This window comes from Gavia stellata, chromosome 7, assembly GCF_030936135.1.
Source record: "Gavia stellata isolate bGavSte3 chromosome 7, bGavSte3.hap2, whole genome shotgun sequence".
NCBI classification, from domain to species: domain Eukaryota; kingdom Metazoa; phylum Chordata; class Aves; order Gaviiformes; family Gaviidae; genus Gavia; species Gavia stellata.
In genome coordinates, this window is record NC_082600.1 from 34047090 (window position 1) to 34119178 (window position 72089).

The following is a 72089-nucleotide window of genomic DNA, read 5'->3' on the forward strand; positions in this document are numbered from 1 at the left end:
TTGCTTTATAACCCCTTTCTGATGTCTAAAAGGGACCTGGGGTTTGCCTGAAAAGGGATCGGTACGCTACAGTTAATCATCCATGTAAAGTATCTCCAATTTCCTTATCCCCCAAGATAAAGGAATAAAATTTGAGCATTATTTTAATGATTCATACCATACCCAAAGTCTGAGCTGCTTCCGTGTGAGCCTATTGAGTCTGAAAGTCCTGCAGGCTTTACACCCCGTCTTTCAGCAGGACTTACTCCTGCAGTCTAATCCGTGTAAGCGGGATCACATACCTTCAGGGTCAAAGCTCACTTTTGTCTGCCTTGAACATTTTTCTGGCACAGTGAACTTGGATTTATGTACAAAAGACACACATTGACCAGCCAACTCAGATGGATTTGGGTTCTCATTGTGTTTATGTATTTTTGACAAATATTCTAGATCAGTCCACCCCCATTTTGTGCTAAAACCCAAATGCAATAGAATGGAAAATAAGAAAATATAACAATGACATATAATGACGATAAAAAAAAACCCACACCACTTCTCACTCCTTTTAGTTACCCATATTTATCGCAGGTAATAGTGGATTTCTTCCACAAGCTTTTCTCTTTTTTTGTTCACAAATGTTAACAAATTAATTTCCTCAAGAATTCTCTTTATTAATAGTAACTCAGGACATTTGGAGTGACATTTCCATTTCTGTTGGACAATGTCTAATTCTTCTAATGTCTCAACATTTCCTAGTGAAGCTCACACACAATTTCTGGGAGCGTTGGTTATTCATGGTTGTTGCACAATTCCATTTCCATTCTCTGACCGAGTGTCAAGCTCTGATGGCTTAAACACTTTTAATCAACAAAATTTTGCTGACTTGCATATGCGGATACTGATTTGGACAGCAAGCTAGAGCATTTCAAAATGAGCTGTTTTGATAAAGATCAGTGTTCAGCACATCTTAGAAATCAAGCTTTAAATGTGTTCCTATTTGGCACTAAGCTAAGGGACAGAAAAGTGTAAACTTTCTGAAGTTTACCACTTGGCATCTACACACATTCATTTCAGGAAAATTCAATTACTTGAATGTCAATGAAAAGCTCCTTCAAATGGGGACATAAACTTGGCTGAAATTACAGGAAAATGTTTGAGGAATATTCTTTTTTCTTTGACAAGTTCTGGTATTTATTGACCTTCAGGTGAGTGTAAAGTAGACCACAGTTATCACTGCAGTCTTGTCATAAAGTTTAGACTCCCAGAATTTAAAAAAACAAGTGATACAGAATGACCAAACAAATCTTGTGCTCTAATTATGAACACACACTGATTAGAACTCCTAGGCAGAATCAAAGACTAATTTCTTTCCCAGTATTCAAAATGTACCAGGATTAAGAACATTCTAACACATAATAAAAAATAATTATTAAAATATACATTGGAAACTTTAGCAAAGACAATGAAATTATTCCCCACATTGCTAGCAGATGCACAAGAAACTTCTACTGTCCAAAGAATGTGGTAAGTGACTTAAGTGAAATACTTGCCTTACACAGCAGTCTTTCATAGCATGCTATAACTAGTAATCTACCCAGGATCAGAGCCAAACAGGGATTAACCCATCACAGAAAGACATTCTATTTTAGGCAGCAGGCACAAATGCCTAGTGACTGAACACACTGAGCTTTGTGCAATATGTCACTGCAGTTTGTTCCTTGATGAAAAAGAACACTATAATTTATCTTAAGCTCATAATGCTGTGTTGATGCATCGCACCTGTCAAATTGATGTTAGCGTAGTAAACTGGTAAATCAGATGCATCTTCCAAAAACCTTCTTTGCTGACTCTTGCAGTTTAAAAACATGGCTATAGCTTAACAGCAGCATTCTTTCAGTGTAGGAAGAATCAGATTCTTTCTACCATCTCAGAAGGTCCCCACATTTGGAATAGAGAATCTAGATTTGCTGACTGATCAAATTCTTTATTTCTTTACTAAACTGACAATTGAGCCATTGATACAAGTGGCTTTACTGCGCAGAGAAATATGCTTTAGTCCTTGCACTAGAATTCATGAATCTGATACAGGGATTGAAAAATATTGCTGTGCAAGGTGTATGTGTGCACCCTTTTGAGCTATTGTCTGTAGCAATGACTGGATGTTTCTGCCTAGTCTTCTTCTATTATCTTTGAAAACGCCGTAGACCTTAGAGTTGCTGGTCGCAAAAGCTTCTGTTTGCAAAGCAGGTTTAAAAATTGAAAAGGTTAAACTTTTGCACAAGTATCCCCAACCCCTCCAGTTTAAGGGTTTATTTAACCAGCTGTAGTTTTCCATTTTATTCATCAGTAGTACGGCTGATTCAAAACCATGGATTCCAGGATCACAACGCGTGCCCATGTGCTGTAAGACTGCAGTCATTTCCTTGGAACGCTTCACATCTGCCTGTGCCAAGGGGTCTGACATAACACTGCAGAGGTTCAAAAAAACTACTCAACTATCTAGGGAAATGTTCATAGTGGGTGGGGAATTGTATAACTCTAAAATTCTAGGCATGTTACCTTAAAAGCATTTTTGATCAGCATTCCCCAGACAACAGACCATGAAATATGATTTATAGACCCAAAAGTCAGCTTGAGAATAAATGTTATTTTGTATAGTGCACATTAATCGCTTTTAATTTATTCTCGTTGTACTTTGCTATTATTGATTTTAAAACATAATGAAGAGTGTTCTTGGCATTTGAGTGATCAGTTGAGATGTCTGTCTGATATAAGTTATCTGAAAGAGGCTGACAATTTAAATAAGCCGAAAACTTGAGCCTTCATCTAGCTTTGTACATCATTAAAATATGTATGGAAATCAATAGGCCCATTTTCATATACTTCCTCATTTCATGCAGTAGAGGAATGAACAGCTATTTCCTATTTTGCTTTATCTTCATGAATGAATGTGTGGTACTGTCTTATTTACTGCACATCAGTTGGTCTCTGTTCTGAACACAGTTATTTACCTCCTTGTGAAATTCTTCTGTTTGTCCGGCATTTGTAGCTCTTCAGAAACATTATTGAGCTTATCTTTGTACCACTGTGGTGACCTGGTATTCTTATTGCCCAATACATAAATATCAGAATTCTGCACTAATTTGGACACCTGCTTTCAAACACTTCTGCAAATAGTTTATCATTCTGTGCCATCATCTGTGTGCAAAACACAGGTTTTTGCTTTTAATTGCAGCTTTAAATGCTCAGCATTTCCAATAAAGTGCTTAGCAACTCAACTTACATCTTCAGAAATGAATAATTGCATGTGGAAACCCAGTCTAAATCAACACTACACAGAAACTACATGACAGAGTCAAGGATAGAATCCAGTTCCCTAGAACGACTGTCCTTTTTTCTTTTTTTTTTAAGCTTACCCATTCCACCCTATATACCTCACAAATTCTCCAACAAATGGAACAGTTATCCCAGAGACAGCAGACTAATTCAGCCGCACTACAGATCTACCTGGTGCACTGAAGTAGGCATGGCTGAGGGGAAAATGGTGTGCAATCATGTCATTTTAAATCAGAACTCCATAGGTTAAAAAACTAGAAGGGCCCATCTTGATCATCTAGTCTGACAGCCTTTATAGGAACAGACCGTGGGAATGGCCCAGAATGAATTCTTCTTTCATAATGCGTAAGTACAGAGGAACAGAATTAAAAATGAGCAGGCAACTTTCATTCTGACAGTCCACAATTACGAATGTCTCTTTTTGCAGTGCAGATCTTTTTCAAGAGAGGAAGAAGAGTACAACAGTTTCATGTTTAATTCCTAGTTGCTGTTTTTCCAAAGCAATCAGAAATTCCATGAGAATATTCTATAAATATCCTCCTGATACAATTTCCTTCCCTCTGGGGTGTGTAAAGTGGTTTTGTAGTGTGCCAGTGAAGTGGCCATGTTGTCTTACTACTGTAGATGCCAAGGCAGGGAGGCTATGGAAGTGCTGCCACCATAGATGAGGATATGTCATTTGTGGGGCAGTGAAGGAGGTTAGGGGGTGGGATATGGGGCCATGTTTACAGCTGGGAAAGAGGGAGCTGAGACAGAAGCAGAGAGGGAGATCTATTACACTTTATTCTCTGCATGCCATAGTTACCATGTTCTCAGTCAGTGGCATGTGTTCCTTGGACCAATGCCCACCTCCATAACTATTTTGCTACTTTATTTACTTATAGACTAAGTACTGTTTCTAAGTCACTTACCCATTTTAGTGACAAACGCCTACACCATTATATCATTTACAAGTGCCATGTCTCAGTTAGCTTCACCTAAGGAGGTATCTGATAGACAGATTGTTTCCCTGTTGATAGTTTGTAACTAACGAGCAGTAAAACTTGGCAATCTCTCCGTATGTATTAAATATCAAAACTCTGTGTCAGTGTCTGGTCAGAATAGGGTGGATTGAGCACTTGGCAAACAGCAGAAGGAATCCCTTCTGCTCTGCGCATCAGCTGAAAGAGTAGATCTGCTGAGGTTCCTTCCACTGAAGGCAACGCTTGGGGAACGCAGGAAGCAGCAGAGTGCCTGCTTCTGCTGCCTTCCCACACCGCCACCGCCCCCCCTGCCCCAGATGCCAGGCTGTACTTCACACAACGTGTGCACTGAGCCTCTGGCTTGGTCAGTCACACAGTCCTCTTCCTGTGCTTCTAAGGGGACTAGTTGCCACAGGCAGTGCTTTTTATCTCCAGGTGTAGGACTTTACAGAAAGTCATACATAGAAAGTATAGTCACAAAATTAAAAGCTTGCAATTGTGGGCCATATCCTGCTCTCGGGCATACTTGAATACATCTGGAATTGAATTGTTGGACATTTTTCAGATCTGAGAATGTACGTAATCTATTTCTCTTGTCCAAATGTCCCATCTTTTAATGCAATCAGCCAAGAAGTTTGATTCCAGCTGCGTAGATTTGATTTGCAAAATCAAATGGAAATGGCCAGCATAAACCCCACAGTACTTCAAATATCATTTTACCCACAGTTATCATGCAGCTAATGCTGTGAAAGTAACAGTGCTGTGTTTGGGGGATGGGCTAAAGCCCTGCCTGAACGTTTCTTACCTAAGAAGGGAAGCGATCTTTCTTATTGCTGCTATTAATCTGACAGCAGAGCTGGAGGGACCAATTCAAATTGAAGAGCTAAATTTAATCCGAAATGATCAATACCCTGGAACTTGCCATGTCCCAAAAGATTAGGCCAAATAACAGCATCATGTATTCTGAGTTCATGTTGCAAACCACTGTGTAGTTACTACTTCTATTAGGGAGAGCATATTTCCTCCTCCTCACCCGTTTCCAGTGGATAAACCCACGCTAATGAGTTTGACATTCAGTGTTCAGAGAATCACTGGTTAGCAGCATATAGAAAAACCTTCTCTGGAACCAAGCAAAATGTATTTCACATCTCGGTCATAAGAGAAAACATTTCTTTTTCAATCCAAATGGGTAATGCCTTTACCATCAGTAAGTGAATTTTTAAAGCTAGTATTTGTTCCTGACTTACAAATCCCTTAATTGCACAGTATGCATGAAGCTGTGTACTGCAAGCTTAGGGGACCATCCATCCACACACAGCTTAATACAAGACCAGGGTCTTAGCTATTTTCCAGTCATCAACCTAGCATGCATCTAAAAGTCACTGTGTCACTGGTGCTGGCAGCTCATCTTAGCACAATACACAGAAATGAGCTTTGGATTCTGAGCAATCTGACAACCAGTTTAGATGAAACTTCTTCTAGGGGTTAGATTATTTTTTTCAATGTTACAGGGGGTTTTTTGTAACCCTGGATTCTTCCTATATGGCACCTGATATGGAATGGCTGAATTATGTAAGAAGGGGCTGATTTTTTGGCATTAGTGGCCTACTAAAGCTAGAAGCCAAGAGCAAGCTTACTACTATGATCTTCCATGATGTTATTACAGTCTTAGCCCCATGGAATCAGATCATTTGTAAAAACGTTGATATTTTTTTCATGCTTTATCTCATCTGGGTGCTTGCCTCAGGTCTTGCTCTAGATACTCCTTTTCACCATAACTTCACTCAACCCAAAGAAAAAACTGTATTGTATCCCATGCATAAGCAAAACCTGAATGCCTGTTAATAAAACTCAGAGGATGAAGGAATAAGGTTCAAATTTAGCTTCGGACTTAGTATTTCAAAAGTGGAATAGAAATATGGCAGCTTTCTGCGCAATTGTGGCTGTGTTTTAGTAAATTCACATAACATTTAGATTCTAAAGGGACAGGCGCTGTGATGCTGAAATTGTGTGCAGAGCCATCAGACCTCAAGAGAATCACACATTACAAGTTATTACAATATGGTGACCTGTTATTCCTTTCCTTGCTCAGCTATAAACAGTGGACACTGGCCCAGACAAAGCAACCCTGGCATCAGTGGTATTTAAAGACAGGTTTTGATGAAAAGGGATGGTTTTAGCTATGTACTTTTCTGAATCAGGGCCATAGGCATACACCTTTGCCCCAGGTTTTGATGAAAAGGGATGGTTTTAGCTATGTACTTTTCTGAATCAGGGCCATAGGCATACACCTTTGCCCTGTTGAAATCAAAGATTTAATTTGACCTCTGTGAGAGAAAAATAAGTATGCATTCTGAATTGAGATAAAGGAAAATTTACTCCCCTGAATTCAATTGAGTTTCAGTACTTTCAGAATATTGGAAACTTTTGAAAAGTTTCAGAGTCAGTGTACATATATTTATATTAACCTATCAAAAAAATATTATAAATTAAATGACACATTCAAAATATCCGCATATCTCTCTAGCCACACAGAGAGAAGTAATATTTCTTGTCTGACTCTACATTGAATGCAAAGCAGTGTAAATATATCTAAATATACTTACAGTGTAAGAATGTAAAATGCATAATTATTATTATTATTTTAAAGCTAGGTCCAGATTATCACAACATCTTAGTGTAAATCTGTATTGGAATAAGCAATTTAACATGAAAACAAAGTTGAATGTGTGGACAGAATGTTGAGTCCCAGCCCTGTTTTTAACTTCTCTCTTTACTTAACACCCAGTTGCTGGGCCAACTGCAGTAGCAACTGGTTGGCTTGGAGCCCTCTTTTGCTTCTCTTTGTTTTGATATGACTGACATGACACTCTGTTAAAAGTTATTCCTCTTTGAATAGCTGGTGTGAAGACTGCGTAGAAGTCTTTAAAGACACCCTAAAAAAGAGAAGGGAAAAGCCTGAAGATAAGAACCACCTGTTGTCTGTAGTACAGTGAGTTACCCCCCAAGAAAACATTTTCCTTGAAACAGTTGCCTCAGTATATACTGGTTTATTTATATGAAGGGTGTCCAGTTCTGAACACTGTCACCGATCACAAATTGAAGCCATTTAAATATTCTACAGAGCAAGAAAAACACATTGTTTGCTCTGCTATGTAACTGGCATTACCACCCAGATACCCAGTGATAACTGCCCAGCAAGAACTACATTCTCCTTGCCAAGTTGCAAATGAACAAGCCCTTCCACTTCAAGATATTATTTTGCTATCCCACTATCAGTCTGAGAATGCATAACATTCATTAATCAGAGCATCCCTTTACCAGTGTCTTCTTGCTTCGTTTAAAGTCAATACCAGAATTGCCTTAGTATGCAATATCTCAGTGAAATTTGCCCCAGTCCTGCTCAGCTGCTGATACCTCAAAAACATCCCTGCTTGACTTTTTACATCTGCAGAGAGCAAAGAGACAAGTACACACCAAGTGACCTCCTTCTGCAGCATCTCGCAAAACCTTAACAGCAATGTAAATCCGAACTGTCTTCCAGCTGAACAGTTCTGAAGGATACTCTGCCATTCTGATTCATGGTCCATCCCTGAGTTTTCAATTAAGTATCATTCTGTATTTGGTCTTCTGTATTGTTAATAATCACCCAGCTTCCTAAACTGACTGAACACCTGTGTTTCTGTAAATCTGTATTTCTACTTCACATAATGCACAACTGTTTAAAGATACCACTATCCCACAAAGAAGCAGAGTTCATTAGCTCACACAGAGTACCCAGCTAGTATTCAGTTAGCTGACAGTGCTACACTATGTCATATAAACATAACCTGATCAAATGATCAAATATCGTTCTGTTGCCATCAATGGCAAAATGTACCCTACCAAACCAAATAAAGCCAGGATCTCATCATAAATGTATTTCAGCTATTTAAGTGGGAGGCAAGCATGCAAAGTCCTTTTTTAAAGAAAAATCGCTATGTCATGGTGATACTTAATGATTTTTCAGGGTCGGCAAGGGAACTCTAGCCCTTAGGATTCTCAGAAATACCATAGAAAGATGCAAGCATAAGCATAAATTTTTAAGGAAGTTTTAACTAGCACATGAATCAGTATTTTGCATGCAGGAGAGTTTCCCATTGAGCATTTAAATACAGAGGTTTAGTTCCCTAAATATAAATAGCTGCTACTGAAAAACTGGGTTAATAACAATATAAGTCTGGAAAAGTATTTGAAATCCAAGCACTTTTTCTTGCAGTCTGTGGTGTGCCACACAGTGCTCTTAGCCCCACACAAAACTGTAAGTCTGTTTCCATGAAGAATGTGGAGAGCCTGCTACAACTTTCTTCTGTGTCTGCCAGAAAATTCTGACTGAGAGATTTAATGGCTTACGGTTCCGCATATGTTTCTGTCAACATGATCCTCGATTCCAACTGCATCCTACAGAGAAATGCTTGAACACACGAGAGCTACAGCTGAGCTGCACAATGACAAAGGCAAAGCTGACACACTGATCTGGTTTTAGAACAGAGACAATATCTTAATTCATCATCTAGAATAGAAAATATACTGCTGGAATAGAATGTCATGATTCATAGCTGGATTGCCGTCATGTATGCTTTTTAAATAAGGCAGCAAATAGATTTGATAGGACTCTCTTAATTATTATCTGTTATTTTAATCTAAGGATTCTATTGCATGAATTCACAACTTGAAATCTGGTACTTGTTTTATTTTATTGTTGGTTTACCTGCTGTACCTCTCAGCCAAATTTCCTCTATTTTTCTATATACAGAAGATTCTCATCTCATTAATAATTAAGCGCACTTTAAGGATTACTTACAATATTCTGTAAGGTTTTAAGAAAGATACGCATCACATTCCTTGTGTTCACTCATTCCTTTCAAAGGTATGGGCTTACAAACTCAGACCTCAGCACAAGAGGCTTGATAGTTTAATAAACCATTCAAGAAAACTGAGCTAGTCCACAAAATCTGAGTCAAAATCAGGCAAACTCAATAGTCTGGGCTGAGATTTTGTTTGTGTTTCAGGTCAAAACCTGAGTCATAAACTCCCAATAAATAAATCCAGCTGTCATGCCATTCTAATCACACTGCCTACTGATAAAGAAAAGAGAAGCATCTTCATGGGCAGAGCAGGTGTTAGAAAAAAAGCAGCCAGTCTGAGCCCCAAGCCCAGTACATGGTTGCGTCCTGCTGGGTTAAGTTACGAAGAAATCCAAATCATTCAGTGTGTGGGTGAAAGGAGGGAGAGGCCCGTGCCTTTCTTTCTCCTTAGGCTCCTCATGAGTCTAACACTGCCCCTCCTCTTTGAATATGGTTATGAGCAAATCTGGCTCTGAACAGCAACTAAGGGATATTCATGACGACAGCAGCTGCAAAGTTGTTAAAAATATACAAAATTTCATTGTGTGGGTGGAAGGATTGCCTTTGCTGAACAGAGACAGAAATCCTAGCGGCCCAGTATTTTTGGCCACAGCTTGCTATATTTTGACACATAGTCTAGGAACCCCACTCCTTGTTGTCCTTGTTGTTACCCTTGTTATCCTTGTTGAAGATCTTTTAAATGCAATCTTTCAAAATAAAAGCATGAGCCCATTTTTTTTTTCCCTCTTGAACAAGGCTCTCATGTTCAGAGATGAGAAAAGAGAAATGATTTTTCCACCTGCTATCAATACCCCAGGCCAAGCTGCCTGGGGTAGCTAAAAAAAAGCATTCCACAACTCCGCATGAATTCCACTGGATTGCTTAGCAGAGCCAAGATTTGCAGCTTTCAGCTGCTCCTGTGGGTTTATGTGGCAAAGTGCACAGAAAATGCCATGCCAACCATTCCTTCGGACCAGATGGGGAGAGGCATATTTACTAATCATCACAGAAACTGTTATATGTGTTTAAATCCTCTTTATAAAAACAATTTGCTTTTCAGCCATTTATTGCACAGCTACTAAGCTGAACCTCTGCTCAGCAGTACATGACTACACATTCAAGTTCTTGCATTCTCTCCAAGATTCAGTTGGACAATGACTGGCAGTGACCACAACATACTCCCTCTATAACTGTGACTCCTAGCAGCCTTTCTGGCAGCTAAAATTGTCTAGGATGTTACAGTACTGTATTTCTGAAAATAAGGTTTCTAATTACAACCAATATCTAAACATGGAAATTTTTTGGCTTAGCCTAACTTTTTTCCATAGTGATATGTTACCTGCAGAAATGCACTCAAACCAAGCTAAGAGATACACCAGGTATAACTATCATGGCTCAAAGCTATACTTCACTTTTTAGCCAGATATCCAGGTCTTTAACCTGATCTTGAAAAAAGTGTGAGTTCCTTGGCCTCTCTGAAAGCTTCTGGAAGCACCTAAAACAATTTTAAAAAAATGTATCCTAAGACTCAAATCACCCTTTCTATAGCTGAGGCAGACAATATTTTAAAATACTTGTGCATTTGACAGTCATTTTCCCTTGTTCTAAGCCAAAGGGAATGACTGTATGATTTCTTCTGCATGTAGTGAAGAAAGAGTAAATAAGTAGCCCTGCATCCTCTCAAAATCACTGTTGCCCTCCACAATTATCTTTATCTTCCATCATAAAATTAATACACAGATGACTTAAAATATCAAACTAGATAAAGGCAGCCCAGTTCTGTGGTTTCACAGTTGCCAGGGTGTGGTGGCCGCAGGAGGCAGCACTGCAGAACGAATGAGCACTCAGGCACTGCATGGAGTCTCCTTGCACATTATTCAGTCAATGCTGGGTTTTGCTGGGGTTTTTTACCTAGCAAACCCTCAGTACCCCTGTTGTATTTTCACCTTTAGCTGAAATCACTGAAAGGGTTTGAGACAGAGATAAACTTCATTCCATATGATTCAATATGACGCAAAACCTTAGGTCCCACTCCTGGCAAGGACTCCTTGTTGCTACATTATTGTAACTATTAATAATTACTAATAACAAAGTTATTAGTATATTGCAGCTATTCTTTTGTATATTCTGCAATATTTGCTCCACTGATCCTTTTTGTATTTCTCTCCTCTCTATGTTTGTCTCTAGTTTGAGGAAATTTCCTACTGGATGAATTTAAAACCATTAGTTCTTCTTGCTCTTTTATAAACCAGATTGAACTCCTTCTTTATTTCAGTTATTTGCATTTTCATTAATTTATTGCATTATCTGCAGCGTTTCCACTTTACACTGCAAAACTTCTTGATGTTTCTTAAAAATTCACTTTAAAGCAATAAATAAAAATGACTTAAGACACCACCTTGTGTCCTCAAGAAACTGTCATTTGTTTACAGCTAAGAATCATGACAGCAGCTGCATGCAGTCCAGGATTGCACTGATTATTATGCCATGGTATCATAAGAATGTTTTCTCTATTTGTAGCTGCAGATAGATTAGAGCTATCAGTCAGATTGAAAAAGTCTGCATGAAAACTCTGAGTGAAATAGATACTGACACCTAAAAACTTGACACCTAAAATTGTAAGAGAATCTGTGATAGAAGCAAGTCACAGAAATAATCCATTTCTTATGGAAGAAAAGAACCTAAAAAGCAGGAAGACAATTTGCCCCAGGAGCAGCAGAACTCTAAAAGCATGGTTTCCAGTAGATTTGTAACCTTTATCCCAATCTCTCTCCCTGCTGCTTACCTCATTATAATAATTACAGCTCCTTCTGTCTCCCTTTGAAACCTCCACTGGGAGAGAGACAGCATGAGCTGTGGCTTGTTAGCAGCTACATTTGCACTGACTGGCCACAGAGTTATTCTTAAATAGATAGTAAGGCAGCTGAGCTCATCTTCAGTGAGAGCTCCTCCCCTCTCTTAATTTTCTCAAAACTTCCAGGCACTCAATTCTCTTTCAGATTTACTTATCTTTTAGACTTATTTGAAATCACTCATCGGGTTCAAAAACTCTTAGGTGAGGAATAGGTAGCTCAATAGACAGACATACAGCTTGACTGCATAAGCCTATTGTCTTTAGGAAACCAGGCTAAGAAATGATACTTTTCTCTAGGCTAGACAGCTACGGCACTGTTAAACTGGAATGGTTCAGGAGTTTAACTTTCCAAGAACCATTTCCATTAGTCACCTAGCTTGTAGCTACTCTATTTTTAAGAGTACAGAGATAAGTACTGGTCTAAGGAATTTAATTTATTCATAAAAGCAGAGCCGGAAGGTACCAGAACTTCAGTGGGAACCTTAAAGAAGTGGCAATCTTTTGTCTGAGCATGATATCACAGGATAAAATAAAGTTGAATAATACAGTAAATAGAAGTGGATGGCGCCCCAGGTCACCAGTAGAACTGAAGGCTTCTTACCTCCCACCAAAGAAGTGAGAGTGACTCAGCTTCTTCTGATTTTCCAACAAGAGCAGCAGAGGACATGCACAAGCTGAATGGATCGATGGCAGAGCCAAGCATAATCCATGCCTCATTTTAAGGAACTCACACATGTTGCTCCTCTGATATAGCTTGACATTCATCACTCTTTTTGCAGCCAGCGTGAACTCCACTTCTGTTGTCAAAGTTGTGTCGTGCTCTAGAGCAAGAAAGATCCATTTTAAGTCATAGTCATGGCCCAGAAGAAGCCAAGGTTGTGCACTGACTCTGAAAAGTAGTTTACACTGTGTAAGGTTGAGATACATACCTTCTATCCGCCCCATTTCACTATCTTTCTCTTTCCCTGCTCAAAAGATAGCAGAAAATTACTTCAAAATTTGGTCAAAAATAGTAGGCAGTGATTTGGCAGATGTAAGTAACTGAATAATGTAGTCAAGCTCAAAAGTAATTCTAGGAGCAGACCACCATATGGAGTGGAGACTGTTGTGGAAATGGGTATTGAAAGAGATGGAATCCAAACACCTACTGATGAAAGCCAGACTGAAGCCAGAAAAGTATAGGACTCTGAAGAATGAAGAGAAGACATAGGAACTGGAGGAGGAGAAGCTGAAACATCAGGGAATCATGAAGAGCAGTCTAAAAGATTTCAAATTAGTGTGACATGAAGATGACTTTAGTGCCAAGGAGCTGGAGATACTTAAAGAAAGAAGTGCAAGTCTTATCACGTATCCCATAGTTTATAGCATAGGAGACTGAGTTTTGGACAAAGACCATGACAGGAATGGAGAGAGTATAACTTGTGGGAAATTATTGTTGATATTGTTTTGCACCACAAAATACTTTATTGGAACCAGGTTTCACATATATACATACACATATACGTAAAGGATAATTCGTAACAGAATAAATACAATTGTACTGCCCCAAATAAAACTTTATTAACCTAAATACATGACATTTACAAGATGTACAGGGCATGAATACAAAAGCTACACTTCCCAGTGTCTCATCTCAGCTTCCAGCATTCCGTGGTTTAAAGATGTTCTGAACCAGAGGTTAGACCAAGGTTGTTGTATTCAAAGTCCCAAACAACTTTTCTTCCACAAATCTGTCAAATTAAGTTTTTTTCACATAGGATATAAAAATGTTTCTTAGCAAAAAAATCTACAATTTCATGGAAAAATATACAAACAATTACTTCCTGCGATTAGTTTAAATATGTTGCTTTTTCATTTAATGCCCTTTGATATGTTGTCAATATTAATAAACAATAAATTTAAATTAAAGACAATTATTTTAAAACAGTTTTTATAGAATCATAGAATGGTTTAGGCTGGAAGGGACCTTAAAGACCATCTAGTTCCAACCCCCCTGCCATGGGCAGGGACGCCTTCCACTAGACCAGCTTGCTCAAAGCCCCGTCCAACCCGGCCTTGAACACTTCCAGGGCTGGGGCATCCACAACTTCTCTGGGCAACCTGTTCCAGTGCCTCACCACCCTCACGGTGAAGAATTTCTTCCTATTATCTAATCCTTTTATTATGTTGTGTTAGTGTTTCTTTTATTATTGCGCTTATTATTCTTAAATTCTTGCTGACTGAACTGAGGGAACTTTTTTATTTTCAACAGCTCTCATGATTTGGGGAAACATATTTTCAATAATATTTTTTTCTTATTTTCAGAAGTACTTTACTTCAGTATAGAGAAAACTCCATTCTGAGAATCAAATGCTCTAGACATGGAAAAGTGTTCACAAAAAAAGAAAACAGAACATTTTCAAACATTTATAATATTCCTTTTTACATCTAGAATCCAGCTGTGGTAACTTAGAAGTGAGAACAGCACAATAACATGGAAAGCAAAGAGGTGTTGGGAGCATACTCTACTGCATGCATGGAATTCTTAGCTATGATGGAGAGGAAGAACATGGAAGAAACAAAACCAGCAGTTTCTTAAGGGATGCCCGAGAGACAGTTGCAGCTATAAAAACAGATGGAGGGCAGAATTTGAGAGTTAATTGCTTTGAAAAGGAAATTCAAGCACTCTGAACAGAAGGGGTCAATCAAGGGTATAGTAACTGTAAAGCACCAAATCTAATCCAAAGATTCACCCCAGTTCCAGCAAATTTCAGAAGAATACATAGATAATGAACAATGAAGAATAAACAGAAAGCAATAACCTATGTTTTATGACTGATCTCACTGAACTCAGGAACAGGACTTCCTTTTACCTTGCGACAGTGTCCTAAACTCTAAAAGGGATGACTTGGCTCCTTTCGCAAATAAAGGCAATGGTGGAATTGGGATGCATTCGTTATTTCCTCTTCTGACAAGCCCAGAAGTCTACACAAGAGAAAAAAATGTTACTGAAGGATTTTTATTTTTAATTTTCAAAAGCATAGGCTAATATGAGAACAAAGGCCCAAATCATGTATTTTCTACGTGGATTTATTTATCTCTGCTTGCACTGGTCATTTTTTTCGGCAACAACAGGTTGACTGTTGGAGCCTTACGGCCTAGACTACCAAGATGCTTATCTAGACCTTGTAGTTCAGTGTCAAGGAGAACATACAAGAACTGTGATTTAGCTAACATTTAGATAGCTCAGTCCCCAGCAGACCTCAGTTACACCACTTTACATAAATGAGTATGAGCAGTTATGACAATGAAACTCTTGCTTTACCTGCTGCTAAGGAAAAATCTTTTGTTAGGCACGAGAGTGTATCATAAGGCAGCACACATCCATCTGTGTTGTTCTATTTATGTGGTACAACTGCAAAAGGAGGGTGGCACATCTTCAAGTTTCATATCATTGAGTGTGGGAGCAGCTGCACCACATCCAAACCAGAAGAAACCGGAAAGTGTCACCATCAGCGTATGAGACAGACCCTTAGCATGATGTTGTATATAACTGAAAGCAGGCTCTACAGGTGATGAAATGGTGAGCAATGCACTTTTTACGCCTGCTGCAACACTATATTCTTTTCAAGAAACTTGTTAGTAAAAAAAATTTGAATTTTTGTCACTTCTCATTTAATCAGCTTCAGCCTCATGGCCACTGAAAAAGGTTAAAGTTATTCTAGGCACACTATTTCTGTATAAATGGCCATCTATAATACATAATCACTCAAACACACTTTATTTCACATACCTACTACATAACTTTCTCCTTCTGGTAGAGATTGTAGAAGGTTCACGTTGTTAGTATACAAGTCTCTATCTTCTTTAGGAAAAGTAAACAGGTTGTCAGAACCAAAACAGAGCAGAAATAATATATTATAGTCCATATATTTGACTGCAAACCAAGTTAGACATTACATTTAGATCTCTTTTTTCCCCCACTGTTTGTCATAAATGCTAACTAAGAGCAGATAGTGTTTACTTAATCTGTGCTTCAGAACAAGTCCGTCAAAACTGTTAGAGGTGTAACAGGAGCAAAAATTTGTATCTTCCTGATTAGATGTTCCAAACTCTGATCTTTTTATTCCCCCCTCCTAAAGTCACACACACACACCAAGTTCCCTGTTTTATCCCACATTAAACTTGTCCATCTCCAGAGCAGAGACTGTAGAGTAGGGAGGGATGAAGGGATCTCCTTCAAGTGACTTTTCTTTATGTAGGTCAAATTTACTACTCACAATGGATACCCTTTCTAGTGCAGTATAGTTCTGGAATATGAATCTACCCTTCCCCAGACAGGGGGAGGAACAAGGGATAGAAATCCAGGTGACAAAGGAATACTCTGTTTGCCCAACCCACTTTTTCCATGGGTAAGTACTGACTGGTTTTCCATTTCTCTATGCCTTATCTGAGATATCCCAGGTCTCACTCCAAGAAGTGAGAAACACAGCTTGAAATGGATTGGAACGCTTAAAGTGCTCTAGAAGTGCTAATTGCCCTGAAAGATGGAAAAATATTAAGAGAACAAGAAAAAAGTAAAGTAATGGTCCTCCAGTAAGCCAAAAATGAAAGTGGTGCCTCTCATTCCAAAATCAAGAGGAGTAAAAATACTTTCCATGTTATTTGCCATGCTTTTGTTTCTATTTGTTGTAAATGTTCTTTTGAACTCATATGCACACAAAAAATGACAGTATTTTCAGAGTGCACTAATACAATTGTTAATTGCATTTATATGATAGGTCAGAGCATAACAGTATATTTATTTAGTCAAAACAATACATTTGAATACTTCATACACAGTAAACTATTTTGAAATTGTAAGTTATACAAACAAGTTATTTCATGGATATCATGTAACACAGGAATTCTAGAGACTTCCCATGTCTCTTTATGAAGAAAATAAAAGATGTAAACTCATCAGATTATGAATCCTAGCATATTATATCCCATCTCTTGCACAGGGAGCACTCTAAGACTGCTTTTAACTGCAGATCCAGGTTTCAGTTCCCTCTCATTCTTCAGTTCCACATCATTTTGACTGCAGCCACACACAATTAATGTTTATATTCACATAAACAGGTCCTATAAAACAGAACAGAAATTGCTGTGCTCCTCACTTTTTGAGCTGCTCTGCAATAGGCAAGAAGTTTTCTTTTGAGCAGCAGGCAAGCTGTTTCATGAGTAGATCCAGCCCACCGCACAGCCTTATGAGCCTTTCTAGGTTGTACCCCACAAGCTACATAAATTGCACCCTTGACAGAACTTTGCAAGCCAAAGGCAAGCAGCATACCTTTTTTCTTGATGATTCCTGGTGAGTCTAATGTGTATGAACAGCACGGAGGCCCCTGTCCAATCTTAGCAAGTTTGCTTCACTTGTTAACGAGGTATTCAAATCCTATGATACAGTTCACTAGAGTTTTGTCATTGATACCTTATTATGGACCCAGAGAAATTTCAACAGCACTCAGTCAAATGCTTTTCAAGTAAAGGTTCTTACACTATTACCTGGTCCTGTCCCAAATATATTTCAGAGTCCATGTTGACAAGCATAGAGGAAGACAAGTTCCTATGTAATACCTTTGATGAACACTGTACACACACAGGTCCTTAGATGATTTCATATTCAGTGCTAGATGCAAATTAAATCTTTGCCATGAGTTCTCACCATTTAGAGATTGTCATTTACTGTTAATGAAATGATCTTGCATTCCCTCACTTTCATTATTTTCTCAGCAAAATACAATGTTACTAGGATTCTTTGCATGGCATTCATGTTCAGACAACAGATATCTCTGGGCAGTTTACCTAGAGAAAGTATCACATTAAAAGATCAGAGTGATAACTACTGGGAACAATTTAAGTGCAAATGTTGTCAGATACAATAGTTCTTATACTATCAGTTTGTGCTTTTAAAAATGCAGCAAGATACATATCCTACTGTTCCATTTTGGCTCCGACACTGCGTAAACAAGGTCATTTCAGGTGATCTATATATAGAGAAAGATCTTAGTCTCTTGAATACTATACTGAAAAAACCCCCTGTATAATTGACTGCTACAGGGAGAGGATCCAGCTCATTATTTGAATTACACATCCATCTGTTTCAGTCAGGATGGTTTATAAAGAGGTTGCAAGAGTTAGTTGAAATTGTCAAATAGCATGTAAGATAATTTTAAACTATAGAAGAGATATAATATGCTCTTGCTTTTGTGAATCAGCATTTTTTTAAAGGAAAAAAAAAAGTTTATTGTGTAATCCAAGGATTTTAAGAAGCTTATACCATCCTCCTTTTGGCCCTGGACTATCCGTTATGCCTGGATTTTATGTATTCCTTTCCCCTTTGCTTTCTGATTAATTTACTGTATTCAGTTTAGCCTCTCATGTTATTTCTCAATGTTAAATATTAAAAAAGAACTATTAAATCATATCTAACACAACAAATATATTAAAAATGTATTTCTTTTGCTCTATCCTTCCTCTAAAATATTATGGAAAGGAAGAATTAAAACATCTCTCTCTACAGCCTCTTGTATTTCATCAGCATTCAATTTCTTCATGTTTTGGCTACTAAGAGATTAAGCAGATTTTGACTATGTGATTTTATGCAATCTGTTAATGTGGCTCACATGTAGAAACACCCATTTCCTATCTTCTTTTCCTTGCTCTTTGTATTACTTCCTCTAAGCTGATGCCCCCAGTGTACCTGCTGCTGAGGTGCAATCCACTGTCCCTTGCCTCCGATCTTTCATGAAATCACAACTGGAACCTGATTTTCATGATTTGGAATTTCTTATTATCTCAATGAGAATCATTAGCAACAATTACTTTCTGCTTTATTCTTTATTATGTACATATCCTCTTTCAAACCCCTGGAAGCCACTGATTTCCTTAAGCTCTGGATCCGTATAAACAGCTTGCTTTTATGGTTTTTAGTCTAGATGTTAAATTCGGAATGCTGACAGATGTATTGCTTTGAAAACTTACATTTTCCACATGGTCTGGGAAAGTACCTCAACTTCTTCTGTACAATTCTACACAGAAATATGTAAATCCAAAATGTTTTAAGTTATTTGAACCTTCAACGTTTCAGATATATGACTGCTACTACACTGAAAAAGAAACTCCTTTCACAGAAGATAATTTCTCCAGTTCTCAGTGTGCTTCCTATGTTCCTGTGGTCAGAGGAATGTCTTCAGTTGAAGTACTTCATAACTCCAGCTTTGGGTTGTTGTGGGAGGAGAAACAGATTGATGGAGGTGCTATCAAGTAACTAATTCAGTGATTCAAGGTCTCCTTATTGAGTCCAGGTGCTAGCATGGGGAAAGAAGCAAAAACAATTACCAAACAAGGCAAAATTTATTCTATGCTAAATAAGGTTTCACAGGAATTTACAGATATTGAAGAGTATATTCTGATATAGTTCAGTTGCCCACGGTTAAGGAAAAGATGGTCAGGAAATGGAATTGGAACACAGAGGAAAATTACCACAAGTCTACGAAGATCTGAGAGAACAAATACATCCTTCAACAAAGGGACATAGTAAAGTATGGAGAGAATGAAAATGTGTGTATTTGCTCACACTAGAGTTCAGAAGAAGCTCTTCAAACTTCTGTATATGACTTTTCTTCTCCCATAGGCAGAATAACTGGAATAAAAGGGAAGTTGGGCAATTTCAACCAAGCTTTCAGAACTACAGGAGGAAAGTTGATAAACCCAGAGAAGTCCAGATAGTCTTCTTATATCTCCAATTCAAACAAAGCTATTCAATTGATAAGGTCATTCTTCATCTGTAAGACCATTAAGTGTAAACTGTTCTTCCACTTCTGCTTCCATATAAGCTTTTAGTTAATGTTTGCCATTGTTATTTAGTTTGAGTATGATACTTGTGGTAGAATTTATTCTCCAGCCCAGCTCATTAGAAAGAGTGTCTTAAAACAGGTTGAGATGGTACCTCTCTTTATAAGGACCACCAAAGCCATACCTCTGCACTTGGCCTTGCTATTTTTATTACAAAGAAGCAGAATTTCCCCAGACCTACATTAGTGTACTCTTATTTGGGGATATTTTTGTGTCTTTTAGATAATGGATGAGGTGGGAATTTCCCAGTAAATATGCACTTGTGTCATCAAATATTAACAATTCACAGACACACCAGTTTATTTCTGTCCAGAAGGATGGATCAAGAGAAGAATTTAGAATTTCTCTTTTTTTTAACCACAGGAGATGTGGAAAGCCTAACCTACCAAATATGCCTGTCATACCTTCATTCTTTGGCCTACTATGAGCACATTAGCTCAATAATTAATTATGGCATCCTTGTTATTTACACTGAGATGAAATGCGAGGATAGAGATTCTGTTGTTATCAAAAACTAGGCCAGGAATTATTTTTTCCCCCCCCCCCACTGCATTTCACCTTTTCTGGCATCCTCATGTAGGCAAGTTGAAGATAACAATCAGTTTTTTATGATACCACTCATAGTATTTTTTTTCCAGATAACAATAAAACACAGAATTTATGAATCCCAGTCTACGGTCTCACAATTGCGATGAAAAAGTTACAACAGTTTAAGTTAACATTTCCTCCCCAAAGAGACATTTTCCCACTTGAAAGGTGGATATTTTTCAGCTGAAGCTGCCGTTACCTCTTCATTTGCCCTCCTTCAATCACGTGTGGTCATCAGACCAGGTCTGTTACATACCCACAAGATCACAAGTCTCCTCCACAGTTCAGAGGAAACAGGACAACTTGCAATGTCAGATGAGCTTGCACAGCAAGTGCATTGGAGAGGTGCAAGGCACTAGCACTTCACTCTGGCCAGACTCAGAATATTGCGTCTGAGGGTCCAATTTAGATCATCTCAAAAAAGCAGCTCGCTTGGCTGGGCAAGAAGCAATCTGTCCCTGAGACAGGAGGAAGATAGGAGGCTCCAAAGAGGAACACAGAATAAGAGTCAGACTGCCTCTCTGTGTCCCACTGGGCTTTTACTGCCTGTCAAGAAAGCAAAATAACTCAGTCTACTGACCTGCCCATGCCCTCATCCACCTGTCCCTTTTTTTGTTAATTATTTACATAACTGCTTGAATAAGCAATGTTTTAAAATAGAGCCTTTAAAATGGCTCACAGAGAACTATCGTGCGTGATTCAACAAGCCAGCATTCTGGCCCACAAGTCCACCTGCCCCCAAGAAACAGCAAGGTTAGACCAACCATAAACTTTTTCTCAGCAGAACGGCATGTTTCCAGAGTGACAGTGTGCTGCAGCTGACAATGCCTATTCTCCCAGCTGTGGTGAAGGACAGAAAATGCTCATGTCAATCCCCCTGATTTTATATTAAACTGAAACAAGACCGGAATTTAAATAACTGCATGCAGCAGAACCAGGCTTCAGACTGTACAGCCTTGATTTTAACCACAAAAATGTCATAACTGCTACAGACTATTCTGCAGACTGGGTTTGGGAGAACGTACAAAGACTGGAGGTGTTCGCATAGTGAATTTCTATTATCCAATTTTACCTATTGATATAAAGGAAAAAGAAAGACTGCTGCTTCATTTAGAGTCTGAATCAGGACAATGTTTCTGAGTGCAACATTTATTCATGTATTCATTAGTTTCTGTACTGAAATAAACTATCGTGATTCACTTGAGAATGGCACATCATTTATTTATTGCAAATGTTGGATGATTATTCTTAGAAACACAGGTATTGTTATAATATCTGGAACAGGTGCTGTCAACCAAACTGCTCAAGAAGTGTCAGTCCCTGAGAATACAAAGAAGAGGGAAAAACTTTCTGCAATATAGTTTTGTTTCTCACCAAACATAATTTCAGACACTGGTGATAGAGAAGTGAAAATCAACTAGTCTCTGTAATATTTAGGGTTCTGAAAAATGCATACCTAAAGCTGAGATTGTTTTCAGGCTTTTGATTTTCAGATGGAACATACGAAAAATGTTGTTGCAAAGCAGTAATTCCTGTAAATATCATAATGTTGCTGAAAAAAATTCCATTGAACAAAAGTGACACATGAAACACACTGCCGCCTTTAGTTCCTATGAAGCTTAATAAAACTGGCTAAATAAATATCCAAACTCATGAGCTGCAGTATGGCAAAGTATTTAACCATACTCTTTTAGGAAAGTATTTGTATTCAGGCTGTCATTTAAGTATTCAATCAACTTGAGATATACATAATCCAGTGATTTTCCTTCAGAAGTTTCCCACATTATTTTCAATGCCTGAAAACATAACATTATCTCAGCCAGTTTTCATTAGAACACCTAAGACACTTTTATATGGTAAAGGCATCAGCTATGCTGGCCAAATATCTCTGTCAGGCCCTGTCAGGCTCTTCTGTGGGTATTTAAACTACAAACCACCACCAGAAAACAAGCCACCTGAAACGTGGTTGGAATGCATCTTAAACACCACTAGTATGAGGAGATTCCACCAGCTCCTCCGGGCTGTTCAGCATGGCATCAGAACTACTTCTACCTTCTGTCCCTGAAGACTTAGCTTCAGGCTTCTCGGCTGTTCGTTTGAAATTGGGAGTCAAAGTCAATCCAGCATGGATATCAGCCTGCTTACTCCTCTCACACTCCTGGCTACATAATATTTAACCAGGCAGTCTAGTACACCAGCTCAGGTACCATAGAAGAAAAGTGTGTTTTTCCTGCTTTCCTTATTCAGAAGAAATGCTTCACCCAATTTAAAGAAAAAAAGAAAATACAGATTTCAGGCAGCTGTTAGGTATGAAAAAGGTCAACTCATATGATCACATGATTACAACCACATTATTCTATATGCCACAGAATTTGGATATGCTAGGAACTTTAAATCAGGCACTCAGTATCCTGTAGAATTGACCGGTTTGGAAAGAAAGATTCACAGCACTCTAAAGTCCCCAATAATTCACACAATTTTACGTATATATATGGTTCCATAAGATAACTCTATGGAGTTACTGATGCATATAGACTTATGCAGATCCTGTGTTGGACTGGAACAATAACACTGTAACCCTACCAAAACAGAAAAGATACCATAGGTGGTTGTTGGATTTCTTCTCTGACAGCTCCCTTAGGAGACAGTACAAAACTATTTATTATTTATATATAAGCCAGCATGTCAACACATTTTTAGATAACACTCAGTGTACTTTTTCTGTCTAGCAATGGAAACTACAAAATAAATTATATATGACATTTGTAGCTATTCTAAGAAAGTTGGTATTGCACAGCCAGCAACCTCCAAATTAGATATAAAGTGCTTGCACGGAAGTAATATTTTTTGGTATGCTGTTGATGTTCCTAACTATTTCATGCCACTATCTATACAAAATTCAGATGAAATCTACTCAACATAGCCTTCTGTAATCTGATAATATCTGTCCACTTTGTGCACTTTCAGATGTCCTGAGGTGGTATGCCAGATGTTAGGAAGACTGTATTTTACTTCAAAACCCACAGGTATAGAGCAAACATATTTTGCTATGCATACCATATGGTACCTGTTTTTTACCAGAGAACAGAGTGTGTTTAGTCATTAAATCCCATCCTGCAGTACTTAAATTAATTCATACAGATATATGCATTTTTTTCCCTGTGGATTTTCTTATCAAAATAATCTGGTTACTTTATATGACAGCAGTTGAACTCACTGGACCAAATTCTGCTCTTAAGATACACACACATAAGCAACAGGAAGTCAATAGGTTTGTACAGGTGTAAATGTTCACAAAGTAATTAGACATGAACGATAGCTACGTTTAGTATGATAAGTACCTTACATATATAGTAGAGCATTGTCTTCCATTTTTATCCTCATGTGATTTGATTAGCAAATCAGAATTAACGTTCTATCAATGTTAAGGATATGCATCAATATTCTTCACCTTACTTTTTCCTGCAATATAGGTCTAACAACATTTCTTCTCTGACACTAGTCAAAATTCAAACAAATGAAACTTTACCTAGTGCTCTGGACAGTTTCAATAAACAAAGGTTTTTCCAAAGAACAAATTACTGTTAGAACTGTTGCTTCATAGCCTGCTCTGTCCATTCTTCCATTCACTGGTGTATGCCCTCTTTTATTGCAATTAATGATAGAACAAAACAGGTATTTATATAAGCAGGTTAGATTTCTGTCAAACAAGTTATAAAGAATATTCATAGAAGTTTCTTGGTAAAGAGAACAATTATCCCTAGTCAGCTCAATTCCACAGGATTTTTTTCCTGGTCTGGCCTTAGATGTTCATGTCATAGAGCTGTTAATCTTTGTGAATTAGTTTGCAGCTTTCATCAAATTCTAGCTTCACAGCATCCCATGGTTATTTTATAAGCAAGACCACCTTATCTGAAAGACCTGCAATGTTCTAATACCGTTCATGTTTCTTTCAAGCAAACAGTTAGTTGTCAAAAAAGAAATAATAAATCAGACAGTTTAAAGAACATGACTTGAACAGCAGTATTAAATGGCATGTACTGGTTGAGAGACCACAACAGAGGTAAGAGTAACATTGTAAACAAATAAGGGTGATTACACAGACTAAATAGAATTGTTAGGGTTAGCAAATATTACTGGAAGATATTCTGTCAGGATAAGTGCTATGAATTTACGTACTTGTGCCACATAGACAAGCCAGAAATATTTGCTTCACAGGTAAAGAGTGTAAATGCAGCAGCACTGATCATATAGCTGTGTTTGTATGAGATAGCCACTAAATAATCAAGAAAGTGACAAAAAGTGGTGATTATTGAACACTGTCTTTGGTAAGTCTCAAGCCATAGTAGCAAAACTAGTCATTGAAATTAACCTTGCACCAAGGTACCATTCAACAATCTCTTTCAGTTAAGCAGAATTATAAATAAGAACAGATCAGGTACAAGGTTTTCATTTTCTAAAGGCAAATTGATAAATTAAGCAAACTGGTTAGTGGAATGACTTAGGCTGAAAAGGGTTTTTTACCAGTGGAAGAAGTCTTAAATTTCTTTCAAACAAATGTGCAAAAAGTACATGGAATTTGCATCCCAAACAAATAGAAAAAACTAATAAGGAAAGACTCCATATTCAGTTGAATGAGCAGTCACTGTGAAAAATGGAAACTGATTTTCCCACTTATTTAAAAAAAAAAAAGTTTATTGCAGTTTTCACAAGAAATCAGTACAAGTTCATATGCACAACCATTTTTTATAGAAATAAAGATAGCAAGTTCAAGATTACAATCCATTCCTCCCTAAGATCAAAACTGTATTTGAGGTTAGAAAAAGTGGACCTGCAAAGCTGGTAAATGGTAATCCACTCAAATCATTCTGCAGAAGCTAGAAGGCTGCAATTAGATGCATATCTCACTTTTCCCCCTGATATCAAGCTTTCATCAGGTGTCACAGCACTACATATGGAGAATATTTTTGGAAACCCCAGTTCTTTCACCTTCAAGATTTTTTGCATAATGAGATTCACTTCTATTAATTTGTTTTTGCTCAGGAGACCTGATGAATTACACATTACTATCTTATAAGTATCCTCGTGTTGGATTTAAAGGATTTGAGCCAATTAATGAACTGAAATTCTAAATGTTTCTTTTTGCTCTAGGTTTTAGTCAGTGGTCAGACCCTCCAGACACAAACTGGCGTACTTCTGACCAAATTCTGGGTCCTAAATCAAAACACCTTCAACAGCAAAGTGGTGGCTCCATGCAGAAGGGCCCTAGGAAGTTTCACTAATTTCACCATGCAGGAAGAACATAAACAATGTTACATGCTTTTCAGGGAGTTTAACATCTCCCTTCCTAACCCAAAGTTTCTGCTAACCTTCTACATGTTGATAGCAGGGTTTCCAGGTGGCTGTCAGTCTTTGAACTGTGTGCAGTCCCTGACCTGAGATGAGCTGACAATCCTCTACCGTGGCTAATCCTGCACAAGAAGTGCTCCCCGTTTCTCTCCCTTGACCTTTCACAGGTGTACAGGCTTAATTCACTCTTAGATCTTGCTTTATTTTTCCAGGGTATCTGTAGAGTCATAGACACCTTTGTAGGCCAAAAGGACAGAGGTCAAAGTTGAAAGAACTGCCACTATTTTGTTTTCAGTTTATTCCTTTTTCTGTAGCACTTTAAGACAGATGGTCGGGGAAGTACGTGTGAAATCCATTTAATTACAAGCTCTTAACTTGAATAAACTAATTCAGAGCAACAGTTTTTAATACAAGAGTTTAACTTGGTAAACAGCATTATGGAACCTTTTGGACCAATTAACTAAAAATCTCTCTCAGCTTTCAGCTGCTCAGAAACACCAAGGGTAGTATTTTGGTTATTGTGTTTTGTTACAGGGATGTCAGGTAGGAGAATACTTTGAATTACATTGATGGGATTTAGTAATGATGTGATTTAGTAGCATAGCTCATGTACGAGCTACAAAGGTGAACAATAATGACACTGACAAAGCTGAGTTGCTTAAAGTTAATGACCTAGGTCTATGTGACTAAATATGTGATATGTGATATATCAGCTAACAAATAGATTCAAATCGATGCTTGAACAGCTTCTTAATCATTCAGAAGGGCTCACTCACTGTTCAGAGCAGAACACTAGAAATCGTAGAGTGAGATATTGAACTTTTCAGTTACTTACTAGGCCTTGGGTTTTCCTGTAAGCTTTATTCTAGACTGCCAATTATTTTAGTGATGTGTAGTTATCTTTGCCTTTTTTTTTCCCAATCTGTTATCCACAGACTGCTACTTGTACATAAGCTATCAAAAGACAGTCCATGAAAAAAGCTGTGTTTAAAAAAACAAGCAACCACAGTCCCACACATTCAATGAAGGAAATGAAGAGAATAAACCTTACAGAAGCAACCAAAAGTTGCTACAATAAAGGACTGTCCATATTTGAGCTTATTGGTATTTTAGGTTCCATTGTAATGTAACATGCAATACATTTTTCATAAAACTTCAGTTGAGACCTCTTGGTCTATCACTGGCTTTTAATAACAGGGGAAAAAAAAGGGCTTTGCTTCACCACTTCCCTTTTTATGGCAGTATAGCTCCATCAAAAGCAGAAGGTTCATGGAAAACCCACAGATCGCAGAGGATACAGTCCCTAAATTGCCCGCAGTGGAGTATAATGAAACCAAGTTCGTTTAAACCAAGGCCATTGAGCCTCAGGAGAATGACACTCAGCAGACATTAACAATGTAATGTGAGTTCCCTGACACCACAGCCAGGCTCCTAACAGCCTGTTAGGAGCATACCTGTGCAACTGCAGCATGGAAATACTCCTCATAGTGACTGAGTGACAGCAAGGGGTAGAAGGAGATGGCTTACAGAAATGTATACATTTCTTCAGAGTACAGTCAAGTCAGTGGAGTAACTGTAAATAAGAATAACTACTAAATTCAACACAAGTGGTTGTACAATATAACTCTTAGATAAAGGTGACTGAATTTTCTCTCACTATAACAAGATGTTCTGCTGTGCCATGGGGCTGAGCCACTCACTTTTCTTAACAAGTGTTTCTGTCATTAGCTTTTAAAGTCACCTGAGTGAAGTCAAAATAAGCCTGTGGTTAAGCAGCTATCAAAGAACAGTCCACATGGAAGGGAAGAGCTAAGATGTCTGAGCAAAGAAAAGGATCTTTCATAAAGTTTCCTATTGTAAGGATGGAAAGGGCAGCTTAAACACAGAGGGAGTCAATACAACCTCAGATCTTCACAATATATATAAACATTTTGACGCATATGTGAGTTTAATGGGGAACCAGCAAGCTGACCAAAAATGTGACCAGAACAAAAAAAGACAGCTGTCATAATAATTTTGAAGTATCATACAGTTCATATTGACATAAAGCTGTAACAATTGCACAACAGAATAAATTTAATCTGAATTATGTTTTGATGACATTGCTTAGTTGTAAAAACAGTGCCAGACTTGGTTCTCACTTGACATGGTGAAAATGTGAGTCTGCACTGAGTCTACAATCTCCATGGAGTTATTCCCTCTGTATGCTGGTGAAAGGTGTCCAGACCACAATGGACAACCTATACTGCAAACATTTCCACACATTCTTTCTCATTCAGGTGTTTATGTCCTCATATTCATTCCGTGCATGCTGCACTTATTGCACTGTCTTTGCAAGAGGGCAGGCAGTGAGCTGCTGTCTGTTCCACAGTAAACTCAGACCTGCCATCTGTAATAAAACAGTGAAAAATTATTCACGTAGACAATTACTGGGATTCTAACAGAACATTTATGAGAGGCATTTTATAGGCTCTGAAATACTTTCTTCTATGCCTGTCAACAACCATTGAGCTGAAGAATAGGGACTAAGTTACAAGAGTAAGGTCTGAGATACAGTCTATCACTTGAACTAACTAGATTAATAAATGAAATGAAACCAGAACAAAAGCAACAAGACAGGCCTACCTATCTATTGCTTCATGTTTTTAAGATAGTGTAAATCAGAGATGGTCAAAATTTTCCAGATTTTAAGTTTTCACTATGTACTATCAATAACACAGTTGTCAATAAGAACAAAATCATGGAAACTACACTATGGATAAAAGGGTAATTTTTTTCATCTTTAAGATGAAAACTTTAGGTGTAAATGACCCTAAATGCTCAGAAATCCTCCTGCCTTTACAGAAGACATGGCATTCTTCCTGTTGATTTGGCCATAGAGTTTAACGTCTCAATCCAGGAAAGCAATTTAGCACATGCCATTGGAGGACAGAAGCTGCTTTGCTGACTGCGAACTGGATCTAAGGGTGCTGACAGGTATTGCAGAAGAACTAGCTGAGATGATTTAAGAAGTCACTGGCCCCAGCTCCCAGTTCCTTTTCTCTGCAGGAGACTGATCAGGACTGAATTCCTGTACAAATGTGAAACCAACTTTCACTCAAGTTACTGTGAAATACTTTCATTTAGTTGAGGAAAGAAATGACAAAAAGTGATTGACTACCCTTACAAAATAAGCGAAAAAACCCCTTCCATACTTGCACAGCTCAGCTTCTTCTATACAAAGCTTACCATGTTAGTTAAAACTCCTTCTTCAGCAGTTTGAAATAAGTTGCAGGATCTCACAAAGATACAGCTGAGGCAATTTTAGAAGTTTTTTCTGTCATACATTTCTGCTATAAACTCTGATAGAAGAACTGTAAAGTTTCTAAAAGCCCCATCTATATCTGATAAAAGATTTTTATGTGGTCAAAGCTCATCTGCACACCCACAGAAGAGGACAGAGAGATAAGGTGGGGGCTAAATAATACCCTGCCCAATTACTGCGACACCCATCCCAGGAGCCATCAGCCCATAGAGGCCCATCTCCCAGAGGTGGCCCAGAGAAGTACAGGAGCACAAGAGCAAGGAGGGAACCTAAGTTAAAGACTCAAAGGAAGGACTCCCCTGTCTAGGCCCCTCCCAGGGCTGGCCCAGGAGAGCCTCAGCACCAGAGTCTGGGTATTAAACCGACCAAGACGAGCTAAGCCTAGAGCAGCTTTTGATGGTTTTGCCCCAGCTGAGGCGGGGGGACAACTGCCTAGGGATATGGGACATATTATGGGAGGCAGGGGAAGTGCTTTTCAAGGTTTATTCTGGGATGTTTATGGGACAAACCAAAGGTGAGGAAGGGAGGAATCTAGACGATTTGGGAAGGAACAAGTGTGGGGATAAGGGGAGACAAAGGGGCCAGTGGGGTGTAGTTTGCCGGTCCGTATGCTTGTCTGGCCATGCCCTGCACCTGACCAGCTCGGTCTGTCCTATCTTTTTTAATTCCTCTCGAACTCTTTCTTGGGTGAAGGACTCTACTGAGTGCATCTGTATGATGGTCTGGGCGCCAGCAACTGGAGCCAGACCGTGGGTCAGAGGGCCCGTGTGCCTGGGTGGTGGTGACTGGAGAGACCTGAGTGAGTGGAACCCAGTGCCAGCCGTAGGACTGGGACCGGGACTCAGAGGCCCAGGTGCCAGCGACTGGAGCACGTGCAGGTGTGCGAGCACAAGTGAAGATCAGGCCAGACTAGCTGGGGAGCGGGTGAAGGGGCTGAGGAGCTGAGGGGGGCAGGTGTGTGTCTCTAAGGCCAAGATCACACCAGGAGCTGGCTATTGGAGGGGCTGGGGAGTCCCAGCCTGCTGCTGGACGGACCCTGGGGCCTGGGGGTCTCTAGGGGTGAGGCCTGCCAGTGTGTCTGTGTCTCTAAGGACAGGACCATAGTGGAGTCGGCTACCGGGGACCAAGGGAGTCTAGGACAGCTTTGGGTGTGTGTACACGTGCATGTGTGTACCTGTGTGAATGTGGGGTCTGCACCAGCAACTGGAGTAGGGCTGCAGCCTCAGGGGCTCGTGTGTCCAGGTGACAGCAACTGATGAGACTGGGATCCAGGGGCAGCTGCTGGGCAGACCGAGTGTCTGAGCCCGGCTGCTGGCGGGACCCACATTGTACATGTGTGTATATATATTTCCACCAGTGTACTTCCATCCTGCACAGCCAGAGAGGGGAGTGGGGTGAGGTCCATGTGAGTCCTCTGTGTGTCTGTCTGATCTGTTTGGTCAGCCATGTATATATGTGATGCACACGTCTGTGCACTGTGTGCATGTGCCTACTGGGAATACATGTTCAGTCTCACGACTGTTTGGACCTGGGAGATGGACCTGCGGCAGCCTTGCATCTCTCAAGGCTGTCGGATCCAGCAAAATATATATTCTCCTAAAAATATGTTAAATAGGTTTTAGTCAACATTCTAACTCATTCCCCCTGTTCTTTAGAAAATTTAAGTTAGTGTCTCCTGGCACTGGTTTAATATTTTTCTTAGTAAATTCTGCTTTAAAAAACAGTTCAAGTTATTTCTAGAGAGTAGTCAACTATATATTTCTTCTTTGGAAGACTTTTTGGACTTTACCTTTTTTCACTTGAGGATGTTTATGTATTTAAGTATGTTCATCTTCAGTGTTGAACTATCCTGGAGCTCTGAGTATGCTGAGTGCCAGAAGAAGGTGTTATAAAAAGTATTTAAAAAAATTTGCAAGGGGACAATTGCATATTATGCTCATCAGAAGTAAAGAAGGAAGATCTTTTTTCTATGTAGTGGTTTATTTTAAAATAGAAGGGAACTTTTTAGAAAATGTTGCCCTTATTTTTTTTACTCTTCACTCTAATTTGCATGTGACATTATGTTCTTTTTTCAAGTAAGTCTAAGGATTTCAAATTGGCATTGACAGACGTACCTTCACACTTTCTTAGATAGAATTCAACTTCAAATATGCATTAATTCTGTAATGAGTCAGCATTTCTGGATGAATGATCCAACATAAAGAATTTTGTTGTGTATATCTCTTAGCAACTGAGAAATTACAGCCTTAATTTCATAAAATAACTCTTGTGTTTATTAAACCCTTTTTTTGCACTATGGATTGAATGCATGAATTATCAAGAGTTGCCTTGGGCATGATATTACAGGCAGCTCTCTTGCACAAGAAAAATGCTTGATGTCTTGCTGAAGAACAATGAAGCCATCCCTGGACAAGCAAGAACTACCAACTGCCAGGGTCTTTCAGTTGTTGGGTCCATTACAGTCCCTACAAAGGCACCAGCAGGCAGGGCAGAACAACAGGCACAACCACAGAGCTCGCCACAGCTGCTGGGTGCAGGGAACGGCTGCATATGCAAGGTGACAGCCGCCTCTGAGGAGTGAGAACAGGGGTGAAGGCAAGGACAAGCAGTAATCACAGCTTTCCTTCCCCGCTTCCCCTTAGCAGCAGAAAACTGGCAAAGACAGCTCTTACTGTTCTCTCTCCTGTGGTTTTGCTTATGCTGCTGAACAGATCGGAGCCAGTTTTGTGGTTTTTGGTTCCTGCGAGAGTGTGATCCACTGTCCTGGGATAAACTTTGAGAAAACACGATTGCTTGAATGAGAGCTTTCCCTCATGGTGGATAGTTGCATGGAATGATGCTGGCAAAAAAAAAAAAAAAAAAAAAAAAAAAATAGGGGGTTTAGCTCTTTTGAAAAGGCATGCAAGCCATACAGTATCTTCAAGACCAGCAGTCGACCAGTGGCCACTCAGGTGCTAATTACATTTAAATATTTGCACACAAGAGTGCAGCAGCTTTAGGTAGCTGTCACAGCCCTGCAGTATCATTCATAGTCTTAAAGTAGAGTAGCAGTGGAAGTTTCTGACCAGAAGTTCTGTTTGACTAGGGTTGACAGTCTAAACACAGTTCCATTTTTTTATGTTTGTTTTAGAAGCCCACACATTTGCTAAGGAGACAGCATGGTCAGGGACCTTAGCATAGCCAGACCTCCTGACCATGCTATTGGCATGATTCCTTTTTTTCCTCTTTTATTCAAAGCAGAAGGTCATTGAAACAAATGGAGAAGGAATTCATAGGCTTTTCAGCACTAAGAGGAATCAAATATCCAGTGCTGCATAGCTCTTTGGCACAGTGTATCACTATAAACCTTGTAATACTGCAAAGTATAAGCTGCTATTCCAATGGCGTGACAGTTCCAATTGAATTTGACACCTTTTCAATAAAATAGGCTAAATTTAGGTAACCATATGCTCATGCTGACAAGCTAGCTTCTCCCTGATATGTGTTTTCATGAAAGAGTACAGGAGGGCCTCAAAGTTTAATTAGTTTAAAGTGAATTCAAAATATTGTGTTAATTTACAGTAGAAAGGTCATGTTGTTGAGCAAACAGCAGGGATGAATATTTTCTACTTCATACACTAAGATTCAGCTGTACAACCCCCATTAATGCCAAATTCAAAAATCATACTAGAAATATTTTATCTGTCTATGCTCTTACTGCAGTGTAATAAACACTTTACAATTAAAGCCCCTTCTCTCTTGACTGCCAGCTAGGCAAAGTTGAAGAGCACATGCATACGAGCAAAGCAGTCTTATCAACACAGATGTATTTATCATTTGTGCTTCAGTAACTTAAGAAGATAGGCCAATTTCACAATTACATTCCAATCTTTGCATCATGTTAAGGGATTTTTAAACAACCACTTGAGAAATTTGAAAGTTAATGATTTTAAAACAAAAATCTCTTAGTAGTAACTAACACTGCCTTTTTGTTAGTAAGACTGCAGGTAATATACAATTATATCTATTCATTTATGTGTGATAAAACCATAAAGACTGATTTCATTTAGTATATGAAATTTATAAGATCAACATCACTCTAAAATGCACTTCTTTTTTTCATATGTCCCACTAAGCATCGTGATTCTCTTGGTTGCTCATATGCTCTGGTCTTATTGGTCTAAAAGTAAGCCAAAATCAGAGATGCACAGCACACAGCTGAAGGCAAAGAAAATCTTCAGTCTCCACTTACATACAAATTACATGAATAAATGCAGGAGGCATAATTTCATAAAATGGAATAATAATTAAAGTGATAAATAAAAACCTTCTGTTTTTTTTTTTAACCAAAACCCACAATTCCAATGATACATAATCATCTGCCTCATGCAAATTTAGCAAAAAAAAGACTCTATTTGCTGACACTCTTTAAGAATTGCAATACTTTAAAATATGTGCAGAATCTCAGTTAATTATAATAATTAAAAAAGAAAAACAGAAAAATTACACATCTCTGGAGACACAATCCAGATAATAACCAGAATATTAAATTGAAGAGTACATCAAGAAAATTTGCACCACACAGAAGAAAAACAAAGAATCTGTGAAAATAATGTAAAAATGTTAAATCTTTTTTAGAAAAGTGTTTCCACCCCTTTTATAAATAGAGAAACCTCAATAGTTTCGTAAGATAGAAATATGAAGTGTTTCACTTTGCGGAAATTACTACAAATATATAGCAGGTACAACATATTATTTCCTTGCTTTTACAAATTATATTCCCACTTGCACATGAGAAAATGGTGGTAAAGAGTTGAATGCATTATCTCTCTGTATATGTAAACTAAATATTGCATAAATACACTTGCTTGTGGGCATTTAGCAATGCCAGATGTGGACCCTTCCCTCTGAGAAGCTGTACATATATAGAGTTATACACATTCTTACACATTGCTAGAGCAGCTTTTGTTTTCTTTTTTCAAAGGAGAAAGTAAAGAAATTCCAACGGATGTTATCTTTCTTCAAAACACCTGAATCTCTAGTACATCACATGCAGTGTGAATGTGAAAGCCCCTTTATATTTAAGTTCTTCTGATCATGCAGTAACACCATTCATAACGCATGTGTGTCACAAGTCACCCTTTAATGTGAAGCTTTAAGTCTGATCACTCCATCTAAGCCTGATAGATATCCCTGTCAAGTACCGCCTGTTTTCTGATGGGCAAATTTTCTGATGGCAAGATGGTTTTCATTGCAGACCAGTGGTGAAGAATGCGGTGCATTTCAAAATTCACTAAAGCTAGGGGTGAAGCTAGAGACATTAGTATTCGTGATGGCTTTGGACAGTGTGATGTACTGTTTAGATTCTTCAAAAAAAAGCTAGAAAGTATTTGTAAATAATTTATAGAATTGCTTTGCTTGCGTAAGAGATAATGCATGGAATCTTCTATATTTGCTCGTGAATGTGTTCTGAACATGCTTTTATCCCTAAACTGCGTAATAAATAAAGTAAGCCCATAGCCCACCTGTTTTTTCCTTAATACCTACAAATCCTTACTTTTTTCCCAATTTTGCTGCTTTATATGCTTCCTTAATCTTATCTCCTCATAACCTGTAATTCTAATGTGTTATAAAACCCCTGCTCAATGTTAATTTTTCCAAAAAACTTATAGCTTTGACAAATAAAGCTTATCATTGAAAAGGAAACCATGTCTTCCAGAGACAATGCTGCTTTACTGGTACAAATAATTATTTACTCTAGCGCCCCTCCAAAAAAATATGTTATTAACAGATTTAAAATATAGGATTAAGTATTAATAACACTTTTAAAAAAATAGAGACTGAGTCAATTTCAACCAGCAATCTTTTGACCTGTCTCTGGAAAAAAAATGTGAGGACATTGATCATGATTGCATCAGAAACTTAATAAAATATTTCAAAAATGAAATTTACATTTAACTATGTACCATGAAATATATTTATAGAGAAATCATATGCAGCAAAGGTGGTTTTAAGTGAAAGAAATTAAAAGTCCAGAACTGTTTAATCACTTTAGGATGTATTAATTATTCTCCAGGTACTAGTAACCTTTCTCTGTCCTTTCTAGCCACACCACATACACAAAAAGAGGTAGATTAGTAGGCAATTACCTTACTTTCACATTCTGTTGAATACAGCAGAGATTCTCACTTGAGGGGACATCAGAAAGTCATTGTATATGTGGGTTTCAACAAGCTAGAGATCTGATTCATGCTGTATTTCAGTCACCACTAGGAAAAAGCTGATATATTTTAATTCAGTGAAAACAAGCTTCTTTTTAGCTATGACTTAGATACACAGCTGCTCAGTTAAACTTGCTAAAGCAATTAGTATAGCCCATAGCGCCAGAATTTCACAGGAAAAGGGTGATTGTTGCGGTTTTTTGCATGTTAAATATTCGGTCAGGTCATTGCACATAGTTGTAAGAACACATGCCTGTGCATTGTTTGCACAGCTTCTAACTGTCTCTGGATATGTGACTTCTTCTGTATCCATCTCTGAAATTCAATCTGTAACACAGTAATATAATTTAGGTAAAATTCTTTTAACAATCTTGCATATACTTAGCTATATATATACACACACACATATGTATATGTATTGTTTATTATTAATGCAGTGCTATGGAATTCTCCATATCTGCATTTATTTCACAGGCTGCTGACTTCAGATTGACTTCTTTAGCACATTTTAATAGACATAATATGAAGCACTTCCTAGTGCAATTTTTCTTCACAGAGATATTATCAGAGTTTCATTGAGAGGACGGTGGGGTTTAGCATTTAGTGCTAGCAGCTGATATTAACTTAGCACATTTTCTGAAAGCTTACAATAAAAGAGAATTTCTGGAAGAAGTATCCCAAAAAGTCCAGGGATGGGTGTGCAATACAGAAACTGTGTAATCTCTCCTGTTAATCTCATGAAATAATGGAACTGAGTTTTCTCCCAGCTGGGAAGTGACTTGGTCCCACAGAAAACAAAGTCTTACCATTGAATTCATGAAGAACAAGAGCAGAGCCTAAATGAGGAAAACCTATGCCTGTTTTCTCCTCATATGTCTCATTTTTTTAATTCCCATTTCTATACTTGCACACCAAACAAAAGCCTCTAACCTGTTTCACTGAAGGAGTAAGGTGGACCATTTATATTCAAACAAAATAAAGCCAGAAAGATGCAGGGACAATATCTGCCTGGTCCATCCTCTTGCCCTACAAGAAATGTATTCTTTTAGATGTGGATGAAAAGAATTCTTCCTCACATTTAACCTTAACATTTCATGTGCATTTTTTTCTATGGTTCTACATAGCAGCAGCTGTGTCCTATTAGATATAATGCAGGACAAGCACTGAGCCCGCTTTGGAGTTTCTGAGTGTTTCTGAATTCTCCAGTGTAAAGCAAACTAAAATCCATCTCACCACTTCTGTGATTCGTTTGTCTCAGTTGATCTGTTCGTTCTTCAGACTTTCCTTAAGAAAGATGAAAACCCTTATATTTATTCGAAGTCATGGTCTATAAAGCTGAACTATTTATGGGAAAAGTCAATTCAGCTTCCCCATGTAAAAATGTAGCTAGTTTTCATTATATAAAAAGAAGTCCTATTTTTTTAAAAATCTTTTTATAGAATGTCATTGCAACATATATATACCTAGTGAAATGGTTCAAAACCCCTATGTAAATAGCTCTTGAAATCCACACAGGTTCAAGAAGCACAAGATCAAACCTATGTAAATGAAATAATATCATTATTTTATGTAAATTTTAAAATTCCATGGAACTAATAGTGTATTAAATTCTATTGGAGATTTCCATAAGAGCTTAGTGAACATGATTTTTGTGTTTGCACATATGATGAAATACAATATTGTCCACCAGTACAAAACAGGGTATACAATGAATAAAACAAACATGAACTCAAGTTTCATATTTAATGTTTGATTCTTCCATAGGTGTCAATGACAAGACTAATTCATTTCATTGAGGCAGTAGCAAGATCTAAGTGGCTAGTAATGCATCCTTCACCCTCATGTTCACTCACGTGTGTTCAGTTAACACACTTTTCCATTGCTGTGACAATTTTGAAGTATTTATTCTGTAAATGGTCAGCTTTTATGCAAACAGTTCATTATCATTAATCATATGACTCTTACACAATACATCGACAAAAAAAAGTGTTTGCAATATTTCTCTTGTCCGTGACAAATAAGTAGTTGGTAAGAAATGAAAAATAACCATTGAAAAGAATGATTAGAACAACTGATCTCTTGACACCATTTCACCTGTCTTCTGAAGTATGAAAAGCCATATTCTGTTTAGTGAAAATATGGAGGATTGCATTTCTGTTGATTAAAAAATGAATCTTTGCCTACTTTATCACTGATCCTGTTGCATAAATTAACATTTGCATTTCCTTATGTATTTCTCTTAACACAATTCTGAAGAATCCCAACTTACCGGAGTACCAAATGTGCAACTGCATAAAACAATTTAATGAACTGAGTCACTGGCATTGACTATTATAAACAGCTCCTTTCTTGGTCTTATCTAAAGAATTCTAAAGTATTAAAACCTTACAGCTACCAAGACGTACTTTCACTAGAGTTTGACTGAACACTGCTATGCAGCCGCTGGAAATAACTTGTATTAGGGCTTCTGCCTAACAGGAAATTATGATGAACCTGAACCAAAGCCCAGTGGATTCAGAATAAGTTTTTTCCTTCAACTTTAATTGGCACTGGATCAAGCACTTTGCACACAATCTCCCATTTCTTCAACATTAAAACAGTGCTTATGACTGTCAAACAACATTTTTCCCTTCAATATCTACTCAGAAGGAGATTTTAAAAACCATTCCAGGACTCTGCAAAATGAAAATCAGACTTGGATGTGTGTGTCAAATAATAATCTTCAGAAGCTTGCTATATTGCAGATGGAGATTTTAGCTGCCATGTTGTCCTTCTAAAAATAACATGCAGTTTTCCAGTGAGCATGCAGTCAACTAGCAATATCAGTATTCATTTATATCGCAAAGAATCATTTGAGAAATCCATCTTTATAGATTTTGATAATCAAATTGGAAAAACTGTTCATTCTATATATAAGGAAAAATACTTTTTAAATGTTTAAAAACATGACACATCTCAAAGTGTTTTTATGTTTCACAGTGGAAGGAAAAAAGACCACAGATGAAAGTGATAATGAATACACTATCTAAGAATTAGTCAACATATTTTTAAGTGACAATGCTGGCAAACCACAAGGATGAAATGTTAAGGTATTTACTGTAAGCCAAGCGGAAAAGATTTGTATGCATTATCTCCAAGCCAAAATACAATAAAATCCATTTTCAGGCTTGAAATAAAATACAATCAAAAGGTCATTTTTGACTCTGAGCCCCTGTCTCCTTCTTATGTTTTAAAGTATCCCCAAAGTATCCAGCACCATTTTGGCCCTTTTCTTTGAAAGGCAGGCACTATTTAGTTACACATGCACCTGCATGTTTTTTTCAGTCCTGATCCAACTCCTACTGTTGCCAGTGGGATATTTTCTGTTGAATTCAGTGGGAATAAAAAAAGGTCCTTAAGTAAAACTTAGTGTCCTATATTAAAATGGTTGCTGTTAGCAGAGATTTATTTGTGACTGCCCCAGTGGCTTACCAGTAAGTTGAGGGGACATGAACAGTGTATTTCTTGAACCAGCTGTAAGGCAGAAAAGCTGCTATTGGATTGCCTGATGAAAAGCTGCAATTGTTTCATTTGTAGGTAAATGTACTCTGGCTATTCCCAGAGTGACCTTGGCGGCCAACTGTGTTGCCCTTAGTGTCAGCAGAAAGAAGGCTGTTGGTGTCAGTGGGCTTTGGATCAGGCTTCAAAGACAGAAAAAGCTTGCTTAAGGAGGAAACCAGACGTAACAAATAGTCCTCATTCCCCAGGTTTTGTCACTTAGAGTTTAGAATATCAACAAGACACTTTAAACCCTGAAGAATAATTGTAGTAAGTCAATTATTTTGACCCTGTACATTTCTACAATTGTATACAATAATAAAGAGAACAAATCTCTCTGGCTTACAAAAAAAGGCAAGTACTTTATTTATCAATCGAGATTTTAGCTGCTTTTTACACAATTGCAATGACTAAACAAATAGCATAAAATAAACAAAGGAGAGTATAAAATCACTTTATTCCAGCTGGTATCCCAGGACAACCTTTTGACTAAGTACAGAGTTAGATGTTTCAAGTATGGCACTTATAAATAAGAGCAGAGAGAAGGTGATAAATTCACAGTTAAAAGCAATGAAGTCTGTTCCTTTGGTATGTGTGTCATCATAGGTGATTGTAGGTAAATACATAACTTGGCTAGCATGAACCAACTCCATCTTATTCATGCACATATTAGGGAATTAACTGAAATGTACTGATATATTTTGCAGATCACAACTAATATAAGATGATTAAGGTCTCTGGTGTGTGTGTGTGTGGACAGGCAAATAAAAAAATGGCAAAATTATATTCAGCATTTATTGTTTAGCATAATTAATTGATGCACAGACTATGATAGAAAATAGCTAGCAATACACACCAGGAATAAACTCTGTGATTTAGACAAGCAAAATAATGTAAGATATCTGTGAGATAGGTGAATGCAGATATCCTGATTGAGCTGTGGTCAGGTTCCTTACAGTGCACTTACCCTCCTTTTAAAACATGCTTACATCTGCGCATTGCAACAGTTTCCCCCACCCCATCCCACCCCATATAGAGTATCCTTGCAGATTTTTAATATGAGCATTCTACACATTTACAACAATTAGTCAGACAGTCCAAACTGTAAACTTATCCTAATGACGACCAAAAAGCCACTCCACCGACAGATAACACCCAATCATTAGAAAGAAAAGTAGGAATAATAGTAGCTGTGCTGTAAGGCTAGATCAAGCATGGTCTTATAGCTGTTTTTTCAGTCTTTTACATAGCACTGCATTTTGCAGCTAGTTCAGTAAGTGCAGGTCCAATACCTTAATGGCTTTCTTGGTGGTTTGATAAAATGCTTGCCTAAGCAATGTACCTTTCTCTAATGGTGTCTGGGTCTGTTCCACCTGGCACAGTGTTTCAGTTCTGTCACAGCCTCACACATAAGCTGAGTCACTTGACTGAGTCCTGCCAAAGTTAGGCATGCTCATTCTTGGCAGGTCCTTGTTTCTGATTTCGTATATGGATTTCCTTTTTGCCTGTACTCCTCTCACTGCCATTTTGATCTTTCTCCAGCCCAAGTGGTTCAGTTCTGCCAAATTAAGCACCACACAAATCCCACTGACAGCAAACATGAATACCAAGAACACAGTCTTCTCAGTGGGTCTAGAGACATAGCACTCTACTTCTTTAATGCAAGGGTATCTGTCACATTCGTACATGGAAGGGACATTGAATCCATACAGAAAATACTGTCCCACTAAGAATCCAATCTCTAGGGCATTTCGAAAGACCACTTGGATGATATAAAATCGAGAAATGCCTTCTTGCCTCCTCATCTTTGACTTTGTAGTTCTGATAGCAGGATTGGGGATTTCCTTCACTTCTAAGCAGTCTGGTTCTGCCTCTTTGGTGGAGTTCTCAGTGTTCTGCAGCACCCCATTGACAATCGTGTTCTTGATTTTCTTACTGTCCTCACGCTTCACTGAATCCTGGTCCCTCTCCAAGGTGAGGAAGACAGTGGAGTACCTCCGTTCCCTCTGCTTAGCAGACTGGTGAACAGAGTACGTAATGAAGCAAAGGCTGGGAGTGCACACCATGATGATCTGGAACACCCAGTACCTTATATGAGAAATAGGGAAAGCCTGGTCGTAACAAGCCTGGTTGCAGCCTGGCTGCAGCGTGTTACAGACAAACATAGTTTGCTCGTCATCGTACACCGTCTCCCCTACAATGGCCACAATGAGTATCCTGAAGATCACCACCACGGTCAGCAGGATCCTGCAACAGAGAAGCCCGTCAGTGCGCGCCGCCGCCGCGCGGCCGGGAGCTGTCCAGTGCTGACCGGGGACCCGCGCCGCGGCGTTCTCAGCCCGGCTCCCGCCAGCGGCGGCGGCGGCGGCGGCCGCCCGGCACCAGCGACCGGCGGCGGCGGCCCCGCTCCGGCGCAGGAGGCGCGCAGCGCTCGCGGCACGGCCTCGGCGCGGCCATGGGCTGCCGTGCGAATCCGCCGCTGTCACAAGTCTCGAGCGGCGGTCAGCGCTCGCCCCCCGCCCCGACCTCCCTTTGGAGAAAAAACAATCACACGGGCCGTTAGAGCCCCCGAAAGCACGGGACGGCGCGGCACGGGGATGCTCCGGCCGCGGGACCCCGATGGCGGCGGGGTCTCCCCATGGCCGCCCGCTGCCCCGTGGCTCCTCGGGGACAAGGACGGCGACGTTTGCGGTGTCCCCGCGCCTCAGTGACCTGTGCCGCGCGAACGCGCACACACACACGCACTCAAGGCACACACCACAAGAGCCCCGCGCGAAGGGCGCCCCGCACGGCCGGGAGCCGGTGTGTGCCGCCGGCCGGCCCGCTCGGACAGAAGGGTTCCCCCCGGTGCCCCCGCGGCCCCCCGGTAGCCCTTACCTCCCTATCATAGTAGAGTGCTGCTGCACGGCAGCTTCCAGTAGCCTCTCTAGAATAGTCCATTCCCCCATCGCTGTTCATCCGGAGACAAAGACTTTGGCAAGCGGAGGGGATCTCTTCACTTCTTCCTTCCTTCCCCACCCCTCCCCTTTTTTTCCTTTCTTTTTTTTTTTTTTTTTTTCAGAGGGAGGAAAACAAACAAAAGAGCAACCCCTCTCTACCGCCCGCAGTCCGGTGGCGGGAGGGCGGCTGGAGGCGGCAGCCCTGCCGAGGACTCCCGGCTCGCTCGGCTGGGCTGGGCTGGGCTGGGCTGGGCTGCGCTGGGCTCGGCTCGGGGCCCCGCGGCGGCCGCCACCGGCCCGGCCCGCTCGGCTCGTGGCGCGGCGCGGCGCGGCGGACCCGCGGCGTGGAGGGAGGAAGGTTGGCTTTTAATGTCTTGCTGCCTCTAATCTGCCTTTAAGTAGTCTCCGCTTGCGTCACTGACAGGTTGGTGGAGAGCAGCCAAAAGCAGCGCTCGGATTTTCTCTTTTTTATTATTCCGGTGAATATAAATAAATAAATGCAATAAAATAAATGAAATAAATAAATGAGGAGGAGGAGGGAGGGCGGAGGAAGAGCTGCCCCAGCCGGCACGAGGCTCGTTGTGCAACCGAGTGCCTCCTTGCCGGAGCACCCCGCCCGGGCACCCGCTGCCCCCGCGGTGCCCGCCCGCCGGCACACAGCCCGGCGCTCCGCCGGCGGGAGCGGCCCGGCCCGCCCCGGGAGAGCAGCCCCGACAGGGACCGGGCGCTGCCCCTCGGCTGCTGGCTTGAAAAGCTGCTCTGGGGCGTGACTGTGACACCGTGGCCCCTCCAGCCACGAACGCCTGGCTGCCGGGGGGATTCCCGCGGGTTGCTAGTCTTTGCTTCTCCCCCAGAGCTTGCTTGGCTGTGTTTTCTGCCGCTCACGAAACAGGGGTGTCATACAGCAATAACCTCACCTGTTAAAACTGCTTACCCTTGGAAGATATTGGACTTAAAATTGCATCTTTAGTCTCCCCTGATTACAGATAAAAGAATCACTAATGAGAAATGAAAAGTATATATAGCCATTTCAGAGAATTCTGAGACTGAGATTGGATTTACGCTAAGAAAGACACCAAACCTTCACACAAAGCATCTCTATGCAGCCCAAGAATGGAGTATCTTGAAAAAATCCCTGCATTATAATCAGTCCACATATTTTATTCCCATAAACTACTATACTGTGTCTAAAATATTTTTTATTTTATGGATATCCTTAGAGAGTGTACCTGAGACACCACCAAACAATTCCAAAGAAAACATTGGCACCAACTGGAATTGACTGTTCTCTGGTGGAGAAGAGTAAAATTTATTCTGTATATTTCCATAAAGATCAAGTATAGCTTCATAGCTGCTGTTCTTTTTCCTCAACTAATCTCATTAAAAAGCAACATAAGAAAAATTCTAGTCAGTCTGATCATAATACTCCTACTGCCAAACTCAGTAAAATCAGTCCCTTTCAAAAGCAGAACTGCTCAGGCCATTGTACACAGTATGGTCCATTGTTTTCTTTGCAGCTCTCTCATGAACCAATTCCATGGTATCTTAATGATGTTAAGTGTTTTCTGAATAGATGGAACCATGCTTCATCTGTGCAGAGGACATCTGTGTGTTTTAGACACCCCAAGGTTTGTTGTCTTTTCATTTGGAGTGTGCAGATGGTCTCTGATTCACATTATATTGGGTCAGTTGCCTGATTGGATCCCCAAATCTTTGAATTGGGAAAGTATCAAATAACAGAAGATCAGTGAATACCTCTGTTTGCACAGACATTGGTAGATTTTTCTTCTCTCCCAATCAAGAGTCTGTGAAGAAGTATTCAATAATCTGGATTGTTTCCTTCCCACACTGCTGGAAATTACTGGGAAGACTGAACAATCACTTTTTCCTTAAAATCTGACTGCATTCTTCTTAAAAGCTGTTTCTCACTATTCCTGTGTTTGTTTTTTGCATGTAGTTTGTAAAACCTGCTGCTGCCTCAACACTATAGATAAAAAGGAGAGGTTGTTTCTTTTGTTTTAAGAGGACTACAGTACCTATCCAAGTACCCTGACAACTGAGTGTCTCATATGGACCCCAAGGCATCTGTTTGGAGGTGGATCTGAAGATGAGAGAAATCAAAGCAAAGGAAGTAGCAACACATGTATAGAAGGAGAGAGGGCAGGGAATATGCTAAGAAGCTAATGATGATAATCCTATTTAGCAAACCAAAGAGAGAGGGAAAGCCCGTGATTGAAATTACTGAAGAGAGGAGAGTAAATTTTGGTTCATAGACAAATACAGGAATTTCTACAAAGGAAAACTGTTCTCTAGCTCTGGGATAGAAAACCCACTTACCTGAGCTTTTAGGACCAGTAGATAACAAGGAATTAAATTCTAATCATATCAAACACTGGCCTGTTAATGAACAGTTAGTTAGTGTTTGCTCTGTGTGATGAGTTCTACTTACTTCTGACAGCCCAGCTGTGGAGACATGGAGGGGAAACATCAAAAATGAATGGCACAAATGTGTAAGCACTGTTATGAAATTGCTTTTGATTTAAATATGGTTTAAAATTAAATACTTTCAGGCCTGCTCTTACAGGAGTTGCATCTCATTCCAAAATAGCTGACCTCTCCATTTTAACAGTAACCTCATATGACCCCCCCAACCATATTCACATGCAGGATACTTGGCTATAGAGTAGAGAAAGTTTACTGAGCTTCAGACCTTAGTGAGTTTGGGGAAAAAAAAATTTCAGTGTGAGAGTCTCTTTCCTGATGCTAACATACATTTTAAATGACTGGAAAACTCAAAGGAGTGTGAGGTATCTCAAACTTACATGTACAATTTCTAGAACTATGAATTCCTGTCCTTAATTTGAGCCATGACTTATTGTCAAAATAGAAGTAATAAGAATCAATGTAATGTTCTCTGAGTGTTTAGTGCAACAGTGAAAGGTGTATGAAGAACGTAATTATTTGCATTTCCATTATCCCTGACATATATAGCAGCAATCTGTGGACTTACCTGACAAATTGTCTAAACCACAAAGTGCTCAGACTATGTATAGTCATGATGGTAAGAAAGAGTTGTAGCCATAAGAAGATTTTCAGCTTCTAAAGGTTCATCTTGGGTTTTACACCATTCCCCTGAATGCTTCAGGCTATGGTAAAGCCAGGATTTGTAGAGCAGCAAGCTACCAAGAATGCTGCAGATGTATATTGCACAGTGTATGGTTTTCACATTAGAAAACCATGCCTACATTTCATTCACAAGCATTCAGGATTATCAAAGCTTTACGTCGCCCAGCTTACAACGAACAATTTCCTAATGAAGCAGCAATACCAGTTTGCAGCAGGGCCAGGCTGGTCCTGTTCAGCATTTTTTGTCAGTTGCATACAAAGGAAACAAAATCAGCTTCCCACTTTTGGGTGGGAGGGTGTATTTTTGTTTGGTTTGCTTTGTATTCGAAGAGGATGAGTATTCTTCTATGGACAAAATTCAGTATCAACTCTGTTCCTAACAGGAGCTCAAACAAGCTTTGCAAAAAGAAAACTTCAGAGTCTGCTTATGTTCAAAGATGCCACTACCACAATATTAATTTGTGATAAAATAATAGAAACTGAGTTGATCTTGGATTAGGTCTGAAGAATGAGACTGTATGTGTCCTCAGTTTGATGCCAAACCAAGGTTAATCTGTCTCTAAGAAGAAGTAGGCCAGATTCTCTCTAAAATATCCAGCCCTTTTGCCCTGATCTGGTTTTGTAAAGGGTCCAGAAAGCAGTCAAATCTCACAGGCTGCGCATTCCTCAAATATGGAGCGGATCACACTGGGAGCAGAGCTGACACATTTGGCTCTCCTGTCAGACCCCCTGCAGCCTGGACGTGGATGGCATGACTGGATGGCATGACGAAGAGGCCACATGGCTAGTGCCATACCTGCTGTCAGACAGTGTGCTAAACGAGAGTATTCCCCCGCTTCGTTATTTTCTATGCTGAGGTGAACTAATGTAAAAAAGAATCCAGATCTTACACAAGACTTCCCCACGTACTACCTCCTTTTAAAGATAGATATTCATGCTAAATTTATTCCAAAGATTTTATTTTAAAAGAAATCTACATATTTTTTGTACTATACCAACAACCTTGATTTTTTTTTTTTGCAGTTGTTCTCAGTGGATCCATAATTGCAGCAAATAAATAAATGTCGCATTTAGATTCCAAAACTGCATGACAAATTACTGTATTTCATTATTAAATTGCAAACCACTGTTTGCACCAATTGTAGCAAATTGGGAGCAAAGAAAGAGCTTTTAATTAAAAATTGTAAGCTATTACTAAAAAAAATAATGTGTTTTTCTTTTAGAAGTTTTTGTGAAATATGTTGCCCCATATCTGCTTTGTGACTGCATTTTCTAGCTAGTGTCACAAAAGAGAGTTTTTTTCAGTCTTACTTTCATAAAGCCATAGAACTTTCTTTGAAAGACTGACATGATGAGTGCTTCCTTTCTGATAGTATTTGGTGTAGTCCATGAAATCTAAGTCATTAGCTACTAAACTGAAAATGCCTTTTTAAGACCTCTCATAGCCATCTGCTATGCTCTGTTTTCATTTGGTGCCATGTGTGTATTAATGAAATGATTACATCAGATTATATCTTTTATTCATAAAATCATCTAGGTCATCTGCTTCCACCTACACTTTCTCTCTCAGTAAAATAAGCATTTTTGCATACGTTCTCCCCCCATTGTATGAGTACAGTCCCTGCTGCAGTCAGCTGCTATGTGCATCTTAAGAAGAAATCCGTCTCTGTGTTTTCTTCTTAAATGAAATTCCTTCAAAAGACAACTCTAGTGTTTCACACCACAAAAAGTGCATTTTTCCTATCGTTTGAAAAGTAAAGACTTCCCAAAAGGTGCGAGATCTGGATGTACTAATGACCTCAGCCCTTCACGTGAGAAAGCAACATTTCAAGAAAACTGTCATTTTGCTGCCAAGAAATAGGTAGCACACTCTTCATAGCTAGTCAACAGTGTTTGTGTCAAAACTGTCACTAGCAGGGCAAGCACTTGTGTTTCTTCTTGTGAGGATGGAATACAGCCTGCATTTATACACTTCATGCTTGAGAATAGCAAGGTGTCGAGTGCATAGAATTCAGGTCTTTCTATAACACGTAAACAGACAAAATATTCAGTTATCCGACTAATCATATTAAAACTCTAGTCAGGGGTTCATATCTGCAACTGAAGATTACTATAAATGGAAAGTTCTGTGGAAAATCAATGAATGTTATCAGTAAAGAAGGAGTAGATCTATGAATATTCATGAGCTTTTTAAGTGAGAGCTCATAAGTCGTGTTGAATTTCTATAATTATTCTTGCCAGGCGGGTTAGTACAAGAAATATTCATGAGGTGAACAGGTATTAAGTAAATATTCCACAATGTTTTGAATGAATAGAATTTAAAATATCTAAATGTAACAGCTTTAACTAGAAAACAAATTTTAAGTATCATACTTTTCTAGTTACAGAATATTTTATTGCTTGACAGAAAAATTCACTCAAGTTTCATGGGGGTCTTGTCAGCTGTCCACAAGGACATTCTCATGCACAAATTAACAGCTCAAATCAATTTCCTTGGAAATAATCTGGACATATATACTGAATCACAACTGCATATCCTTCTGGCATGTGTACAGCTCCCAATGCAGCAGGGTCTGCGCTTCTTGCAAACTCCTGAGACTAAACTCTGATGTATTTGCAGACAGGCTGCAGCTAGAAGACGGAAAACCTAATGGAATCAAATCCTTACAAATTGACAGGCTCTGGAAAGAAGTACAAAAGTAGTAAAATATTCCAGGGGCCAGATCATCTGCTGCCAGTCTCTTGATCTTCCCTTCTGTCTTTCACCAGTCTCAAAAGAGCACTCACATTCTGCTAAAGCATCCATTAATGCAGCTTCATGGACTATGATGGCTTAAGTGTAAATTTGTGAGCAAATCTTATGTGGATTCCCATTATACTCTAAGGTTCCATACTCACTAAAGAAAGAGTCTTTCAAAAATACCTTGGACAAGGAAGAGTATGAAGGATTCCATATAATCAGATTTAGTACCTACAATATGCATTGAAGAGATGCAAAGAAATAATCACATACTAAGATAAACTAAACATGGGAATGAAAATCTTCTTTCATTGTTAAAAAATTTGATTCTTTTTCCCTAGAGTCTATTCTTTCAAAGATACATATTCCAAAAGATATGCATCCCTATATAACTGATTAGTGCATTATAGTAAAACACCAGATAATTATGCAGCCACTATGCCAGAACCAATACAGAATATTGGCAAGACTCAGGTTGACAAACCTTATTTTCCTCTTTTCCTTGCCAAGCAAAAGGAGTTATACATTGTAATCAGAAGAAACAATTAAATTTAATGATAATAATATATTTTTTAAATATAAAATAAATTTATTTTTAATTTATATCATAACATCTCCATCCCATGGTAGTCAATTTTTTATGGTACTAACAGCACTTCCCTCTGTCTTTAGTGGAGTCAGAATTTAAAAACCCTTTAGACCTTATTTACATCAGAACACTTTTAAATCTCTAATGGTAGAATACTAATGATGAAAAAGTTAGTGAGTGCTTCAGAATACTCAGAACAGCAAAATATAAGATCAAATAATAAAAGGAGTGTCCTCTATATTGGAACTCTAAGCATCATTTAGATGCTTCTTGTAGTCTGTAGGAAAAAAAAAAATTATGTGAAAACATGCTTCAATATTTCAGTACGAATGCATTACATCAAGCATTTTTTTCAGACCTACTGCTTTGCCTTGCCTTGTCTACATTTGTCTTTATCCAAATGCTGAACCCCTATACTCCCAGCTGCTTTCAATTCAGTGACGTGATTTATGGCAGAGTTGCTTTCCTTTGTTTTGATAGTTACACCACCATATGTCTTCAGTTTTCCTGGTACCTCTCACTCTCATCCTCTCCCTCCCCATCTCACCAGTCTCAGAAGGGAATTCACATTACATTAAAGCATCCCTTCAGAGGCCAGGCTGAAACAATCCCTTGAAATAACTAGGGCAGTCAAATGATTGATTTGAAAGTAAACTATGTCAGTGAATGGGAGTGAAAAGTGGGAGCTCAGTAAGAAATGCAGCAGGTTTTTTATCCTTCTGTCATTCAAAGACTCTACAGTTACAATAAAAATGCGTGAAATATATTTGATATGAAAAACATTACAGGTGCGTAAGGTATAAATGCATACACACATACGCATGTGTGTGCAAATGCATGTATTTATGTATGTGTTTTATAATTAATGTCTATTTGCATCACCTAAGTACGAAATAATATTTAATAGAGAATTCTATAGGAACTCCTATTCTCTAGGAATCCCATTCTATAAGATTACTGAGGTGATTTAAATGGCCTGTGTGGGGAGAATATATTCAAATTCCACATGATTTTAGACTTTGTCCCAGGTAAGACCCTAGATAAAAGCTATTGAGTTATCTTTCAGTGACATAAGTACATGTGGATCAAGAATATACAGTAATGGGTTTGAGAGAAGAGTCTGCCATATTTTGTAGAGTTCATGGAATATTAAAAAAAAATAATCTTCAAGTGAATTTAAGTTCTATAAACATTCAAGAGTGTTAATTTTTTAGTCTAGAATCTTTATTCTGGTTTATATATCTACACACTTTCACTGGCAAATACCGATTCATAGACCCAGAATAGTTTCCCAGACCCATTCCTAATCATGCACATCTGGAGTTTAACAGGTGGTGATTTAAACTGACATTTTTGTGAGTTCCACAGCTGTTATTAACAAATGACATCTGCTCAGTGCTGTGGAGCATGCTTTGTTTTCAGAACTCCATTTGTTAATCTTTCCTAAATAAAAAGTTTTCCAAGGTGAGCATTCCATTAAATTTTTGTAATGTTTCTGTTCCAAAAAGGAGCAAAATCAAATTTGGAATATCAAAATTTTCTATGAAGCAAAAGCCCCGAGTTTTATAAAGTTGTGATTATGGTACCCAATTTCTTTTATACCACAGAAAATTGAAGTGGTGACCTATAGATTCTGCAAAAATTTTCATGTTGTGAAATACCCATTTCATAACCATATTTTCCGGAATCTATTAAAGATGATGTATTTTTCACTATGCTGCAGGAAAGAATTTGTGACACAGCAAGAGAAAAAGATAAATTCAATCATTCATAAAATATTGTAGAACACCTACAACTGTGCATGATTTATTTCTGTGCTCTTAAGCAAAAGTCAAATCAGTATTATGTGTAATGTTGCTATGGTACTGGAAGTTACAGTTTATTTTTCTAGATAACAGTGAAACCCACCTAATTTCTCACATAGGTCAGAGTTGCTCGAGGGCTGCATTGATTTACACACATCCTATGCAAATCTGTCCTCATTTTAACCAGATATTTACTTTGCATTTTAGATTTAGAAACTCTGCTTTGTAGCTGTTTGCAACCTTTTTCACACTTTCCTGTAAGAAAATGGGGACTGTTTTCCTGTGAGAAACATAACCAAACTATCAGTGATTCACAGGAAAAAAAAAAGAAAAAAATTTTTCATGGTACCTTGCTCCATGATTTCCTGAACCTAAAGCTGTGTCTGTCCAGCTGAGTGGGAAACAGCGTGGAAAGATGTACCTTCCTTTATACCCCATCTACATCTTCTTTACAACATTCCCAGGAGGTCTGGGGGCCTGGCATGGGCAGGCTGGTTCACACTAACAACAGCACCAAGCAGCTGTTTGAGTCGTCTCTGGGTACCTTTCCTGCTAGTGCTTGCCCAGCTCCACACCTAGCTGAGGATCAAAAGGAAACCAAAAGGCTCCACTACCCTCCTCTTGCCAGGCTGAACACCTAATACAGACTCTGAACCATAGAATTTGCCATTTAAAATGTTAGTCAATTGAACTTCAAAGGCTACATCAGAGTAAGAGTGTCATATATTTACACTTACATGCAAATGAGTAAATATTTTATGTGTACAGTTTTACCAACTACTGTTTTGTATCAATTCATAAGATTTACTGCAAATACTACAACGGTTTTTATCTACATTTTCTGTTTTTCAGATTCTGAAGTATCTCTTACATTCATATGTGTCTGTACCTGCTGGGCACACAATAAAAAAATACAGAATTTTATTGTCTTCAGTCACACCTCCAGAATATCTCCATTCTGCACACAACTTCCTCACAGCAGACTCGCTTAGGCTGTGTGCAAACCAAGAAGGCAGACATACCTCCTGACATGGGACGGTACGCCTCCCTTTCCCCATCCGGACTTACTGTCGTTTTCCTTCTTCACCACAGAGCCCCGATGAAACACAGGCTTTCTGGTGGAAACTTCTAATAACGAGTCTATGGAGAACTTGTCTCATCCCAGAGGCTTCATCCTGCCTAAAAAGAAAAGACAGGTTACAGTGAATCAGCAAAACAGAAGGACCATGCCTCCTAAGCTTTAGATTTAATAAAGATTTTCACATGGTTAAAATAGATGAAAATTACACACACACACACACACAGCATTTTCACAGGCATTTCAAGGCCTCAGGTTGAGATGCAGCTATCCAGTCTTTTCTCAAAACCAGACTTCTTCTGATGTTGAGGAACAGAAATCAGTAGATTTCCAGCCCTAATTTCACCACATAAGTATATCCAACTTACAGTTTCAGTGGACAAAAAACAGGCAAGTGACCTGAAATATTTGGTGATAAGCACTTATAGACTTGAGCTGTTTAAAAAATATGTCAATAAGTAGTATGTCAAAAAGGCATGGATAAATTATTGATCTGATTTGTTTCATTAGTGTTGTTTGATACATTTCATTATTTCATCTATTTCCTCGGAGCGAAGGATCTGCTTTGGGGCAGAAATTGTATTATAAAGAGAAAAGTCTTGCAGGAAAGCTAGTGCAGTGGGGGAGAGAAAAAAAATGACAGCCAAGTCCCCACAGGGCTTTAACAAATATTTGTGAAGCATATTTAGTTCAATTACACCAACTAGTTATCAAAGTCTAATGTCATGCTACTTGAAATGTCAGTGCAAACTGTTCCTTGGGCTTGAAGGTGGTACGTACAGTGAAAATGAATGTGTGAAATCCAAATATGACTGCCACAAAGACAAACAAGGCATGAGAGAAAACATGAGCTCAAAGATAGATCAATTAATCCAAAGAACACCAACTAGACAGGTGGGTGAGTCATACATACCGTGCAGTTCATCTGTTCCTGTTGAATGGAAAATACACTTAACACAGCATGTTTCACTGTGAAAGACAATGCGGCCAACAAGCTATATTAAATTGGGTGGCAAGCCTCCTACCTGTGCCATGATGATAGAAACATCCTCAAGCAGAGAACAGGGACCGACTTTCCCCTTTTATAAGGTCTCTCCTCTTCTGATTAGCCCTTCCCAATAATGTGGTTTTCTTCAGTTTTTAAGATTACGTTGGAAAAAGAAGGTACAGTGTGAAGCAAGACGTTAGTTTTGACATGATAAATAAGAGCTATCCTTTCTTTTCACTGGGAGGGTTGGTCAGAGAAATATATGAAATGAATATAGTCTTTCCAGAACTAGGAAGTGCCGATATACTTGCATCACAGGGCAGTGATAATTGTTTTGCAGAGAGGGTACGACCTATCACAGCTGGCTCTGGAACAAATCAAGCACACTGCTACAATGGCTATGAATAACTTGTTAAAATATTTTTATTTTTAATGAAGTGAATGTGTAAATAGGAAAACCAAATCATGATACACATAGAAAAGGCAAAGTTAAAGTAGTACCTCACTCAATGCCTAAGTGGTCTTCTGTGACTGTGCAGCATTGCATTCTTACTTAAGGGAACACAAAAGTGTTTCTTGTGTTTGGTATTTATTATGAAAGTCATCTTCTCAGAAGTCAAAAAGTACATTCAGAGATATACAGCTGCTTTTAAGACATAAACCTTCCAGCATTTGGGTGGGCATAATAAACAATTGAAAAACCTGTTTAGGAAAATAGCCATACCCTCACCTACTTTAGACAGTCCTACTAGTAGCACTGTCTTCAAAATAAGGGCAGTGTTCTGATTTATCTGAGCTGAGAATTTGGCCCTTAATTTTTTTTTATGGCCCTAAGAATATAGTGCAGCATTTTTGTTCTACATTTAAGTTAAAGCTGAAGTTCTAGTCTTCCAAAATAACACTCATTGAAGCAAAATACATGCCACTCTTCAAGAGATTTTTAAAGAAGTCACCTTACCTATGAGGGGATACCTATTGGGGAGAATGCATGCCAAATGAATGTGAGGAGTTCATGTCAAGGACTGCCAGCAGGACTGACTTGTAACACACAGGTTTTGTCGATAGCCCAGGAATTTCATTATATACTCTTCAGTGCCATCTGCTGTAATCAGATGCATTCAAAAACTTAACAGATAATCAAATAGCCAGCCTCAACAGTTCCATGGCAGGGAAATTATCGAACTCTAGGCTTAGGTCTCTCCTAGAAGGGTAGAATCCTGTTAAGGGATCAAGTGCACATCATGGCCAAAGATGAAGAACTTGGTAACAACTATGGCCACATTCTTTCAACTTTTTACTACACTTTCTTAAACTGTAGCAAGATACCCATGATCCTATGAGAACTGGTGCTTTAGCACCACAGCACCTCCCCCAGTCAAGCAGGGACAGAACTGCGCCTGCAGATAAGACATGAGAGCAGCTGTCTGTTTCATGTTCACCCTGTGACCTAGAGAAGAGAAGTCAAGAAACAATATTTTTCCAAAGTACAAATGGGACTCCAAAAACCCAACACTGTAAGACAATGGCAAAGCCTTTATCTCGTCTACCACCATTAAAGTTGTTTTATTAGGTGAAGAAAAAATAGTTCCATTATGCACTTTGTTATCTTAATGCTTTCTCTGCAGTTATTGGAAAGAAAATAATGATAATTTTTCTGTGTGTCTTAGAGTAATTGTACAATGTGATTGATTATATCCATTCTGTCCTTCAGTATTTAAACAGAGGTTTACAGCTCTTAAATTACATCCTAGAGAACAACTTTCTGCATGAAAAGCCATTTTTTCCAACAAAACTTGCACAGTGCATTGTTTGTCACAAGATACATGGCCTATTTTCCAATGGAATATTTCTTAAACTTCATGTGCTGGACACACTCCATTTTGTCCGTGTGAACGACATGCCATGATCTGGTCTTTATTAGCTTTAGGACACTCGAACTCTGATAGAGTCTGCATTGCTCTGGAGGCTACAGACAGACATGCAGAAATAGTTCCTACACAAAAGACCTTTTGGTCTAAATAGGCAAGATAAGGGAAAAGAAAAGCATAACAAATTTTTTTTCTTCTCCATACTGAGAAATTCCTAGCTAGTAGCACCTGCAATGCATTTCAAGAACATAGAGCGCTGTAGGTTTAGCAAAGCACCACCATCAGTTTGTTGGGTTTTGCACAGCAGTATTTATCTGTTCTGTGGTATTTGTGGCATTCTCTATACTTAGATTGCAAATGCCACAAATACCATGATAAATTTAACCACTGTGAGTGATAAATGTCAAGCTTTTAATAGCACCCACTGTCTCTCTGTCACCACACGACCCTATTTGGAGATTGCACAATCACCATCTCTGTATTATCACTTATGAAAGAAATAGTCTTTTTAGCATTTAAAATGGCAATATATTTGCATATATGGACAGAATGAGCAAAGGAACCCTTTGTATGTCTTTTGGCAGAAGGAAGACCCTGTAGGATACTGTTCCTGATAATTTCATATGCTGTTTATTTACAAAAATAACAACAGAAGTTAGTTTCCTGTTTCTGTTAGGTGCCACTACAATGGACAGAATTCATAGTCTCAGTTGAAATGAAAGGCCAGAAACAAATCTGTCCACCCAGTTGATGGCAACAGCTGACTTTATGTTTTATCAAAAAGGAAAAGTCTACAAAACTATTGCTGCAGCCATTAGAATACAGAATGTGACACCAGGCATTGCAAACTTACTCTCTACTTGACTTTGGGCACTTTTGACACATTCAGCGAAGAACATACCTCTGCGGCACTTTGACTGTAGGTTCTAAGAAGGAAAGAGTATTTCACATTATCAGTAAAAACACTTCATTTCTGATCTTTTCTCAAAATTCTGAAGTTCTGAGGTTTTTCCTTGAGCAGAAAACTAAATCAGGAATTAACTTCTGTCGTAGGAACAGGACTACAAAATACCCACACTTTTGTCTTAATCAAATATCTCTGTGATGTTTCTGACATGAAATATTTGTCCTTCCAACTTCAATATGTTAATTTTCGGGGGGGAGTGGGGGGGGTGGGGGGTGGGGGGGTGGTACTCATATGCCTTGTCATACAGATGTGGTCTCTGAAACTGGTTACCAAGTCGGGAATGCTCTTCCATTGCAAAGTTAAAGAGAAGACTTAGGGAAAATATTTGCATGCATATATATGTGTATACACACATATGTATAAAAAATAATATATATATAATTACAGCAAACACTTTGGAGAACCTAGAACCAATGCAAGAGTGACTATCACCAGCAGCAACATAGTCACTCATTTTCCTATGTACAGAGAAGGTAGCAGTTCCATGTAAGTCTCTTTCAAAGTCCATTTGATTTAGCTGCCAAAACATATGGGCAAAAGATCAAAAGCTACTGCTTTACTGCAGTTTGTCTGGTTGCCATACAGAGCTGAGCTGCGCAAGAGAGCTCCAATACAATTAAAAATAAATCTAAAATAATTTCCACACCAGTAAGACTAGTAAGGCCTAAGACCATTTTTGTAACCCTGTTCATCACATATTAAACGTTTTGTCACATATTAAAGGTTTTGGTTTTTACAATACACTACATTACAATTTAAAAGTACATCTGGGAATTTTGTAGTATCTTGTAACAGATTGTGACATTTAGTAAGCCATAACATACATTAAAAACTTACTATATATTCATTCCTGCAAATACGTATATGGCTTTTTAAATATAGATCAAAGAAAACATTAAACCCTTGTAAGAATAAAACCACAGATTGTATTTTTCACAACTCACATTTCTACATATACAAACAGGCTGTCTGCTATGAGTTCAGCGTTTTAATTAGGAACAAAACAGTGTGATAATAAAGTTGAATTCACAGCCAATGCTGAATTAGTAACTCAACTGGTTAAAGATATTAATTTTGCTAATCTGTTATTCAAATTGTCAGACCAATCATCAGATGATGAAGTCAGAAGTTTAGCACAAGAAAGGTGTTTTCTGTTTAGCCTGTAGTAGAAGACTGAGTACGAGATGATTCCCTTTAAACTTTTACCTGAAGTAAAGTTACAGCCACAGAAATGGCCTTGATTTAACTGGTGGAAAACAATGTTTTCTTCTAGGCTGTGTTCCTTGACAAGGAAGGTTCTCCCAGTTTAGGTGCTAAATTCAAGACATAATTCATGCTGAAGAGGTAAAGAGTGAAGTGCTTTTTTCCTATGACTTGTTCAGTGGTTTGTCTTTAAAATTTGCTGAGATTTCTATTTCTGCAAGAATTTTCCCCTCTGGCTTACCAGAGAATCAGAGCATTGCAAACACACACACACACACAAACACACACACACAGAGTTAACTTTAAAACATTTTTAGTAAGCAAAAATATTTAGTAAAAAAAAAGACCCAAGGTGAACAACTTTCTTGCTGAAGATTAATGTTTCTTGCTCTGTTTGGGTTTGGTTTGGTTTTATTTTTATAAAATAAAGACAGCTTTTGAAGACAGAAGCCTGTGTCCTGAAAATAATTTATATAATCAAAATAAAAAATAAAGAAGAATTAGCATGAAATTCAGTGTCAAAACTCATCTATTGCATAAACATGCGGATATGGCTTGAATTCCCTAAACTTCTCTTTTTTTTTGATAGCAGCTACTGTAAAATCCCTCTGCTTCTGGGTACTGTGGAAGATCTCCCCACCCTGACTGGCCCAGCAATATGTGCCTCCTAGACCCCTTCCTAGAGGGGATTTTTCACCTTCTTTCTTTCTCATCTCAGCTGAGGCAGACACAGCCAGCTACAGAGAGCTGGGGGAGAGGGAGGAACGCATGGCAGGAGTTGCTGTTGTGCTACAGCCACCTATTTCCACTCTCTCTAGAAGAGCTGGAGTTGCAGGTCCTCTCTAACATCCAGGAGCTCCTTGATTTCCCTTTCAGCATCGCCTTTTTGCAAAAGCATGTCTAGAAGCCACCATGTAGCTCATGAGGCATTTGGGACCGTTTGGAATGAAAGCTCGCGTAGTCCCCATTATCATCGACAATACCCTTTCTGATGATCTAAACCTGAGAAGCTTAGAGACTCAGAACAAATATTTAAGCTCTTTCTTACTGCCTTGCTACCTGGATTTTATTGGGTACCTTCCCAGATTTACTATATCATTTATGTGTTACGTAAATCTCCGTCAATAAAGTTTTATGGTATTCCACATCCGCTTTTTCCCCTGCATATATATATGACCTGACAGAAAATGGTTAAAAAATGTTTCTAAAATATAATTTCCTCTCCTCTAAGAGAGCATACTGCCCTATATTTGGTAGACCTCAGATATACTGTATTTTGTGGATTATTTCTTTGTGACAAAAATTAAGACTGCCACCAGGTATATTAACTTTTGCTGATGTCTGCTAAATTCTATTCACATTCACATTACTCACACAGGACAGCTTAATCACAAATTAAATCCATCCTTTAATTATTTAACAGCATAATAATTTTTTTCCAATAATTAACATTTCTATATGCTGAGTTTACAAGTTTCAGCAATCATAGTCATCCTCAGGAGAAAAAGCAAAGGTAATTGGTGGCATGTTAACTGCCTGAATTGCTTCTTTCTTGAGTGTCATGAGTGAGATTTACTAATCACTCAATTTTAATATTTTTTTCCTTTTTCTTGTGCCTTGATGACAGAGGCTTCTGTCACAGGATGCTTCAGGGTGGGACTGGGATCAGCTGTTACTGGAAGAAAGCAACAATCTCTGCCTGGGCCTCATACTCAGTTTATCCAACCAGCAGAGAAGAGGTTTTTCTCTATTTTTTTTCTATTCTTGTGTTATTATTGTAGATTAATCTGACTGTCACATATATTTAGAGTCACCTAATGTTTTTAAGTATAAAACCTTCTTATTCTACATTAAAAAAAATTATCACTCTACAGAATTCAATTATTCAAGCTAAGAATTTCCATATTAGTGCTTTGCCGCAGGCTGGCTTTTTTAAAGCTTTAGCTAAACCAGCCTTTTTAGAGAAGATTAGTACAAAGTAGACAACTCTATCAAATTCATAACGACTGTCCTACCAATTTTTTTGAAAGAGCCTTGAAGCACTAACAAGTGACTTCCAAAACATCTCCTTATTTCCTGTCAAAAAATCCATCTTTTAAAGCAGAATCACAGGATTTTCAGATTCTTGACACATGCTTCATAGGGGTGTTACAAGCTTTCTATTCTGATCATAAGCCTACCCCTCAATACTCCTTAAGTGCCAACATGCTCCTCAATCTACAAGGAAAGTTTTCTGTAAGATCTATGGATCACGCAACAGTGGCAAAACCCCCATATCCTTCAGTCAAAAGCAGAAGTACAGGGCTGTGTTATTCTGGCTACTGGAACAGGCCGTAAAATTTGTCCCAGCTCTTACTGATGTGTGTTAGTACTTCTTAATGCTTTTTAGCTCTTATTCCTGAATAAAGCCTCTTTACGTAACTTAAAAATCACATCAGGCTGACTCCCACAGAATGACTTCCACACCATTTCACATATAAAGCAACAAGGAGCTGCAAAGTCAGATAATAGGACACACTTTAGTGCGGCAGACAGATGTTTTGCCATGTATCCACACTGCTTTTCAAAATGCGTGTGTTGAATCTATTTATATTTAACAATTCCACCCACTTTCTCTGTCCAAAAGCAAAAATATCTAGAAATATTTGAATATTTCAATTTCAAGCCAATGGTAGGCAATTACAATGGCACCTCAGTAAAATGTCTTCTAATGATAAGTAAATTGAAGACAGATACTAAATACATCTTCATATATTCAAAGAGTGAAATCAATTCTGCTTAATTGCAGATCACATCTAACAGCCAGTTTTAATGCCTTTGTAGAAAATAAGAGGTGGGAGAAACAGAAGTTGTTTCCCTGCAACTGTGTAAACTGCCTATTATTATTTTCTGGGTTTTTTAATTAGCATTTGAGTATAAAATTAGCATGAAATCTAATCTTTCCAAACACCTGTAATGGCTCTCAGCTGAGCACATGCTTAACTAACCACATGCACAGCTTGATAAATGCTTTAACTGATTTCCTCAACCAAGTTTATGTGAACTCCAGTCTGTACATAGTTCAAACTATGTCACTGACTGGTTCTATTATTTTAATAAAAATGTCCCAGGTCATTCTGTACTTCACCTTTTAGCTACTACTTTTTTAAAAAAATCGAAGAGCACAGTTATAAAAAGTCATGGTGAGGAACACAAAAGCCCGTGGAAAGTAGGCAATTTATGACTATAGTATCTGGGTCAAATAGCAACAAAGAATAGCAAGAATTTCCTAAGACATAAGTACGATGACGTGAAAATAGTCATGATTATAACAATTGTATGCTTATACAGCAAAAGTTTTATTCTTGTGCATTACTACAATAAAGACTTCACTTCTTTATCTCTGGCTTTGAAGAGATGGGGGAAGATGAGTAAACTGTCAGTCTGAATTAATGTTTTGTCATAAATATTTATAGTCATACAATTGTTTTCTGTGGGATCTTTAGGATTGAGCTAATTAGTTATAAATCGCATTCTAAACGTATTAACATAATTCTTTTACAGAAGATTTGGCTTTCAATAAGTTAATATTAAAATACTTGGGTTATAATAAATGCAACAGAAGAAACATTTCCAAACCTAGTGAGTGACTATGAGAGGTTTCCTTCCACTTGTTCCACTTACTGGGTCTACCCTCAAGGTTACTTCTTTGTAAGCCTTGATATATGATGCTTCTTTTGTTTCAAGTTTCAAAATTAAAATGATAAAGTATAACCATGACCTAACACGCCTCCATCACTTAGAAGGACACCCATGCAGTGAAGGCATTGACAGGTTTGATGTTTCCAAATCCCAGAGTGTTTAGTCTCATTTTTTTAACAAAAGAATACTTATAATAAAACAAAAGACAATCATTTGTAGGTTGCAAGTCCCAGATCTTGTTTATTTATAAAGCAATAAATATTAGAAGCACAAATAAATTGCACGGGTGTGTAAACAAACTGTACAATGACTGAAGAGTTCAGGAAGGGTTGCCAGAAGACTCCAAGAAGCATATTGTCGTCATCCTGAGTGGGAAGTAAATTGAGGGGAAAAGTGCTTAGAAGCACTTGCGGTGGACAATGGATGGACCAGCTTCATCATACTCCTGTTTACTGATCCACATTTGCTGGAAGGTGGACAGAGATGCTAGAATGGAGCCACCAATCCAGACAGAGTACTTGCGCTCAGGTGGGGCAATGATCTAGGATAAAGAAAAGCAACAAAATCCTCATTTAACAGTTACATTTCTGAACAATGAACCCATATCACCAATGTAACAAATCACTAGATATTTCCTTAAGTAAACAAAGAACTTTTCTATAATAACAGTATTGATCTTCAGGAGCTGGTACAATACATGTAATATTCCTTAAGAAAATCTATAACCATATTTTCCTCTTTTCTAACACTTGCTTCTAATCAGTGTAATTATGCTGACTAAATGGAATTTCTTCTCATCTGTCCATCAGCTGATGATCTGACTTTTCAGTTGTTCCTATATCGCAGTTTAATGATATAGACATTTTCCCCATCCTTACCCACATTTTATAGTACAGAGTCAAATTCCTCACCTTGATCTTCATAGTGCTAGGAGCAAGTGCAGTGATTTCTTTCTGCATGCGATCAGCAATGCCAGGGTACATTGTCGTTCCACCCGAGAGGACGTTGTTAGCATACAGGTCCTTACGAATATCAATATCACACTTCATGATACTGTTGTAGGTAGTTTCGTGAATACCAGCAGATTCCATACCTTGAGAAGAAATAAGACAGTAGATCAGCAAATTATGCAAGAGGTCTTCATGAAAAGAACTCTCAGCATTTCTCCTCATCATTAATATGAACTTCTCTGACATTTTTTTTGTAAAATTGCTTACTGATTATTAAATATTACAGAAGAACATAAAAAAATATAATTACAGAACTATCTAAGAAAACAAAAATTATTTGTTAGAAAGGGTAAGACTCATAATGCATGTGCAAAGGAAAGATACTCAAAATATACAGTAAGAGAAGAAGTAGACACGCAAGATAAACTCATTTAGTATATGGCAATGGGAGAAAGTTATATAGAACAGAAAACATGAGTATCAGGTTATGTCAGAATCTCATGAAAAGCATTAGTTGGATGTAGAAAAGACAGCAATAAAACCAATGAAAGCAGTTGAGTTAGGACTAAAGAAGACAATAGTAACTTCATTTCTTTCTCAGCCTCCTCAAAGTACCGTCTATACCATTTATAAACATCAAGGCAAGACATAACCAAGACATGGACCAAGATATTAGTACTTGGTGGTAAGAAAAAAAGAAACAAGAAGCAAGTGTTTGTAGGTTGCATTCCAATTTGTTAATTTTAACAGGTGCTTCCTGAAAGGGCTGACACTAGATGCACAGTAAGACGTCAGCTGATGAACAACTGCATTTATTACTCAGGATTTAGAGTATAAGCATTTGCTATATCCGTCAGCTGCACTCACAAACAGCAAAGCTTACCATCTTGACTATGGCAATGTTTAATTACAGTGCATATAAATATACACACACCTTCATTCCATTTTTTCCCCTCCCAGACACTTTACTTCTTCATGGAGTCAGATACTGTTTTAAATGTAAGCCTTACAAATACAGCACTGAAAACTATTCTTGCCATCAGTGACATAGAATCATAGAATATCTCGGGTTGGAAACGACCCATAAGGCTCATCAAGTCCAACACCCTAATGATGATATTCTAACTGTACATTTCACCACTAAAAAACTGTGACTCTAAAACTTGCAACAAGAGCCCAAAGATCAGCTAATTACCAGGTGAGCTCACATCAAGCACAGCTTACAGGGAGCAGAGGATCTAACTCATCATTTATTTATGTTTGATTTCATGCCAAATTTAGATAAGCAGGAAGAGGAGTGGGACACCTTCTAGATTCATTCATACCTCCTACAGAAAGGAGAATTTCCTGGGAACACTTACCAATAAAGGATGGCTGGAATAAGGTTTCAGGGCAGCGGAAACGTTCATTACCAATTGTGATCACTTGACCATCAGGCAATTCATAGCTCTTTTCCAGAGAGGAAGAAGAGGCAGCAGTGGCCATTTCATTCTCGAAGTCCAGTGCAACATAGCACAATTTCTCTTTGATATCACGAACAATCTCACGTTCAGCTGCACATATATGGGAATCAAATCAACGTTTGGAGAAGCAAAATACTACAGGAAGAAGATGAGCCAAGAGACACACGAGGATTTTCACAAGAGGGCAAAGCTGAAGGACTGACCTGTTGTCACAAAGGAATAGCCACGCTCTGTGAGGATCTTCATGAGGTAGTCAGTCAGATCCCTGCCAGCCAGATCCAGACGCATGATAGCATGAGGCAAAGCATAACCTTCATAAATAGGTACATTGTGGGTGACACCATCGCCAGAGTCAAGAACAATACCTGGGAGAGAGATGTCAGAGAGCAGTTGGAATCATCTAGCAAATGCTTAGAGCCCTTAGGCACAGTAAGCAGCAACAAACACAACAAAACATAGGATTTTCCAGGCACTATAAAGTAGCATCATTCTGTTTTAGCCATAAAGATCTTGCCCATTCCATCTGCCTTTGCTTGCCTGGACATTTCTGTTTGGTGTGAACTTTCCCATAAAACAGTTGCCCGTACATATTTTAAGCTAATCCATACGAACAGCCTTCCACTGCTACTACACTGAGCAAGTATATTTGCAAGTATATTTGCAATAGTGATTGCCTTGGTCCAATAATGGGCATCTTTTGGGCCCGGTTTAAAAGCCTAAACTGGTGTAATACTTGTTTAACTTGCAGTATCTTCACAGGAATGTCTCCTCATTTGCATCATGACAAACGAAAGGAGAGTCAGTTCCACAGTGCCTCTCTGAAAGCAATGCAGACAGGTCCACATTGTTCTGTCCACAGACTATTTTGTTCTGGCTTTTCTGCTACTGTTATCATCAATCATTATAAAATAAAAATACCCAGTTTTCTGTAAATTTCAATGAGTTATGGTGGTTTTTTCCTATTTGGAGTGAGAGGGAAGGAGGGTTCCTGAAACGAAAAACCTAAATAGTGTTTATTTTTTTATTTTACCTGTTGTACGACCAGAGGCGTACAGGGACAGGACAGCCTGGATTGCCACATACATAGCAGGTACATTGAAGGTCTCAAACATTATCTGGGTCATCTTTTCACGATTAGCTTTAGGGTTCAAGGGAGCTTCTGTGAGCAAGGTAGGGTGTTCCTCAGGGGCCACACGGAGTTCATTGTAGAAAGTGTGGTGCCAGATCTTTTCCATATCATCCCAGTTGGTGATGATGCCGTGTTCAATAGGATATTTCAAAGTAAGGATACCTCTTTTGCTCTGAGCTTCATCACCCACATAGGAATCTTTTTGACCCATGCCAACCATAACACCCTAAGAGAAGAAAATACAGAAAAGCATTATTTGAGGAAGGCAACATCACAGAGCCCAAACAATTACATGACAGACAGCTATGCAATTTTTAAGAAAGGTACAAGCAGTCACACCACTAAAAGGTTGTTTAGGAAAAGAAATGAGCATTAAAGTATTAAGTCAACAGAACTTGAAGTTTTCTCATAAAATCCTTTTTCCTTTAATCAGATGAAAGGATTTTTTCCCCTTTTTAATGCACCTCTTATTTACAATTACTTCTTTCTGGTCCAAAAATTCAACTGAAAGTAAACTGCACAATATCATGAGCAGGAAATGATACAGAAAGACACACAAAGAGAGTTTATAAACAAGAAGATACAGAGGGAAGTGAGCCTTCTAGTGAAGGAAGATACTCCATAGTACTATGGAGCCTCCGCAGTAATGTAACAAAATACAAATTGCGAATGTTTTAGTAAAAAAAGGCATTACAAACTTTTTACCAAACAAATTGTAGGAGAAAAAGTACCGTATTTTCTATATGCTGACTTAAGCGTGACAAAAGAGAAGGAGAAAGAAACAGGAACAGAGAAAAGGAGGCTTAGACAGTGGTGAGAAGGTAAGATCAGAGACAGAAAAAAGAAGTAGAGGAAATTGAAAGAAGGTGTTTGGTATGTGAAACATTGGACAGGATGGGTGAGAAGGGCCTTAAACAAACTGCATTGTGCGCAAAGTCAGCCAATGGAGATGCCTTTGAACTAGCACCAGCAGCAGGTCTGGCCTGCTGGGATGGAGTGGGCACCAGCTTTGTAGGAAGCTGGGTTTGGCTCATTAGGAGAGAGAACAGGGAGAGAGTCAAGAGGAAAGCTGGTGAATTAGAAATAGTGGGGGGGAAAGGGAGACAGTGATAGAAAGGAGAGAAGGGACAGCCAAACAGGGGAGTTGAGGGAAGCACTGGAGAGAACTGGAAAGGCACCAGTGAGCAGAGAGAAGGGCAGGGTATTTGGGGCAGGACAGAAGAACTAAGGAGGGAAGGGGAGAGTGGAGGAGACTCCTGGAGAGAGGGGGAAGGCTCGGTCCTGCCCCAGTTCTGCCCCCCATATTTACCTGGTGCCTCGGGCGGCCGACGATGGACGGGAAAACGGCCCTGGGGGCATCGTCTCCGGCAAAGCCCGCCTTGACCAGCCCCGAGCCGTTGTCGCACACCAGTGCAGTGGTCTCCTCGTCGTCACACATCTTCGGAGGGAGGCACGGACCTGAAAAACAGCGCGGCGGCGCGTTCAGACCCCCGCGGACAGCGCGGAGCTGCCGCCGGCCCCCCCGGGCGGCCCCTCCGCGCCCTCCCGCCCGCCATCCCGGAGGGCACGGGCGGCGGCGGCGGCACAGCGAGAGCTGTCGGCGGGAGCGGGAAATTTGACTCGTCCCGGGAGGATGCTCGATGGTTCAGCCACGCTCGTGGGCAGGGCTTTAAATGGGATCCGTCAGCCGCTTTCTTCTCCGCGCTTCAAAAGGCGCCCCGGCTTGCAGGACGCTCATTAGGGCATCATTAGCGGTACCCTCAGGCCGAAGATTGAAAGGGGAGGGAAAGCGTTTGAAATCTGAGAGATCGGCCCTGCCCAGAGCACTTCACGGGCGGCGGAGAGGGCGCCCCGTCGGGCCGCGGCCGCTGGCTCTGCGCGGGGGGCGGCGGGGGACGGGGGCGGTGTCCCCGGCAGAAATAACGCCAAGCCGGGAGGTGCGCAGGCAGAGCAGCGACTGTACCTGCACGACCGGAATCCGCCGCCCGCCGGTGCCTCCCGTCCCATCCCATCCCGTCCCGTCGCGTCGCATCGCGTCCCGTCCCGTCCCGTCCCGTCCCGTCCCGTCCCGTCCCGTCCCTCCCTGCCCGCCCCGAGCCGGCCCCGCGGGGCTGAGGGCGCCGCCGCGCCACTCACCAGACCAGCACCGGCGGCGGGCGGGCTGCGGAGGAGAGCCTGGGTGCCGGCTCGGCGGAGCCGCCCCAATTTATACCCCCCCGAGGGGCAGCGTCGGCCAGGGCCGCCGCGGGACGGGGCAGCCACCTTCTCCTTATTTGGTCGGCTCCGCGCCATTCAGCGGCCGCGCAGCCATGAATGGAGCCCGGCCAGCCCGGCGCAGCCCGGCCGCCCGGCCCATGTAAGGCAGGCGCGGGGCAGCGCGCCCCCGACCCGCCGCATGGCCAAATAGGGAGCCCCGCGCAGCCCCTCGGGGGCCAGCGCTGCCAGGGAGCGGGGTGGAAAGGTGGCTTCCCGGGCCCCCTCCCCGGGGCGCGCCCGGAGCCCGGATCGGCCCCGGCCGCCGCCGGCATCCCCAGGTGTCAAGAGCCGCCGGGTGCCGGCCCAGGTGGACCCAGAAGCTCGAGACGCTCGGGCTTGGCGGAGGTGCGGGGGACGCCGCACGGGTGTTTTCTCCTCCGGCTTTTCATTTTTCCACTGAAAAAAAGCCAGTCGAGCTCCTGTTTAATCGACGACCCATGAGGTTACTTTGGTGCCAACAACTGAGGCTCTTCTACTGCACGGAGGCAGCATCTGCTGCCTGTATTGCCTTAGGAAGGAGCAGTGCACACTCAATTTCTTTTAAACTTTGATGAGCACATGCAGCAGAAGTCGTGCTTTTCTCTGCTTTTGGCTGACATCTATAGCACAAAATGTGTTCTGCTCGTTTACACTAATATGCATATACTTAAACTCCCCATTTTTGCTCTTTTAATGCACATTGGATCAGTAACGCTTAGCGATATGTATAGAGTGGAGGATGGGAGATGGGAATAGCTTGGACAAAACCCAGCTATGGTATTAATGTAATGTGACAGTTGTTTTCCTGCTCAGATGTTGAAACATCCACATTGATAACTTGTTCTAGCGGTGGAACCTAGAAAATCCATGTATCTTCAGGATTATTTTTTTTTTTTTTAGTTAAAAATAGAAAGACTGGAGAAGCATCCCTTGAGTGGGTTTGGCCTGGTATGTGAAGGCAGAGATTGTCAACGTGTGTCCCAGAGGAACTGCGTTATAATACAAAGTACAGTGTCCTTCAGGAGCTCAGCTTATGAACTGCCCAGTGTCTGCCTGTGTAAGACACAACGGGGGAAAACAAGGATTGAAGGTTGGGACAGAAGGGTTGTAAAGGTCAAGAGGGGAACACTTAGTAAACTGGATCAACTGCTTAAACACAGGTGGTTTATTAGATGCCATACAAGGGCTGACAGCCGTCACATGGTTATATACATCTTAAATGAGGTGGAAGGAAAGAGCTTGTGAATGCAACCCAACCTGCAATTTGGGGGCTCTGGGGGCGGTGTGGGTGTAAGAGCTATCTTTGCACTGTGGTTTGGCTCTGACAGAGGGTGTGAGAACTGGAAATCGCCAACTACTCATTTCTAAACTGTATCCAAAGGGGGCGTCAAAGACTCTTAGACTTTAATTTCTTCTGAAATCAGAGAGAGTGGAATCAGTTTCCTCATTTCTAGCACAATTAATGAGGTGGTTAGCTCCACCCCAACCCCAGTTTATCTTGGGGTTGTGCCCAGTTACGAACACAACTCTGAAGCAGATGTAGCAACAAACTTCTTGGCCATTGGTAGTTCCTGATTTTCTTTAAATGCCTTGAGAGAGACAACCTGTTTCAGGTGAGACACTATTTGTGTATAAAGGTGTGTGTATGTATATTTCATATATGTGTATATATAAATAAATACGCATATATATTACATATGCGCGCGCGTGTGTGTGTATATATACATATGCTGCTTTGTTTTTTCTTAGCTACCTAAGGAAGGTGTAGGACAGTGACCTCAAAAGGTAAGGGAAAAGGCAGGGAAAGACTGTGTTTCAGTGCCTCTGCTCTGGACAAACTTTGGCTCTTAGTTTTCCTGGTATTGATGAAAGATCAACCAAAATCAATACTGGTGGGATAAGGACCCCAAGTGAGTAAATGTTTCTCTAAATCGATTGGGCACAGGTAACAGAGCGAGTTGAAAATATTTTGGTGATAGCGATGCCTATTTATATAAGAATTCATACATAGGCAAGGATGTATAGGCATGTACACCCTGGCACAGAGTACCGTTTCAAAGAAAAAATACTTTACCATATGCTGCTTTCAATTTAAAAAAGTCAGCATATTTTACTCCATGGTAAGTTGCAATATATAATTTAAACCTGCTTTTTTTTTCCCTAACACATCTTTTCTACAGAAGCCGTATAATGTGAGGGATGGGCCAGCTTCTCCAGCAATAGAGATTAGTTTTCAGTGTTATCTCAGCTGTTGCTCAGTTCAGAGGTGTTACAGTATTTACATAGAAGCCCGCTGCTGATAGCTGCATTGAATTCCTCCCCAATCAGACCCTCCCTGTCACATCCTACATTCCCTTTGGCTAGAGAAAGAGAGAGAGAGAGAGACTCTGCTGAAACTGAGACAGAGCCAGCTCTTGCTGCAAAATGTATACAAAACAGTCTGTATTTTCTTGTTTCCTTTATGACTAAATATTGGCTTTCTCTACCCTTTGCTCAAGTTTTAAATTTCTAATCCAGCAGGATTCATATCTAGGATCCTGGTGCACTTGAGAGCTCATCAATCCCCCACTCCCATATATTGCAAGGTCAGACGAAAAGGGCACCACACAATGTATGTAGATCCAAAATCACATCTGCTTCCTCATAGCCATTCAAAAAGTACCCAGCTAAACTTACTCCTTTGGTCAAAATCATTCTGCTTTCTGCCATGAAGTGATATTACAGCCTCAAATAAACCAAACAAGCAAAGAAAGAAGCAAAAACCTACTGAAGTGAGTTATGCAATGTCCCCTAGAGGAAAAGTACTCTAGCATCTGACTGACCAGGGTCCCCACATGCTGTGAACATTTCTCATGACTTCGCTATTGGAAGGGACCTCAGAGACAAAGGAAACACTGGCAGTATGGAGTGCTGGGAGAGCAGACATATCTGCAGCGGGCATGATCTGCAGGTACTCTAAAACAGCCTGAACAGACAGGAGCATGGAACCTCAATGTGTACACAATATTAATGGGGTAGCAAAATAATATATATATGACAGATGCACACGGGCAAAACTGGATGTATTATCAGAACATGAGTTCTTACCTCTGCATGGTAAAAAAGTGAATAAAAAAATCACACTGTGATCTTATGATGCCCAGAAATCCTCACAACTGCTATTCAGCTTTTGAATGAAAAAAAACATTTAGCTTAAAAATAAAGCCTCGACTCTTCAAAAGCTTTAAAGCATAGAACACTTATCGCCACAGACTTCAGATTATTTACGGTAATTAACATTGCATTCAGAAATTGAAAATGTGTAGGATCAAGCCCTCTCTTTATTTTTTTTCAGTCTTTCAGATTATTCTTTTATTATCTGTACATGTTCCTATAAAAACAATAAACTTCTCATAACACACCAAACCATTGCATGTACAGTATACCCTGACCTAGCAGGTCTTAGAGCAGATGACTTCTCACTTAAATCTGCTATTTCTAAATCCAATGGATGATGACATATAAAATCTGTCTTAGCACAGAGCCAAATGTTACCTCTCTTAAGCCTCAGGCCAGTGTAATCTTTGGAAGAAATTTTACTTTTTCAAGAATAAGAAGCAAATGCCACTCTGACAGGTTTTCTTTTGTCCCATGACAGCTGTTTGGAGCTATATGTGCTTTAGAAATAGAAGAAGCATCGCAACAGAGTCTTACTGATGGGCAGGAGTCCTGATGAGATGAAAATGCCAAACGTATAATATATGATGAGTATCACTGTCATGAATGAATCACCATCATGAAGGAGTCATACATGGTTATCTACGTCTGTGTAGTTATGAATCTGTCTCTGTGTGTATGCAGACATACAAAGAGAAGCCAGAAAAGACAATTCTGCAGTCACCACCAACCTGAAGTTGTTCCCTATGAAAAGCACTATTACACTTTTCCAACCATATTTTGAACCTCCCAAGTAAGAAATCTTTCTCCTGTTCTGCTAGAGGAGAGTCTCCCAATTTAACAATCACACTGTCAGGCAAATTCTCCAGAGAATTCATCGGGTATTTTCCTTTCTTAGTTATGTCTCATTCACCCTCATAATAGCCCATGTTTCATACTTAATACATTCTCTGTCTTCTCAGCATTTAAACCCTTCACATAGTTGCAGGCTGTTATCATCTCTCTGCGTCTCTGTCTCACTCATTCATGTACTGCTGCACATCTATAATTAACCTAAAACATCTTAAGTGTGCACTGAAATGGTAGAATAACGAGGTGGGCACTGGGAGTTAGAGATGCAGCTAAAACATTGTTATGAAGCTGAGAGAACTGAGCACGGGCAATGTAAGCAGAGGTGAGTGGCAGGGAAAGGAATTTGTGCTTCCAAGTCTCTGACCCTCCAGAATCATTATTTGCCACATGTCACTTACAAAGAAGGGCCAGGACTCTCATTCCCGTTACATCCCCTTTGCAGTGGAAAGGGGGCTCAGAGAGGGCCAGGAGATCCTAAAAGCGCTGTGCCTGCATAGGAGGAATGTCTTGCTTCCAGAAGTGCTGTGCTTCTCTCTCAAGCCAGAGCATGGCAGGCATGACAGAGGAGGACTCCAGCATTTCATACCATGAAGACTGCAGGCTGCTCTGAAATAAAATGCAGCCCAGGGAAACTGCTACAGTTCAGGCTCCTCAGGCTGTCTTATGCACTGAGGGACATGGAGTAGTTCAAGAGGACAGAAATATGTCCTGAACACTTCAGCTGTTGCCAGCATGTATCTCAATTGCCAGTCCTGTGCAGTGTCTCTGAGAGATACCTTCCCTACATTAGAAAGCTGATGGGCAATATTTCTAAGAGTATTTCTAAGTCTCATTTCAACTGTTGGGTTTTTTCCCAGTTAGAAAAGACATCTGACCTAAACACCAGAACAGACGGAACATGAAAAAACCTTTGTGTATGTTTGTTCAGTGCCACACAATCAACACTCGATACTTGATGAGTCTCTGGCTGCTAGTACCATATCAACAAATAACAATTCCAAAGGCAATGGGCAATTGCTAGATGTACCAAAGATGGTTTGACAATATCTTATATTAGGAATATTTCCCAAAACCACCAATGCTTAAGGCTAAATTCTGCCCAGTTAAATGAAATTTGTGATTTTTTTTTAATTTAAATTATATTTCCTTCTTATATGTGAATGTAAAAAGCTCAGATTTACAGAGTGGTCACCCAGCAAGTGTAATTAAATTACATGGGACCTTAGCAGATGTTTCAGTAGTATATAAATTATGTAGATTAATACCTAAATACTTAAAAATGACAAAAGAGAACACTGAGAGAGAGAGAGAAAGAGAGAAAGCAAGACATAGACTCAGAAATTTGCAGCCAAAGGCACTTCCTCACCCAGATTAATGTGTCACTCCACCTTCAGTCTCTTCCAAGCTCACTGTGCTCTTGTTTCTTTGCCATAGATTCTGCACCTGTCATGTTCTATAGAAAGTGATCAGGACTTCATAGTCTATGTACGTATTGCTTTTCAAATTTAGCATCACAACTGCTACCAGACCAGTTCCATGAGCAGATGCAAATCTACTATCAGTGGTGGTGTTTCTAGCACACGGCTGTAACCTTTCAATTTAGTCTAGTTCTCTACTGTAAGTCATTCTGCAAGGTCTCTGAGTCACAACCATTTATGGTAATTTATGTCAAAGCCAGTTTCTAAGAACTGTTCAGAATGTTTCATACTAGGAATTGATCTTTTCCCTTCTTCACTGCTTCTAATGTCCCCCTCTTCACCAAGTTCTCTTATTTTTATTTATGGTTTTTATCACTTTCCCACTATCCTCACCTTCCTTCTCTTGTCATTTCCATCTTTGTTTTCCTCATTACAGATCTGTAAGTTCTCCAGCTCTGTATTCTCCAGTATGCATAGATTGTTGTGTGCAGCCACATATATGCAAAATGAGCAGACACCGACTCTGTGAAGATGAGAGAAAATAGGATTCAATTTGCAAGGAGAAGTTTTCCAGAGAAACAAGAAGCATACCCATTTTCTTCCCCAGTTAGCATACAGTTGTAGGAAGATGAAATCTAATATGTGTATCTTGTCTTTACTGGCCTATCACATAAGCCGGTCTTATTTATAACCCACCACATTACTTCAGTCTCACCGATCTGCATTTGCAGATTTGAAGTCTGTTGCAATGAGTAGGGTTCAATAATCTGAAACAAAAGGAACCTGAATCTACCAGCTGCTGCAAAGCACTGTGTGAGTTTCCGGATTGTTTCTCAGCTGCCTTTTATTTTTCAAAATCAGAGACATATGTCTCATAATTACAAGAAAAGCAACAATGAAGCGGTCTATTCTAACTGCATTCTAGCTAAGGAATTAACTTTTAATAAAGGAAACCATCAAATGCTGGCTTTTCTGTTAACGTCTCTACACGCATTCTCTTATACTGAGTGTTAAAGCAGGAGGACCTAC

General features: G+C 39.4%; 2 protein-coding genes across 3 annotated transcripts; both read right to left on the reverse strand.

Annotated features, from left to right (window-relative positions):
- Positions 1-39906: 39906 nt before the first annotated feature.
- Positions 39907-52389, reverse strand: GJD2 (gap junction protein delta 2). Of its 2 annotated transcripts, XM_059819223.1 has the most exons (3): positions 52176-52389; positions 51141-51251; positions 39907-41120 (listed from the first exon to the last, which is right to left on the reverse strand). In XM_059819223.1, the coding sequence occupies exons 1-3, from the start codon at positions 52196-52198 to the stop codon at positions 40277-40279; spliced, it is 978 nt and encodes a 325-aa protein (XP_059675206.1). In that variant the 5' UTR covers positions 52199-52389; the 3' UTR covers positions 39907-40276. The 2 variants fall into 2 exon arrangements, with proteins under 2 accessions (XP_059675206.1, XP_059675208.1); XM_059819225.1 differs by lacking the exons at positions 51141-51251; positions 52176-52389 and adding an exon at positions 41751-41915.
- Positions 52390-60073: 7684 nt separating this feature from the next.
- On the reverse strand, positions 60074-65579 carry ACTC1 (actin alpha cardiac muscle 1). The gene is made up of 7 exons (XM_059819353.1): positions 65536-65579; positions 64709-64857; positions 63301-63625; positions 62474-62635; positions 62169-62360; positions 60769-60950; positions 60074-60398 (listed from the first exon to the last, which is right to left on the reverse strand). The coding sequence occupies exons 2-7, from the start codon at positions 64835-64837 to the stop codon at positions 60255-60257; spliced, it is 1134 nt and encodes a 377-aa protein (XP_059675336.1). The 5' UTR covers positions 64838-64857; positions 65536-65579; the 3' UTR covers positions 60074-60254.
- Between the last annotated feature and the right edge of the window lie 6510 nt (positions 65580-72089).

What these genes read in the sequence shown, in the direction of transcription:
- GJD2 (XM_059819223.1), bottom strand. Translation starts at nt 52,198, where the DNA reads ATGTTTCTATCATCATGGCACAG. An exon ending in TTTCTATCATCATGGCACAG is followed by an intron (nt 51,252 to 52,175) that starts GTAGGAGGCTTG and finishes TTTTCTTTTTAG; the next exon opens with GCAGGATGAAGCCTCTGGGA. An exon ending in GGTGAAGAAGGAAAACGACA is followed by an intron (nt 41,121 to 51,140) that starts GTAAGTCCGGAT and finishes TCTCTGTTGCAG; the next exon opens with GATCCTGCTGACCGTGGTGG.
- ACTC1 (XM_059819353.1), bottom strand. Translation starts at nt 64,837, where the DNA reads ATGTGTGACGACGAGGAGACCACTGCACTGGTGTGCGACAACGGCTCG. An exon ending in TCGGCCGCCCGAGGCACCAG is followed by an intron (nt 63,626 to 64,708) that starts GTAAATATGGGG and finishes TTCTTCTCTTAG; the next exon opens with GGTGTTATGGTTGGCATGGG. An exon ending in ATTCCAGCCATCCTTTATTG is followed by an intron (nt 60,951 to 62,168) that starts GTAAGTGTTCCC and finishes TTTCTTCTCAAG; the next exon opens with GTATGGAATCTGCTGGTATT.